The sequence below is a fragment of the Calypte anna genome, chromosome 3, assembly GCF_003957555.1.
Source record: "Calypte anna isolate BGI_N300 chromosome 3, bCalAnn1_v1.p, whole genome shotgun sequence".
NCBI lineage: Eukaryota > Metazoa > Chordata > Aves > Apodiformes > Trochilidae > Calypte > Calypte anna.
The window spans coordinates 25,745,360-25,817,448 of record NC_044246.1 but is presented as its reverse complement, the minus strand read 5'-3'; the positions used below and the strand labels follow the sequence as shown (position 1 = coordinate 25,817,448).

Below are 72,089 nucleotides of genomic sequence, written 5' to 3'. Positions count from 1 at the left end.
TGTTTCCCTGAGATGCTCCATTTGCTACTTGGAAAGAGAAGAAAGTAAGGATGGAGGAAAAAGGAAGGGCCAAACTTAGACAGCTGCAATGAGTACTGGCCAATTTCTGTATGATCTATTGTCCACCCCCAGCAAAAGATGTATGAAGGAGAAGAAACATCTGCACTTTCCTAATTGTTATCTTGCCCTTTGGGACTCATAGGCAGTTGGTCTAAAGCTGTTGTAACTTGGGTGTAAGATCAGCACATACAAGCTGTAACTAATAACTAAATGAACCCACCTTGGTTCTGGCTCTCCGTGGAGCAGAAGCTCTGAAGATTTCATATTCATACATACTCATATTCATTCAAATAAAACCTCTCTGCCACTAACTTGGGTTTCTTCAGACAGACCTAACTGTAAGGTTTTGTAAAAAAAGTAACCAACGAGGCTTTGCCAAACCCAAACTTCTTCTCTGAAGAAGGTCATAGGTGGTTCAATAATGGCTAAAACATCAGCAAGCATGTATTGTTCTCTGGAAAGAGTGAGCCTTATAAAGAAACTGTCTTTGAAAGCCTACACTACTTTAATATTGAGGTTAGGATGTCGTTATGGAATAAATTTGCAAGCAGCATCACAATGCTCAGCATGACTAATAATTAGCCAAAAAATGTAACTAGTAGTTCATCAAGACTCTTCTTGTGTTTAGAACAAATGCAAGTGCCAGGTTTATTTTTACTTGCTGAAGCATGATGTAAGGTTTCTTCCACTGGAAAATCCCCTATTAGTAAATTTATCTGGATTATATAATATTGTCCATGGGGCTTTTTCTTCTCCTGATGACTTGTACCTACGGAACTCACTTTATAAACAAAATTCCCAGTGTGTGACTTCAGTGGCTGCTGTGCTCAGGAGTAACCCCTCTGTGACACAGTTCTGCCTACAGTCCCATCCTGCTCTCGGCTGCTCACTGAGCTGTCTTGACTCATCCAACTGGATATACACTTTTCAGTGCCTCTGTTTGAACTTCTCTGAGAGAGCCAGAAGGAAAACATGTGTAACTGCTTACTTCCCATGCACAGCTCCACAGCAGCTGGCAATGGCCAACCACAGTTATACCTCCTTCTACATTCTGCTGGAGTCTCATATTGCAAGAAGACAGATGAAGATGTCAAATGCAAAGAAGGTTGCAGAGACCCTCCTAAAGCAGGGGGAGTGGTGCTAAATTCCCATGTGAAATTAGGCATCCACCAAGGTGGATGACTAGTTGTGTTAACTACAAAGGGGCTGGTTTTCCAAAAAAATTAGGTCTAGAATGTGGGCTGAGCAGTCCTGAGACTTGGCCTGAGATGACATAATAAAAATCCTTTAACTATAATGAAAATTAACACTACCTTTTTTTTTTTTTTTTATATGGGGAAAACAGCCTCGTTAAGATCATATTATTTAAGATCATATGCTTAAAGATCATATTCTCAGACTTCAGAGGTTGAAATTTAGAGAAGTTAGGGTTGATTTTCATTGTATTTTCCATTGAGTATATATCAAGAAGGCAGTTCTTCATATCACATCATTAATTATATAGTACTGGAGTTGGGGAATCATAATGCTAAGTCCTAAAGAGACCTAAAAGCCTGGAACAAGGTTATCTTTGTTTTGTGAGTTTAATCTTAAAGTAAATTAATATGCTCTTCATAAAAAATATAATAAAAATTAATTTACAGTTTTTGTTTCCTATAAAAGGAAAACAAAGTGTGTGGCTTAGTCCAGATAAAATCTTTTTCTTGGGGTGGGTGGAAAAGGGTCCCTTACAGGTTCAACAGCTTAGTGATGCATCACTATAGTGATTCCTGTAGTGTAGTTCCTGATGGATTACCATATACCATGATCTTGTGTTAAAAGGCTGTGACAGAAAATCTTTTCAGTACCAAATGCAGGAATCTGGTATGTACTGTAGGAATACATATTTTCAAACATAACTCCTCTAGCTGCAAAATGCTATTGTTTTAGAGTCAGTAGCTATTTACCAATTGGATGAGGTGATAACCACACAGAATCTGATCTGCAACACAGATTTCCATCTTCTCACTACACTTCTCTGCAAAACATCCCATCTTGAGCAAGTGTCCTCAAAATAGAAGGCTGCCTTTGGATTCAGCTCTAGGTAAGACTAGCAGAGCCAAGGCTGTGGTTTTGCAACGTGTCCCAGAAAAAGGGCAGCAGACTTGGACCACCTGAGGGCTAACAGCCAATTTGTTTCTCAGTATTTCCATCCTCCTCAAGGATGTTAATAATCTGCATCTCACCTGTGCCCCATACCTGGCCAGCTGTGTGATGTTTTGAGAGAGGATTTGCTTCCCCTTACTGCTGGAGTTTCTCCTTTTGGCTACTCTGCAAGCTGCAAGTGCCCTCAAAGTCAAAATGCAGCACAGATAACTAGCAAGAAGGTTTTCATGTAGGGATTAGCACTTTTCTGGAGAGATAAGAGACATGTAGGTACAGTTTCCTTTCCCTTCCACACCACCTCAGCCCATCCAAAGTCCTGGAAATGCAAATGGGAGAATTGCTGGTTGTCTCATCCAGCCTCGTAGCTTCTCACATCTACCACCAACAGGTGTCAACCCAAATGCATCTTTAAAGGAGACTTAGTGAGGATTTACTTGTGTCCAGCAGCCTCCTGCCTTCCCAACCCACAGGCTTGCATTTCAGCAATGCAAAACTGACTCTATTTCTGCTCAGCCAGTGCAGCAGCTCACCCTGGCTCTGAAGGGACCCCAGAGGCACATCATAACCTTTCATTTGCACTCTGGCCTAATTGTAATATTTCACTTCATGGCAGCATTCACTGACTGTCATTCACTAACATAGTGGTAAGCACTGTATCACCCGCCCTTTGCTCCAGTGCACATCCCTGGAGAGTGATGTGTGTCCCAGCAGTGCAATAAAAAAAACCCCTCTTTTCCCCCTTTTCTGTGGGAAAAGAAAGTGTTTTCTCTGCCAAAAGACATATTTTATGCCTGTGTACTAGTAGGGAACTCATAGGTCTAGTGATTTTTTAATTTTTTTTTAAATTGAGCACTGGTGGAAACCCCGAATCCTGTGTGAAATAAATATTCAGGTACAAGCATGTTCTTTGTACCTCTTTGGGCTGCCCCTCCTGATGATGGGTCACCCAGGTAAGAGCAAGACCATTTAGCTGACTGCATTTGAGACTGCAGTAGAGCTAGGAGAGTGTAATGGGTTCCTGGAATCATTCAAGCCCCACCTCTTTTGTTTAGAAAAATAAACCACGCTGTACAAATACTTTGCTGATCACAAAATCTACTGGCGAAATTATTGTATTCTTCATTCTGTACAAAAGGGAAAACAAATGCTGGCAAGGATCTCAGTGTGGATATTTATGTCAAATCTAATAAAAGGAAAAAAAACCACAAGCACTTGTCAGCATCTGAACCGATATGAAATCAAAAGCCATTTTTGTTAAAGTTGGTTGACATAATCTAGAATAATTCTTAATAAATCCTTTCAACCAGAAAGGGGTAACAAGTTCAGTTTAAACTGTGGGGGATTGTTTCACAAGACTAAGAAAAATAGAAGGGCAAGATACGAGGCTATATGAGGGTATAAAAAACCAGAATGAATAAGAGTTTTTTATCAGAAAAAAGAGTAGTGACAGTGATAGGATAACACCAATGGGATAGATGTTTCTTAAACATGCAGATGCTGTCGTGGTAGTATTAAGACTGATCACAGATGAAGCATGCCTTCCCCTGGAGACCTGTGAAAGCTTTACCATACCTATGAGCAAAAATGGCTTAAGTTAATAAAACATGTATTTTGCTTGTGTATGTGTCTCCTTTCTGCCTAAACTACAATGTAAGAGGTTTGCCTCAGATCCTCAAGAAAGCATAATTACACTAATTACTGTTTTGGGTAATAAAGGCCCAAGTCTTCTGATTCCTCTTCTAGTCTCTAAACATCTACTACTACCTTGCAAGGTCTGGATAGGTGACCAACTTATGAACATTTAACCAATTTCTTGATTTGAATCAATATAACTGTTTTGCAATGTAAAATCTCAGGTTCCATGGGAAAGCTCAGTAATCAACACTCTGCTTCCATATTTTTTTTCTTGATAGATATGATGATACAAAACAAAGTGGTGCAGTTCCAGTTCACCAAATTCCACTATTTGAAATTATTTGTTCTTAAAAATATTCTGTTTTTCCAGAAATTGTCCTGATCCAATTATATCTGGGTACTAAATGACAACTGGGCAGAGAAACACACTACAGAGTGGATGACACTTGAACCACTTTGTGGATAACTTTGGCAGCAGGAATAATTCTTTGTGTCCTAATAAATAAATCAACTTTTTTTTTTTCTTCTTTGTTTTCTTTTTTCTGGAAAGCTTCTTTTGAAAGATAAACTGACTTGACATGGTGATAAATGTTGATGAACTTAAATCACAGAAAGAAAAGTACCTTTTAGAACTAATTATTTTCTTTTAAGACTCAAAGGAAAGCAGACGACCTTTGCAAAATTTCCATTGGGAATAGGTTAATTTCCTCACTAGGAAATGGTTTGTCCTTTTGTTTCAAAGAAAGGTAGGTAGGTAGGTTGCTAGCTGAAGAAACTGATAATTATAATTATCAGTAATGATCTATACATTGTCCCCAATGTAAAAATTGATCTGTTGTGACATTAAGAAGACTGAACAATATTTTAAATTGTTACATTAAAGCAGCAATTTATTGTCATGTATGATTCTTCCCTAAAATTGCTTTCTGGGTTTCCTTGCCCCATTTTTAATAGACGTTTCATTAGAAACTTTAATCTGTGACTAACCTATTACTAATGACCCAAAATGCTGCACAGAAGATGGGGTAGTTTTGATTATTAAAAGTGAATTCTCCTACTGCAGCAAAGAGGGAGAAAAGCAAGGGAATTTCTGAACACTGCAGCCCCAAGTACAGCCTCTTATGTACCTGTCGGTCCAGGTGGAGCTGCCCTGGATAAAAGTTCTCCTAAAGATTTCATGCTGCTGAAGCAATATGAGCAATATGCTCTGCTTTATGAATTTTCTAACAAAGTTTGCCTGCCATCTTACCAGCCTTCAGACCTCTTGAAATAAGTTGAACATGAATCTTCAGCAAGTGATACGGCTATAAATTGTGGGGAATCCCTTTTGGGACACTGTATTTGTTGATTCAGGGCTAAGTGACTCAATTTGCTATTTATTTAAACATTCCATTCACCAGTACATAGCCACATAAAATGTGGAATCACATTCTTGTGAAAGTCCTAGAGGCCAGTGTCCAATGCCAAGTTTCACTTGAGTGCAAGCCAGGTTTGTTCAGCTCACATATACAATGAATAAGAAAATGAAGTCCACAAATTACAGTAGAAGCTCAAGCAACTTAAATCTTTAACTTATACTTCACAGATGGAGGCCAGAGTATTCCCCTTCTATTAGTCAGTCAACAGGCAGTGGATGAAGGCTGAGGAACTTAGTTAAAATATTTAATTAAGATCCAGGCAGCATTTGATAGATGCCAAACTCGATTTCTAACCAAATTGTGAGCTACAGCAACACTCTGCTGCTAGAGAAGGGTTGCCATCTTTCTCAGGAAGACATCTCCTATGCACACAGTAGCTCTTACCTGATGTTATACCTGATGTTATTATGTTAGTTGCATCCCTACCCAGAGGTAGAAACTGTTTTACTGTAATGAATGTGCTTTTTTGCTTTTTTTTTTTTTTTCATAGAATTTTTTTTTTGTCATAGAAAAGTGAAACAATGTGTGATTGTTGTTTTCACTAATAGCAGTTATTAGAAGTTTAGAGAGCATTAAAATGAGTGAAATATTCAAACTCTCCTCACAAAGCTTTCCTTTTCATTAAGTTTAAGGTAGGCTTCTGCAACCCTTAAAAGAAACAAATAAAAAATACATCAATCTCCTCTACAGAAGATATTGAGTCTGCTCTTTGTCAAGAAAGATTTAAAACATGAAGCTGAAAAGAAAGCTACCGCAGTTGAAGGTAGGGAATATTTTGGGGGAAAGCTTTCATCTACAAAAGGGAATTGACTGTTTTCTAGTGGGATGGTTCAAGCCCTTCTGAGCTTCTGGGGAGGTAAGAAAAGGTATCACTGTCTAAGTATCCTCCCAGTAATAAATTTCCTTCTTCTATTAAGAGCTGAACTGGAAGCATGCACTTTGAAACACTGACAGTACTTTCTTTGCCCATGTTTGCAGGGTAGGAAGTCAGGTAGGGAATGGGGAGTCAAGAAAGCACTATGGCCATCCTCTAGTGTTTAAAGTCTGTCCCCAGGACTTTAAGATTCACATTTGGTACTAATCTCAAGGACCTCATTATAAAAAGTATATTAATACTTTATATTCTTCACAAAGCATATTTTAGAACAGATAGTACAAAGTGAAAAGATGATGCATTTATCTTTCCAAAACCAAACACCTAATTTTCATTTTAAGATCATTAAAAATTGGTTGACAAGAACAAATATTACTGATATCATGTAGAATATGTGAACTATCATTGCTGGCAAACAAAGCCACCTCTATTAAGAAAAAATTAAAAATTAATGTCATAGGAGCAGGTGGTGGGAGCATAAGAATAGAAGAAAACAAACAGCAACACCTCAAAACACAGAACTTGGGTAAGAGGTATAGAGACTTGCATGAGGGAAACACTACAAACCTGCAAGCAGAGGTGAATTCCTTGCTACAGAGAGGAGGACAGCAACAGAGATATGACTGACTGGTAGCAGAGAAGGTACACTACATAATTTAGAGAAAGAAAACCATGTTCATCAGAAATGCCTGGCCAAGGAAGAATATCACCCAGCACAATTTAATAGCTATAGGTGATGAACTGTCTGATAGGGTGGGGAAAATAAAAAAGAAGCCCAAGCTACCTTGGAAACAGAAAAAATATGAAGTGAACATAATTACCTTAAGTGCTAGATGCATCAGGACTATCCCAAGAGCACATAGGTACTTGGGTCTGCATTGTCCCTTACCCAACTTTTATTTCCTCATTTCTCTCCAAGTTTTGGCTGCTGTTTGTAGGGAACATGTTTTATTCATTTTAGGAATACAGACTAGTCCAGAGTACATAAGCTAGCATTTCCCTCTCTAGCATACATGTTCAGAAACACAGTGTTCAGAAACTCAGCTTTCAGAGATAGCTTACTATTTAAAGATGGAAACTTCTGGTCCTTTTGACAATACCTTCTAAAATATCTTCTCCCTTTAGCTGTACTAAGGTTACAACAAAATAGTTTCCTCAGGTCATGCTCTACCCTTTTATAACCTGAAACCCTCACCACTTCCCAGCTTTGGTTTTGTCCTAGGCTTTATGAACAAGTGGCTTTTTTTTGTCTGATATTACTTGTTTTGGTGACTGATCAATATGTTTTTCTCTCAGTGCTTCTTGTCAGTGATTTGACTCTAGGAATTTCAGTAGAAGACTCCTCTTGTATGTTCTGGCAAGATGGTTTATTGTGATGGGCTAGGTCTGCAAGGACCCTAGGAATGGTAAGGCCAGCAATCCAAGGAGCTGGAGAAACAGAGATGCTCATTAGAGTATCGAGCAGGTGGTACTCCTCAACCAGCAGCTTTGGCAAAATGTGAAGTGTGGAGGCTTGAATAGTTCCTGCACTTAGTAGCACTGCATAAAATTGCTAGAAGAATGTGGTTTTCCTCTCCCAGTGTCTGACTGCTGTATTTCTCTTTGAAAGACTGCAGGAGACTCTTTCTACTCCACTCTGGGTACTATCAGCTTGCATCACTTTGTACTCATATTTTCTTCATATCAGACTCATGTTTCTACAGTGAGAGGGCAAAAGATATTTAAAATTTCAAGTTTATCCACACAACTTGGTTCCGCTCATTGCATCTCTTGCCTCTGATATACCTTCTGAATTACAAAATGATCAGCTCAATCTTGTAGTGTCCTACTCAGAGTTGAGTGGTCAGGTCAATGTTTTCCTTATAACAAAACAACAGCAAAATAATCCTACTTTTTTTCTTCATCAAATACTATCTAGGTTCCCAGACTGGTCTGTTAATTCACAGAGTAGTTAATACATCTCATTTTCCTCAGATAATAAGTAGGAAAGGGCTCATGAATAGCAAGAAATACTATATAGCTGGGACCAAGGAGAGTATGAGCCTTTTTTGAAATATCTGCCATTTGCAAGGAGTGGCTGTCATGTTTATATACAAAAAGGTATACCTTGTTACAGAAATCATTGTACATAGATTTGCAGAAGTGTTTCTCTAAATATAGATTTACACAGAGATGTATTTGACATACTTTCACTTCTGTAGCTTGCTCTCAATTTAAAGGATGTTACAGTATTCCTTAGAAGTCAAAAACCTTTTTTCCTTTATATAGAAACTTTTTTGAAGAAAAGAAGTCACTACTGTAAAGATTGAGGATCAAGTGCCTATCTCTGGGAGACTGTTACATTCCTTTTTCAGAAGCCAGGGCTTAACAATGCTGTAGGAAAAAACCCAAAACTATATGGTAAATCTTTAACCACAAAAACTTGTAGTACACCAAGAAACATGCCATGAGTCAAGCCTTTGGAAACAGTTTAGTAATTAAAGACAAATGCTATGGCATGATCATTTACATGCAGCAGAAAGACTTTTAGATTAAATCTGGCCTGACCCATTGCTCAGCAAGTGTTATCTGGGATTCTTGAAAGCCATTCATTTATTTACATACTAATTTGGCCCGTATGTTTTATTAAAAACAAAACTCTACATTTCTCAGAAGAGTGAGCTCTATTCCAATTCTGGTTAATGAGTCTGGTCAAGCAAGGAATGGACCTGTTCCAGTGGGTACTGTATGGAGATGTTCATAAAGCAACAGAGAAAGTTTAGGCTTTTAAATAACTTTTCCTCCAAACTTACACTCTTTAAGTGCAGGTAAATGAATGAGTCCTGCTTAGCTACACTATCAATCATACACTTGTACTCTACCCATTGTAAATAAGCCAGTCCATAAAGCTAAGTTAGTGGAGAAATTAACTAATCTGGCTAAGGCAGCTGGGCACTCCTTGAAGGGGAAAAAAAGTGTATATATAAACACCAGGCACACACCTATGAGCATGTCAAGATATTGCTGGATGCAGACATTGCTTCATGTAACCATTAAGCTTGAATCTACTTTTCCTTTCTTGTTCAGTCAGAATTACATAACTGGCAGCTCAGCTGGCTGAAATGCTTCTGCCTGGGGACAAGCTGAAGTGGAGTAAGGAGCTTTATATGGGTAGAGTTTTGGAAAGAAATACTGCAGCAATTGCTGAGCACTGACAAGAGGAGGAGATCTAGGTGTTATACCTCTGACCTGGCACAGCCAAAAACAGAATAGTATATCTTAAAGATTGAGGACTATATAAATTTGCATAGAAATGGGGATACGTCTGTTTGGTTATGAAATTATGGTTCCTTCCCTTCCAGGATGAGCAATGTGGGTGAATGGAAAAGAATGGATTAGAAAATGACAAAACAAATGGGATGGGGGAGGGCTAAATTTGACGTTTCTGTAGGAAAATAGGGTATTTTTCCAAATGAAAACATGTTCCCCAAAAGGCTGTTTTTCTATCCAAAAAGTGATTGTGCTTCTCTCATGCTGGGTAGTGTATTTCTAAAGTAGAATGTTGTAAGCAGCTGTCAGGAAGGAAAGGTTAGGCTTTATTTTAAGGTTAGGTTTTATTTTAAGTTGGTCCTTTCACTTAACCTTCTAATGACCTATGCAGCTTCCTATCCTCAGTTGGTGCCTACTCCCACAGACACAAAATACAGACCTGCATACTAATCCTAGGCAGGCCTCTGTGTGCAGGCAGCTGGTATCATAGAATCATAGAATGGTTTGTGTTGGAAAGGACCTTAAAGATTATCAAGATCCTACCCCCCCTGCATAGGCAGGGATGCCTCACACTAGGACCAGGTTGCACAAGGCCTCGTCCAACCTGGCGTTAGATGCTGGGTCATCTGTCAGCAGGGCTTGGGGACCACTCACTAGTAATGCTTGGATGAGAAAAGAAGCACTTCGGAAGACAGAAATTGGGCTGACAAAATAAGTATGCATTGCCTCAGATACAGGTGAGAGTAGAGCTGGACTTCTTGACAGGGCTGGAGTCAGCTGCTAATTCCTGCTAGAAGCATGTAAACTACTGCCTGATCCCTTTGTTCTGCTTTGGAAAGTCCCAGCCAGCTATAGTGCAGTCATCAAGGTTAAAGTTGCATATGAGAACAAAATTTCCCCCAAAGCCCCACTGTATTTGGATCTTGTTGCCTTTAGAGGATTGCAGTTCTCATGCCTTAGCCCTGAGGCAGGTGTTCTGACCTGGCAGAAGCTGTAAATGTGAACACTGCTCTGCCCCTCCAGGTCCTGCTTCAAGACAAAGAAGAGTGTATGTGCCACACCACTGTATGCAGGGTGCATCCACTTGAGTACCTGGATGTGAGTGGGTAGGGGTTTTTGCAGGACCACACGGATCCTGACACTGCTCACTGAGCAGGAGCTTGCGTGGCGCCAGAGTCAGGGACACCTCAATGAAGTGTGTGCACACTTTGCAAGTAAAGAAACAGGGTTGCTAAACCAAAACATTCAAAAAGAACTATGAAAATAATTGCATTATAAGCTAATATCTTCCAACATGTGTTTTTCACTTTTTCATGCATCTACAGATCAAATAGAGGTGCAAGAGAGCAGATTTTTTGATGTGCTAGTGCAAATGTTTTTAATTTATTTGCTTAGGAGAGATGAAATCTGATTCAAAGATGTGTTTGACATTAGTAAGTGCTTGGCATTGGTATTTAAAACAGCTCTTTTCTATCTATGACAGCTTTTACCTTTGCTTAAGCCTCACAAACCCAAGATTTACAAGCTAATGAACACTGACTGACAATATGTAGATGATACCCTGTGCACTGGCTGCTTGGTGTAGATAACTAAGGCCTTGTGAGTTTACTCTCAGGCTTACTGCCTAAGCCTGGATATCTGCTGAGATACTTTATCCTTTTATGAGGGTGAATCCAGAGTGCACTGAGTAATGCATAATAAAATTAGTTTGAGGGGGGGAAAAAAAGAGAGCAAAAAGATAAGCACAGTAAAATAAGCTCAAATGACTTCACTGTTCAGTAATGACTCCTACCAAATAACTGGATTGTAGTTTTATCTTTCAAACCAAGATTGTGTTAATGGTCTAAAATTAAATCTCTTGTGAAAGTTATCTGGAATTTCTCAAACAAGTTTTAAAGGGGTTTATTTCTTCATCAGAGGTCATGCCTCAAGAATTTGTAGGAATTCCGCCTGGAAAGTAATAATCAGTGGAAACTGGCAGTCAGAGCTAATTTATATTACTTTTCCAGATAAAAATTCCTTCCGTCTTAGACCTGCATTTCAAAAAAGATGATTATCACTCTTGAGAGAATACATCAGTGAAAAAAAGAGAAGGAATGACTTATGATACGTCTCTCCTGCATCTGTAGATTTGGGTTTTACAGTGGATTTTTAAAAATCCTTCCTTCTGAAATCTGTGGACAGAATTAAAAGCACAGAAAAGGGAATAGGAGAGGTAGGTATGAGGACACACCAAAGCAACCTTAAGAGATCATCTGTCAGGTAATTTCCCAGAAATTTCAGAGGGAGTGACTTCAAAGCAAAATTGTGCTTTACCAAACAGAGATGATAGGCCTTATTCTTTCTTTTTGTTCTTCTTGTGGTGTTATATCATGCCTGTCACTATTTATCTGGCTTTCTGTCAATATTCATTTTAATAGGTTAACTGCTGCAAGAGGAAAAATAAAGCCATATCTCTTTGACTCAACTTAAAAAAAGTTTACATCTTTGCATGCTGGTGGGCTGGTTGTGAATTGCTGGCTCCCAAACTTCTCCCCACACCATCAGGCAGGGACTGAAATGGCAAAACTCCTGATGCAGTTACAGGGCAGATGCTGGACCCATCTGTCCCTGTGTGGAAAAAGGATTCAAAGGAAGGTGCACTTACAAGGTCAGAAGAGCAGGAGGTGGTGTGAAATGAAGGTGAGGGAATCTTTGGCAGTGAGAGCTTAGGTGGCTGTCAGGTACCTTCACATGTGTCTTTTCCACGTGCTGGCCCTGCTGAAAGACACTGCTTGCCTTCAAAGTCCCATGCATGAAACTCTGTCTAAAGTCTAAACACTCATCTAAAGTGAACCTCTGCTTGGTTCATCATCAGTCTCATAACTGAAGTACTAATCAGCCACCAGCAGCACCAGCTCACATTGCAGAAAACCAAAGCACAGGCAGAGCAGAGGTTGTTTGTTGATTTGATGTCAGTCTCAGATGCTGCCAAATGCTATGCTGTCCATATGCACATTACAAAACAATGCTTATGCTGTTCTCCTGGGTAGTCATGTTAGACTAGATATTTTCCTGCTCAAGCACAAACCAGAACATTTGTGAATGTAGGAAGCCTTCTATTTATTACAAATTCAACCTCTTTTTATTGTTTCATTGTTTAACGTTTCAACAAGTTTTTAAATATAAATCTGTCAGTGTCACACACATGTTTATGTGTGTGTGTATTTATTTTTTCCACAGAATTCCAAATCACAGCTTTAGTGTAAGGCCATCAATAATCCCATGCTCTTCAGAGAGTAGGTAATCCTTTAGGAGTGGAAACAGAAGACAGATTTTCTTCCAATGATGAGCTCATTCCTAGGTCACCATTGAAAGCAGAGAGAGAAACATGCTCCAAAATAAACAACAGTTTGAACTCGAAAGCACTTTTCTTTTAGGGTGCCCAGATTTGCATGAAGAAATTCCTGCAAATTCTCCTAAACTGTCCTGAAGGCTATTGCAGTTTTCCAGATCATCAGTGTGCATTTCCAGAGAGCACTGTGACAATGTACTAACTCTGCAATGAATGTTAAAGAGGTGGATTTAAAAGAAATACATAAGCAGAGCTCTCAGAGGCTCACAGCTGAAGCTACTTGGAAGGGAAATCAGGGGGGAGGACACAAAAGCAGTTGTTAACAATACAAGTGAAGACCCTGACTTTGGTGAGCAAGACAAACCTGAGTGAGTGCCAGAAGGTTTAACTTATCTTAACCTAGAGTTTTGCAGCAACCATCAGCTAGCAAATAATTCTGCATTTACATCTGTAGACTCTTGGAATTCTTCTCCAACTAAGCAAATGAGGTTCAGTTTCATGTAGGCTGCATAAAAGTGATTAATGAAAATTACATATTGGTTACCCTTAAATAAACTAATAAAAACAAAAGCATATGCTTGTGAGGATCACACCTGTGTCAAGTACAAGGTTGTGTATTACCAGATGAGGGCTTCTTGGTGGGACTCCTTACCAAACTGAGGGATTTCTGTGGCAGAGGAAGTACCAGAGTTAGAAAAATGGGCTATTTTCCAAGGACTTGACTTTTATTCAAAGTGATATCTGCCATTTTGAAATCCAAGTCTGTGGCTGGTAAGATATGGGTTGTATCTGATGTTAAGGTAGGCAGCTGACATTTGGAAACAGCAGTAGAAAACCTTGCTGTCATAGAGTGAAGGGGTTTTTTGTTTGGTTTTTTTTTTTTTTGAGAAGCATAACCAGTCATAGAATCATAGAAAGTTAAGGGTTAGAAGGGACCTCTAGAGATCACCTAGTCCAACCCCTCTGCCAAAGCAGGGTCACCTACAGGGCAGGCCACACAGGAATGCATCCAGGTGGGCTTTGAATGTCTCCAGGGAAGGAGATTCCACAACCTCCCTGGGCAGCCTCTTCCAGTGCCCTGTCACCTTCACAGTGAAAAATTCTTCCTAATATTTATATGGAACCACCTATGCTCTAGTGTTGCCCCTTGTCCTATTGTTAGTCATCCCTGAGAAAAGCTTGGCTCCATCCTCCTGGCACTCACCCTTTACATATTTATAAACATTTATGAGGTCATCCCTCATTCTCCTCTTCTTCAAGCTGAGAAGCCCCAGCTCCCTCATCCTTTCCTCATAAGGGAGATGTTCCACTCCCTTCATCACCTTGGTTGCTCTGTGCTGGATTCTTTCAAGCAGTTCCCTGTCCTTCTGGAACTAAGGGGCCCAGAACTGGACACAATATTCCAGATGCAGCCTCACCAGGGCAGAGCAGAGGGGGAGGAGAACCTCTCTCGACCTACTGACGATCCCCCCTTCTTATGCACGCCAGGATGCCATTTTCCTTCTTGGCCACAGGGGCACTTTGTTGGCTCATGGGCATCCTTCCATCCACCAGCACCCCCAGGTCCCTTTCACCTGTGCTGCTCTCCAACAGCTCAGTCCCCAATCTATACTGGTACCTGGGGTTATTCTTTCTCAGATGCAAGACTTTACACTTGTCCTTGTTGTAATACATTAAATTTCTTCCTGACCAACTCTCCATTCTGTCCAGGTCCCTCTGAATGGTAGCACAGCCTTCTGGGGTGTCAGCGACTCCACCCAGTTTTGTTTTATCAGTAAACTTGCTGATCACACACTCTATACCTTCATCCAGGTCATCAATAAATATATTGACTAGTACTGGTCCCAGTACTGACCCTTGAGAGACTCCACTAGAAACAGACTTCCAACTAGACTCCATCCTATTGACTACAACTCTCTGGCTTCTAACCAACTGGCTGGATGAGGTCAGATATTCCCTGTGGAAGAGTCCAGTGCAGAAAACAGATGGACTCTTCTGTAATGACCAGCTGAACCTGCTCTTGGTAAGGTGAATTAAGGAGTCAGGATTCACTCCCTGACAAGCATCTAGACAGTGAAGTGACTGCAGTAACTTCCTCTGAAGGGAGAGAAGATGGGAAGGAATCCACAGTCCCCTTAACTAAGTAAAACCACTTTCACTTGTCTACTTTGGTGTTTGAAAGGGCACCCTGATGCTGTTGGGAAATAGGCAGCCTTACTTTTTCATTATAGTTGGATCCCAAATTCTGAGAGACATATTATCAGAAAAGATTAGAGGTTTGATATGACAGTGTTCCACTAATTTGTCGGGGCTTTACAAATCTGGTCCTGCTGTGTTTTGGTGTTTTTTGGTTTGTTCTGGTTTTTTGTATTTTGTTTTTGAAGTTGAAATGTTGCCTTTATGCACTTTTGAATGAAAATATTTCAGTATTTGATAAGCTAAGGTGTTTTTTGTTCAAAATATCACCTACTTTTATTAAGATGAAAAAATGTAAATTTGAAATAATGGAAAAAGTAAAGGCTAATAAAAAGTTATTCATATGTTTGTTTCAGAGACCTTAATCGCATGTTGTGTTTCTGTATCATGCTCATATCATGCTCAGATCTTGCTTAGGCAAAAGTATGATTATAGGATTGAAAGCTGTGTCCACTGGGGGTCTCATTGCTTCCTCAAAAATGGAGGCACAGGAAAGTTTTCTTAGGTGTATTTCCTCTCATCCATCCATCTTCCTTAGAAACAAGGGGTGGCCTTCATCCAACTCATTCAGTGATCTGCTCCCAAAGGTATTCTAACATATACTGTCAAATAAATAGATTATTTAACTTCTACTAATCAAATCAAATAACCCAGAACAATCTTATGAAAATTAAAAAAAAAAAGCTTCCTCACAAAATTATTTCTTCATTCTCAGTTTTTTAACTATACCATGATCAGTATCTAGGCCTTTGTAACAATCATCTCTTATTCTTTTTATAAGAATATTTGTAGTGGTGAAGATTATGCAACAAAATAATACTGTTAAGGGGAGGAAGTAAACCCCAAAATCCATAGACACTAGATTTCATTAAGCCAAACCTATGGGCAATAAAATTTGTTTTAGCAGAAGGTATCTACCTGCCTTCCACTATTAGAGTTCAGACACAGGCAGAGCCCTAGAATTATTAGAGGGGATCTGCTGAGACCATCCACTCTTTCTGCAGAGTGGCTCTGTAAGTAATTTCTTGGCTTGTGACTCTCTGGGTGGTGATGTCCTGAATTGCTGGAAAGAGAATGGCTCATCTTTGCATTTGCTATTGGGAAGGAGAGATGTGCCACTGCTGTCATGACAGTCTGCTCTTTCCTGAATGACCTCCCACCTTGCCCTGTGCCTTTTATTTCTCAAGGGGTATTTTACCACCATGTTTCTCCCCATTACCATTGGTTTTATTTTTTTTAATCCCTCAGTTTAAACTACAGGCTCCCTTTGAATCATTCTGATCATGGGAGCAAAACCCTGTCCCAACAGGATTAAGCAAAGATACTTTGAGTTTTTTAGTATAGAGCAATTGGGTGGGTTTGGTACCAGTTGCCATTCTAAGCGTCCAGGCATGACTCGTGATCTTTGGATCTTTCAAAGATCCTTTGGAGACCCTATGATTGGGAATTTTGGGACTGGGCTTCAAACTGAGCTCTCCTTGCTTACACTGCCTGTGAATGTCTGATTAGTACCTCAGTGGGAGCTGACAATGTGGATCCTCAGATAGGTAAATACAAATGCAGTTTGGAAATTGTTTGGAAAACATTCTCGTCGACACAAGTTTTAAATTATCATAGAGGGGATTTAAGAAGTTTGGAATGGCTAACAAACAGTACAGACAGGATCTCAGTGAACATTTGAAAGAACATTTTAAATATGTTTCTGTGGTTTCAGAAAAGACAGGATGCTTTTTTTTTATATCCCCCTTTGTTATCTGCCTTGGTTGCTGCACTATTATTCCAAACTCTCAAGTGTCCCTTCTTGTGCTGTCCTCCCACTCTCCAGAGGAACTTTGACATTTGTACCTACCTTTCAGCAGAAAGCTGGAGGGTCAGCCAACAACCTGTATTTATTTATTTACTGCCATAGTATGACCTTGGTATAGTCTCCTCTCAGGACGAGGTGAGAGATATTCACCATGGAACCACTGGCCCAGGTTTTTTACGGGTGATGTAAAAAAGTTGTAGATCCTGATTTATGGAAGAGAACTGAGTTGTGATGAGCAAGTTACAGCTCCCAACATGGATTCCAACTTTTCCTTTCAGGCAGAAGCTTTTAGATGTGTACCTTCCTAAAGGTGGAAACATTTTCTTGCTGGGGAATGGGACAAGAAGAGAGGATTTTTTTCTCTTATATTAAGATTACTCAGAAAAGAGCAGTATGAAGACAAGTCACTACAGTTCAATTCTGTTTATTTTTGTCCTTAATTAGTTCCTTACAGCCTGTTTTTTTATTCCTCCTTTCTGCCTGCTGCAAGCCCTGCACCTGAACTCTTACTGGCTGCACCAAGAATGTGAAGCAGGTTCTTCCTTTGTAATTACATCTTGATAAATTGTGATGATTATACTGTCCCATCCTCTCTAATATTACTCCAACTTGATGGGTGAAATTTTTTGTAAAAAAACAGTAACACATTTAGGAAGTCATGGAATTGAAATAACAGGGTAATGATTATGTTCCAGTTTCATTCTGTATACTGGTGGTACATAAAGGGAGGCAGATTTTGTTTTAACTATTTCTGAAAACTCATTGTTTTGACCACTGGTTTCTGCTTAGGTTCCAGACCAAAAGTGCTATTACAGCATTTAAAAATTAATTTCAAGGTATTTGAGGAAACTGAAGCTACCAAAAAAATTATAATATCCTATTACTAGCTCAATTATACAAATAGGCTCAGCTGATTATACACATTGTTAAGTTCTCAAAGACCCTTTCCAGAAGGCACTTCTGGAAGACCTGATTGATGTAAAAGGAGCTTTGAAGGGATGACAGGCATAGTGACTCGATGACTTACATTGTAGCAAGACGAACCTCTCTTAGGGAACGACGCTTCAAGGTCTAACCAGGAGTTCCAGCAGAGACTCAGGAGCAATGCTCTAAGCCTATGGCTCTCAGAGTTGACTAGCCTGGATCAGTACTGTTGCTGCAAGAGCAACTGACCTCTCTGCACACATGCTTGGGACTGAGCTCTGCCTGTGTTTCAGGCCTCACCTTTTATTGGCCCCCTGGTCCGGCTCATGCCCAGTGGGGGCCCACCCTAATCAGGCACAGGTGGGCTTGACACAAGCTCTCACTAATTGCCACTCCCTGGCAATTAGTGGCACCTGGTTGCCTCGTTACACTACATACATGATTGACACTTCAGGTTAGGAGTAAGAGATTAAAAATTAGAACTTTTAAAAGAAAATTTTGGATATTTGTCTAGGAAAAATGTATGGAGGCACAATAACAATGCATTTCAAAGCTTCAGCTTAGCTATTGTACCACAGGGAGGTCAATACCTGGATTTATAAACAAACAAAATCCAACAAAACATCAGTGAACTCCCCCAGAACCCTAAACCAATAAACAAACAAAACCCAACAAAACATCAGTGAACTCCCCCAAAACCCTAAACCAATAAACAAACAAACAAACCCCAGAAAAAAGAGATATTAAAAATAGGTTCCTGAATGAAGTCTTGTTTCAGATAAGAAATGATTGTGTCTTTTATTAAAATTTCTGTGTAGGGAGAAGTAAAATATTTGTTGCATTATATTTATTTTGAAAAACAATCATCTTGTTTGATTTGAGAAATTTATCAAATAAGTATGATGATAGGTACTGCTTAAGGTCTGTACATGGAGCTGTAACATGGCTCCTGGTTTAAATTTCTAACTCTTCTGGTGTCTCAGGGACAAGTCACCTACTGTTTTTGTTCTCCCAGGAAATTTCGTAAAACTTCTCTTCATAACAAGCAGCACTGGTAGCCAAGTTACTGGGAAATCCCAAGAGGTGATGTGGCATCCGTATCATATTTTCTTAGTCTGCAAATAATCAATAATTACCAATACCTCATGCAAACGTTGTGGAAGTCGACAGATTAATAGGGATTTAACAAATAAGGAAAAAAACATTTTCAGGAAAAGGTCAGATGAAAGAGACCACAAGGTGGAAGGCATTATTCACTTTTTATCAACATCAGGTTATGATCAGTATTAAAATTACATGTATAGTTCTCTCACCCAATTGACAACTGTATGAAGAGTTCAAACTGATAGTCTTACCATATAGAGCTTAGGTATCCTCCTTATGTGAATGGAAAGGTCTGCAGTGAATAGCTAAACCAAGACATCCAGCTTGCCTTCCAGACCAGACAGATGACTAAAGGCAGACGTTCATACTCACAGAAACTGGCAACAGGGAGAGAAGTCAGTGGGCAAACTTTCTGGGTTTTGGATGACTGGCTGTGGTCAGTTCAAGTTGTTTTCCATTGCACTCACTGGTTACTTTCAAATACCCTGTGGCAAGCAATAAAAAAGTAAAAATTCAGGTTCAGAGCCTTCACAATACATTCCATCCCTTAATCCAGTGCCTCAACAGTACAAATTCATTCACATAGTTGGGGTCTGAGTATCATCAAATGTCACCAAGTACTTCTGTAATGTCTTCAGAAAGAACATCAAATTCCAGTTTCTCTATAAAGAATATATTTTTTGTTTGTTTTTCACCAATCCATTCTTTATCACCATTGTACTAAACTAAATTTTTTGAGTCACTGTCGTTAAAAAGCACAGATCAGAAGACAGGGCAAACCAAAGTAAATTAGTATTGTTTTTAAAACATTTTTTTCATTGTAAGAGAATTCGTAGTACTGTATTGCCCTGACCAAATTCAGTGTTTACATTGTGACAATATTCCATGAGGTAGATGTTTTATATGTACCACCTAAATGGATTTTTCGTCACAGACATTTTAGAACTAAATTCCTGCCAAGGGTAATAGATTTGCACGAAAGTGACATTTTCTCAGACTATATTATATAATATATACCCAGCTATAATGTGTTAGCAGTGTTAAGTATATGCTTTCAGCAAATATGTTTTGTGCCAAATAGTTATGTGTTCTGAGGAAGATGGCAAGCATCTGGCTTTCTACTCACAAAGAAAATTAATACTACATTTTCATGAAAATATATAGTGTCTGATGGTAACTAGATTTTGAGAATAGTAGAGTTTAATTTCTAAGGTTTTTAGATGGTTTTCTGAAGATGTTTACATGCCTGAGTAGGTTTTGCAAAATTACCTGGCTATGAAAAAGATATTTCTCTGAAAGTTTCACTAGGTTCCCAGAATGGCTTGGGTATGAATGGACTTTAAAGATCATCCAGTTCCTCTCCATGGGCAGAGACACCTACATGTCCCCTACATGTCCCCTCTACATAGGCAGGGACACCTCACACTAGACCGGGTTGCTCAGCCTGTCCAATCTGGCCTTGGCCTGGGCGACCTGTGCCAGGGTCTCACTATGCTCACACTAAATATTTTCTTCATAACAGCTAATATAAATCTAAAAGTATTTCTGTCTCTGTAGCTGAATAAACATAAAATTTAATCCATAATATCTGGATCAGATTGTTGTCCACATAAAAGTTCTCAAAATAGTTTGTAATAAGCAAAACACCTGTGTCTCTCTCTCAGCCTTCTATGGATAGCGGGATGAGATTTTGAGCTGAAAATTATTTGTGCCTTTTATTTATTTTAAATTGACTGTGGTAAAATCTTTATTTTAAAGGCCAAGGACAATTAAAAACCTCATTGTCACAGGAATCTAATGTGAACTCAGCCCCTGTGGCCACAGTGATGTAGAACAGTAAGATGTGGTGCTTTTAGATGTGTTTTACTTCAAATTAATTAAATATTTGGATATCTGTCTCGACACATTGATTTTTTAGAGATTTAGTAAGGAAGAAAGTTTATGGTAACTAATGGGACATACTGCTTTTTTTCTTGTCTCACTCCTCTTTAGGGAACACTTTGTAGGGTTTTGTCAAAATCCCAGCTCCACAAAGGCAGCTCTGTGCTATTCACTGAAGGACTCCAGATCTGTTTTGTATGAAGCTACTAATAAGCTAATGTGTTGTTACTGCTTTGGAAAGCTGATATATGCACTCTGACATGGCCTTCAGCTGAATGGCAACGGGGACTGAAGTCTGCTTTATTGCCTTGACTGTAAGGCTTTCGAGAACAGATGCAGGCACATAATGGAGACACTAATCTACTGTATTTCTGATCTCTCTTGAATGACTTCATACACAAAAAGCTGTGGCTGTTAATCCTTGCTTGTAAGGATGCTTGCCTTCAGCTAAAATTGCTTTGAAGGGCGTTAATTAGCATTTTGCAGAGAACTGAATTTGTGATCCTGCCATTTATCCAATGAGAAAGTGGATTAAGGTCATTAGACAGAATGCATCTGCAAGACCCGGTGGAAATGATTGTCATTCATGATGCAAGTTGAATTTTAGTCATTATAATCAGAGAAGAAAGTTTTGATTTTACAATCTAAAAAAAATTTAGCATCTCTAGAAAAGCTGGATCATGCAGATATATTTGTCTCCTTGCTTTCCTTTTATTTCCCCTTACTAAAAATAAGAACACTTGGCCAGCAACACAGGGTTTTGACAAGATAACAAAAATACAGAGAACAGAGAAATACACAGAACAGAGAAACTGAAGAGGCAAAAGAGACAGTTCAACTGTATTTTTTCTTCTTTCAACAAATATTTTTTTCTCACTCCCCATTTTAAGTATTTTACTGTCAAAGGCTTTGAAGTACAGGTATTTTGATAATTTAAGTTTTGTTTAATAAAAGAAGAATAAAGATAAGTATGAGAAGCAATGAGAACATTGAGGAAAACCATAGGTGTTGACATCCCAGTAATTCTGCTCCTTGTAATACAGGACCATAGGCTGAGGAGGCACTTCCTGGGCTTTTTGGGCCACTCAATAACTGCATTATACAAACTCTTTTTGTAACTAACCATGCTTCAACTGAAAGTAGGTCAGTATTTCACTCATTTCTTCTGACTAAAAGGCTGTTCTGGACTGCACTTCATGTTCTTCTGAAAGCTTCATGTATTAATGAATTGTTCAAGCTCATTTCTATTTGTTCATGGGACAAGAATATCCTTTAGTTTAAGTAATTCTTTCCCTTCCCCTTAATCCCTATGACTGGCTCACACAGGCCAGTCATCTTTCTCATTTTTCTGCTCAGAACAACCAAGAGTTTACCCTCTCTTCCCAGAAGACACATGCTTCAATTTAGTTCATCTTTCCAGAGCACAGATGACCCGAACTGTATAGTGCAGTTTTGATGCTCTCTCTTGAGCACCCTTTGCAGTGTCCTTGTTCCTTCTCTTACTGAAATCCAGTGAAACAAGAAAGGCTGAAAATTTCCCAAAGAACTTAAAAAAATATCAGCCTGTTCTTTGCATTCTAAATAATTTCGGAAATGTGTTTCCTTACTTCCTTGAAAATGATTTGTATAAGAAAAAACAAAATGGAGACCATTCTAATAAAACCTGTGCTTAACTATTTCTGTCCTCAGGAACTGGATAAATATTTTCAGTTTTACCCATCATCTATTCAGGGCCAGGATTTGGAAGGCAAGTTTTGTTCACTGATTCTTCTGTGCTCTGACAGCAGCATTGTTTGGAGCAAGTTCATCTGAGTTAAGGTAGTTGCACAATAATAGTAAAAAGTCTGTTCTGCACCCAACTCTTTTCTTAGGTCAGTGGCTAATTTTAAGAAAAAAGAGTTAAAAGGCAAACATATTCCAGGCTAACATTAATATATCTATTCATATTTTTTAATAAATAAGATTCATAAGGATAAACCAAGTTCAACTGAGAACATTTTGTTCACACAAAAAGCAAGGTGCATTGCTTCATTATTTGGCTAAGTTTTTAAGACGTTATTTTCCTCTAAGAGCTGAGGTAAATCTTTAATTGAACCTTTATAATGAGTTAGTAATGAAAAGCAGCAAGCATCTTAAAAAGGAATGTAAAGATAATCTGCACTTCAGAAAGTGAAAGAAAAACAAAGGCATTTTTTAAAGGAAATCCTGCATTTAAAAATTTTTATAGTGAAGTACTTGGATGTCTTTGAAATCATTATTGCCCCTTTTGGTATCAAAAGCACGTGCAAAAAAATACATCTCCTCACCTAAAATGAGGGAAGGCAAAGCAACTATACTTCAAGTTTATGGAATTCTTTACTTCAGGCTCTTAATGCCTGCCTGTACCAAGATCTTTGCAGTTGCAGAAATTTGCAAATATGGTTAAAAAACAACTGAGGAAGCTGCTTCTGCAGGCAACCTCCACAGGGTGGAGGTTACCCAGAGAGCATGGGAAAAACTTTAATTCATATTTTGATCAGTGAACTGACTGCTCTGAGCCAGGATATGGCTGTTCTTCAAAGGCTGTAATTATTAATGACCAAACTCTATTCTGTGCTGAGAGAGCTAGCAGATTTTCTCTTAAGATCTAGTTAATTCTGGGTCTTTAAATTACCTATAAAAATACCAGAAGAATATAAATAAAATAAAATTAAATAAAATAATAGGTAACTGGATCGAAATTAGTTAGAACATCATCTGGAAGATAAATTGTCCTGCAGTTTTTTTAAAAAAAGTTTACATATCATCCCTAAAGTAAATATATAACATCAAGTACTGTTACAAATGCTTTGTTAACACTCTTCTAATGGCTGTAGGATAAAAATATGAACCGGTTTTAAAAAATACAAGTTCTATTTAATATGTCAAAATCTAAATTTTGGTAAAGCAATGAAGAAAACATCCAACCCTGAGAGTTAGCCCACTAGTGCCCATAGCTGCCAAAAGGTTTCAGTCCTGTAGATCTGTTTGTTGGTAATGTGGTGGTTGCAATTAATTAGAATTAATTCTAATTTATTTTAGTTAGAGAAATTCTACATGTAAACCATGCCTTTGGCTTACTTTTGTAGGACTGTTGTCAAAGACAACAAACAATTGCTTCTTGCTGGCCTAAAGCTATAAAAAAGTGAGATTCCAGCAGTAAGCAAACAATGTGGCTAGAGAGGGCAGCTTAAACTCATAGTGCATTTATAGTGACTATTTTGTGAATAAACTACAGAGCTTTCTAAGGCTGTCACTGCGAATCCTCCCTCTAAATATCATATTAATTTTAATTCTTTCCTTTACATTCTACTGGGCAAAATAGGTTTCATTTTTTTCTCTTAGCTCATAAAGAAAACCCACAGACCAGTGAGTCCATTGCTCTGTATAACCCCATCACCCCATTAACCAGTATGCACCAAAGAGAGGTGCACACACCTTGGCTAAGTGCTGGTGTTCAGGGGCTGGCAGCACCTTGAAGGCTTCAATCTTTACCTGACAACTAAGTTTATGATACTGCTTTTTGGTTCCTCTTTTGGTTACTCTTGCAAACTGAGAACTCTGGCTGTCATCTGGAAATGGAGGGGCACAGTATCCATAGATGTTGCGTGGTTTGACCTCTAACTGAATGCAGAATTGATCTTGTACTTTTGTCATTTCACCCCAGAAACCTCAAACACTGTGTAGCTCCACTTTGGAAAATTGGTCCGTTTATACTTTCTGCTTTCTACAACAATCAGAAAAATTGTAAAACACCTGTGGTGACATTTTTTAACTCTCTTATCAGAAATATTTTTTTTGTCAGCTTATGCTTAAAATGCTACTTGGTAACTTACATTTTTACATGTAAATCTGTTCAAAATAGAGCCCTTAGCAAACACAGTTTTAATTTTTGTACTGCCCTGTTCCTATTCATAATAATGCTGACAGTGCCACTAAGTGTCAGAAGAAGCTGGCCATAGTTTAACAGCTGTGAACTTATAAGGCATTAATTTCCTGAAGCAATGAGCTAGAAATAACATTTTTTTTCCTTCATCATAACAAATTGTTACAGAAGTATGGTAAAGTACAGTGGAAATCTATTTAATGTTATTGAGGAAATTTGTGGGTTTGAAAGATCAACTTATACAAGGGTAGGAAAGTAATGTGTGCAGCCATCGTGTTCCAAGGGCAACACAAGTATATTTAGTTTCTAGGAGATTTTTCAGAAAAAAAAATTTTAAGGTGACTGATTTCTATTGTCAGCAGAGAGATCCACCCAGACTTGTTGAAATCCTGTGAGGTTCCAATTCCCTTGGAAAATGTCATTCAAGCTGCACCAAGCATACAAATTACCATGTATTACATCCAGCCTTTTCAATTCAAACTAAGTAAACGCTTACAAATATTAAACTAAAAAGTATTCAGAAACAATCAAAGAGATTGAGGAGCTGGTGGACATGTCAGCCTCCTCCAAAGTGTTACAGGATATTTAACAAACCATTGGAGGGAGGGCTGAGTTTATCAGCTACTTCTGAGGATTCACTCCTGGCACTTGTTTTCTGTTTCTTCTGTCGATCTTTGCTCCCTATTATAAAGTATGGCTATTCAAACCCAGCTGCCACAGTTCCCCTTTACTGACCTTTGACCTTTTTGCTACCCAAGTTTATTCCTGTCTCAGTGACATGAATTCTGCTGTTTACTGGCAATAACCACAGTATTGGTTACCAGTTAGACACACCAGTTAGAGTCTGGGTCATCAAACTGTGTATGACAAAAAGATCAGTCTTCCCTGATGAAGCTTGAGACTAAAAGGTTGGCAAATGACATAAGGTGGTAAAAATTACAGAGAGCAGGTGGAAGAAAAGCATCAATTAGACTGTGGTGTTGCATTAGAAGCAGTAAATCCCCAGTCAACCTTTCTGACATGCAAAGACAAATCTTGATCTTATAGTTAAATCCTCTGTGGACACTGATTTAGGAAACTCTTACAGGAAATTCCATATAAGAAGGTATTGAAATGCCCCAGAGAAAGCTGAACTTATCATCACAGAACCTACAATAACCAGCAGAGTTATTATGGGACATTATGACCCCAGGTCACATAAAATGAGGAAGTCTAGACACAGACCAAGATTGTTCAGTTAGGCCCTGAAGAAATACAACAATCACAAAAAAAAAGAAAAAGAAAAGGTGCTGTTTTAAAGTATCTTGCTGTCTTGCTGCTACATGATCATGTTAACAAGTAAATTACTTTAAAGCCACAGGATCATGCTTTGGAGAGCATAAAGGCAATAAAAGAGAGAGAAAACTGCCACTCTGTCCAACCGGTGTCTTAAGCTTTTGTCAGGTATGCTATACGTATACACAAATCATATGGATATCATATTTTATATATTGCCTTTTGCTGTCTAAGAGGAAAGTGAAATCACAGCGAGGCTCCTCATCATGAATAAAGGCTACTAGAAGTAGCCTGCGTATGCCCTGGTAGTGCCACATCACATCACAAGATAGCTCAAGATAGATTTCATATTTATGTAAACCACTGTTTAATTTCAGGAGTACAGGTATCAAATAGCTTCATGGACATTAAAAGAAATGTTTGCTTTTTTAAGCAATTACTTAACTTTCCCAATTATACAACAAACTATCTCATTGCATCACATAAATGTACACTGGAGACTCTATATGCAAGTTATCAAAAAATACACCTTTTAAAAAGAGAAATGCAACAAGATTGAGACATTTGGATCCTGGACACCTGCAGTGAGTGAAAAGGGATTTTTTTCTACTGTCATTTCTACTCAAGCCCCATTTAAAATTAAAAAAATGAAAATATCTTCTGAAGTATTTATAATGGTATTTTCCATTGATGATAAAGACCAAGCTTTCATACTGTGTGAAAAGTCTTTACTTCCAACATCTTCCTACAACCCTTAGACAGCTCTTACTATCTACTTGGTGTTGACACTTTGCTACATTTTTACCGTACCATCATGTATATGATGTATGGGATGGGACATTATTAGATCAAAAAAATCTAAGCTATTGCATCTCTCAGCCTCTAAACTGAACATAAAATAACCTGGAGCTTTCATTAGTTTCATTTACCTTTAAAGCATTTTGTAGATGTCATATCATTCCTTGCTGCAGGTTCAGTAGGAAGATAGCAGCTGTAACATTCTCTTGTAGAAAGGTATTTTGGTGCCTCATACATGGTTTGAAAAGTTTGACAGAGCTTCTGCATTTACCAGCAACACAAGATTGATTTGGAAATACCTTTCTTAGACAAGAGGCTTGGGACAGAAACTGTTATCAAGCTAAGTAAATGCCTGCCTACAATGAACGTATCTGTGTGTGAGCTGCTCTAAGGGTAGGAAGTTGGCAGGCATTTCCTAAAAAATTTGATGTAAAGACAATGACAAACCCTCCATCCTCCATTAAGTTGTGTCCTTGCTAGTAAATCCTGCGTGTTTAATTGGTGCAAATTAGGAAAGAGCAGGCAAAGGCTAGAAGACAGGGATGCCAGCTACAAATTGCTTCTCATATTCTTCAGCAGCCATGTATGATCATGCACATGCAGTTCATGTGTGTGTGAAAAAAATGGGCTATGCATCAGCTTACTAAATATCTATAGGATTCAGATCAGGCCTGTAGGTATTAATTTTTCTTTGAAACCATGAGACATTGCATATATTTTCCCAAATAAAATAGTGCAGTGGAGACTGAAGGTATAAACTCATGGGTGGCACTGAAAAGTATGATGAAAACACAAGCTTTCCATCCTGTCACCCACTAATGCCTCATGGTAAAATATTTAAAGGAAAAATTATCATCAAAAGAAATTTGCATCCAAGGTTTTAAGAAAGCTGGTTAATATGCACAGTTGTCCCAATAAATCATTAAATGTGTTTGCAGTGAATTTGTAAAACACTGTGTGAGGCATTGAAATAACTGTCACTACTGTTTTGGCTCAGTTACCAGTTTTACATCAGGGACTTATTTGCCAGTTTTTTCTTCTAAGTTACTGTAATCATGTGCTGCAGTTGAATCTAAATTGAATGGCATGCACAATAAATATGCTCCCTCACTGAGATCATGCAAGCACTGTAAAATGTGAAAGAAAACAGTGGAAGGCATTGAAGTGGTTCACACTGTGACCTTTTATAAACCAAGAAGAGAAAAACAACAGAAAAGCAAAATCTGTCAGATTTATCTGCTCCTTTTGGCTTAATAACAGAGACTTTTTGCTTGGCTTGTGAGGACATCTATGACACCAGAAAAAGCCTACCTGGGCAGAAATGAAATCTCAGCCCAGAGCCTTCTTTCATCCACCTGCAGATGTAACCCCTGGATTTTTTTCCTGGATCTTACACCTGCAGGGATGACCCTTCTGCAAAGGGGGTCACTGGAGTGAGCAGACACTGACTTTCAAAGTAAGTGGCATGGTTGGAGCCGAAACAATCATTCTGTACCTCAAAAGCAATCTTGTCTGTCACAGCTTTCTTATTGCTTGATCTTATGCCATGGAAAACCAACAAATCTTCATAAATATAAATAGCTACAAATGCCTGAAGGGACACCAGCATCTCTTCCAAATACAAACAAATACAAATCAAAAGCTGATCTTACAAAATCCCCTTATCAGTGCTCAAAAAAGGTTATCAGCTTTTGGTTGACTTAGTTTCTTGTATCAACAAGAAATACACTGAACAGGACAGAGAAAAGGGAGTTGGACTAGCCCAAACTGCAGAAGCTCCTAAATTTATCTCCTGGCTTTCTGCACAATAATGGCTCTACAATGGGCACCATGAGAACAAATGAATGGGTCTCTCTGCTTGTTTATTCAGTTAGAGTGTTTTAAAGGTCAGGTGATGCTTTTGTTAAGTCTTAAAGTAAAGCTAATGCAAAGAGATAAGACTTTGATTTCTATGCACATGATATGATACATTACCAAAAAGCATTTTGGTAATGCCAAATTCACATTTCTTGCCTTCCACAATTGTGCTTTAGCTGAAGGAAACAAAAAAAGTCAGCAATAAGTGTAAATCACCTTAGCTTTTCATAAACCTGTATATTTTTTGAGCATGCTGTTTTCCAAAACATCCTGTATGACAGCTCCATGATAACAATTTTTAAAATGCAACATGTATATCAAGTGACTGAAAATATATGCATCAAGTATATGCATCTATTAAATAAACACACATGCACACATTTGGAGAATGTGACTGATGCTTTTGAATGCATATATAGAAACATTACAGTCATTCTCTGCTTTGCCATGCAAATGTACTCTCTCTAAATGATATTTTACTTTTGCAAAATAGGAGATAAAACATTAAGCTTTTCTGGCTGTAAGTGGATTTATCACTTTTTAGACTCCAGACTATTCATAATTTTACATTTCAAAGGAAAACTAAACTGCAAAAAGTAAATAGCTGGAAATCTATTTTTCTCAATCAGTCTATATATAGATATATAACTGTTTCTCAAATGCAAATGTAGAGAAAAGAAATAGGTTGGAAGGGACTTCAGGAGGTCACTTGCTCCAACCTCCTCAACGCAGTACTAGCTTCAAAGTGAAATCAGGTCCAGATGAGGTTCAAAAACCTTAAAGGAGGAACTTTTCACAGAAAATTGGCACTGATGAAAATTGCATAGGAGAACCTGAATACGATTTACCTTGTTGCAACTTCTGATCATCACCTCTTGTTCCCTTTCCATGGTGTCCTTCAGAATCTGATCCCATGGCTTCCAAAAGCTCCTTATGGATAGTGGACTATGTCTAGTAGATCCCTTTAGCCACCCTTAGCCTTCTCCAAACTAAGCAAATCCCATTCCCTCAGCACCTTCTAGCATCTCTTGTTCTCTAATCATCATGTTTTCCTTATCATCATCATGGTGGCTCTCCTCTGGTCTTGCTCCAGTTCATCACTGTCTTTACTGGGGGTTAAACACTAGAGTTTTTCAGGTACAGCTACTTCAGTTCACCTATAGAGTCAATTGGAATGGTTCTGTACCTCAGGAAAGTTAAAGAACAAACTTTTCTTGAAGCAGATTATGGAGTTTACATAAGTTTCCATCCAGTAAAGAACCACAGGTATGGTAATTTCTGGCAAATGCCTAGTACAGTCTTCAGCCACATCTGGGTGAGGGTGTTTATCTCCTAACTGAATCTAAAACCCTTTTAGAAGAATCTTTGTTTTGGAGATTCTTTGTGCTGAAATCCATTTACTCTGCAGTACAGAAAGGAACAAAATAAGGAGGAGTTGCCCAATTTCTTAGTTGCTCAATGGCATGACTACAAATCCTTCATAAAGGCACAAAGTTTTCCAGTTGTACAGGAAAGAACAATTGTGCTTTTCACTGCAATGTACTGCAGGCTTTGTTCCTGCATCCTAGAACAGGAAAGACAAGTGCAAAAATAGTACAGACAGAGATAAAGCCTACAGCAGAGATACTAATCCAACTAAAACTAATTCACTATTTGACAATGATTCTTAGTCGCCAAGGCAAGGATGTCTAAATCACTATTATCTATGACCTTAAGGCTATTTTTCAGTCACCTGTCTCCCATATTTCATGTTAGAATAATTTCCACTGTGGCCTAAAGAAATTTAGCCACAGAGTTCTGTGGCTAGAGTTCTCTGGCCAGAGTTTCTGGAGTTCTCTTCCCATGGAGAACTCCAGAAACAGCGAGCACAACCACACAGTGCAGTCCCATCTGCCTCGACAGTCTGGGGAGTTGTGACAGGGCTGAAGACAAAACTGCCTGGACAAGGTAGATAAATACAGTCCAGTTAGAAATATAACATAGCCCTCAACTGTTCATGCCAAGAAACATCACAGATCCATTGGGATGCAATAAAAACAACAACAATAATAAAAAATTTCATCTTCAAGGAAGGACACAAAACAGAAAAGGAAGGATATGTTATTTGCTTAGTCCTGGTTCCATAATTCCTAAGAGGTACACCATGGGGGCCAAATGAGTGATGTTGCAACTCTTGCCCAAAGGACTGAAGTAGCTAAACAGATCATTTGCACTGAAGTAATTTAGAAAATGGCTATAAACCCACATGTTGATCTTTGGCTTCCTGCAGCCTGCGCCAGTATGAGAAATGACTCCAGGAATAATTCCAGAAAAGAGCCTTGTCCACTTGCTGACTTCCATTCTGCCTTCTACTTTTACATTCACTTTCAGATAAAATTGCTCCTGTTGGAATACCCCAGCATACTGAAAAATTACATCGCTGTACGATTTCTTCTGCCTTGGGAAAAGAAAACAATCTTGATTATATTCTCTTCTTAGGATACTTTTGCATCTGCTTCATCAGTGGGTTTGGATGGAGTCTGTAAGAACATTTCTAGTCTGCAGAACATTGTGAGGACCCTTATGATTTCATGTGTTTTGTGAGTCCCGTAACACTTGTTCCAGCCCCATTTGCTGTAAATTTCTTCCATAAATCTGCACTGTAACTTTCCTCAAGCCAGCATTAATGTTCCTAGCACCCTCTACCCAGTGAACAACACTTTGTTTGAGTATCTCCATTGGTAAATCTACTGATTGAATGAAACAAACTGCATAGTCAATAGGAAAAAGTCCAGTGGCAACACAGGAAGTTAGGAAACACTGGACAGATCCAGCAGAAATTACTGGGGGGCGGGGGAAATCAAATGTCTGTATGGAAAGTGTTGTAATTTAGTTTTATTCCATGTCTAAAAGTGGAAAAACTTAAAGCTTCGTACTACTTTACAGCGGCACCGTTCAGGGTCTGCCAATGTTTCCATTATGAACTGCAATTTTCAGGGGTTTACAACTCAGCCATAAAAACTTGCTTTGGGATGAAACTAGAAATAAAAGCTCTCCTCCCATAACCTAATTCTCCCTCCTACTTTTAAAAGCGGTTTTTATTTTTTTAAGGAGAGCTAATTGAATTTACTTATTTTTAAGCCATCCCAGTTAAAAACAAGAGATACTTTTTTGTCAGTTTCTGTACTATTACAAAACATAGAATGACTTTGAAGGATTACAGCACATGACAAACTAAATATGTGATGATATCCTTACACTGCAAGAGGGCAAAGATCTGTTTGGTTTGGCTAAAAATATGAGCACCATTCCCAAGAGACAGGCAGTAGTTATTCTCTGCAATTTTGCAAATGCAAGGTCTCATTCATAGCTCTCAATTCACTTTGAGCATCATATGTTAACAAGGAGTAAACCATAGAGGAATAAAAATTATAGGGACTTACGAAGCATGAAATATACAGAAAGCCTAAAGAACATACATTTTTTTAGGAACAGAACTTCAAGGGATAACTGCCAACAGTATCCCAATATGGGAAAAAAAATTTGTAAGGAAGATGGTGATCCCATGCTTCCCAGATATGCTTCATAAATAGTGGGAGGAAAAAAAAATTATCTTCAAGAGTGAAGTTTTAAGTTACATATCTGTAACATGGCAGTGAAGTCATGCAGTCAAATGACCCTCATCCCTCATCCTGGCCTGGTCATATTACTTAGCAAATATTTCTCTTGAGGTTGGATAATAATTTTGAAGTTAGCGGTGAAACATAGCACTCACACACAGTTTTCTCAAGCAGAGCACTAAGATATATATCCTGAAGGTGCATGACCAACTTAAAAAACTCCACAATATCTTCTTTACTAAAGATAATTTGGACGATTTTTTCCCCTTCGCTTTGTATTTCTGGAGGTTTTGGATCATATTTTCATTTCCCTGCAATTCAGACTAAAAACTTCATATGCTAAAAAGCAAAAACTTCTCAGATAATCATGACTATATAAAGTGACAGCTTTACATTGCAAACATAGGTCAAAACCCCATGAAATTTACAAAAAAACGTGAGGTTTTGACTGCATTTATTCTATCAAATGGTTTACTTTCCATCTTTTATCTCATAAAATCACAGAATGGTTTGTGCTGGAAAAGGATTTAAGTTTATCTAGTCCCTACTGCCCTTCATGGGCAGGAACTAAACTGGGTTGCTCAAAGTGCCATCCAACCTGGCCTTGAACACTTCCAGGAAGAGGACATCCACAGCCTCCCTGGCAACCTGTGCCAGTGTCTCACCATCCTCACAATAAAAAATGTCTTCCTAGTGTCTAACCTATACCTCCCTTCTTTGAGCTTGAAACTGCCCCCACCCTATCACTACATGCCCTTGGTGCCCTTGTAAGAAGTTCCTCTGCAGCTTTCCTGTAGACCCACTTCAGGTACTGGAAGGTGCTATAAAGTCACCTCAGAGACTTCTCTTCTCCAGGCTGAACAACCCCAGCTCTCTCAGCCTGTCTTTGTAGAAGAGATGCTCCAGCCCTCTGATCACTTTTGTGGCCCTCCTCTGGAACCACTCCAACAGCTCCATGTCTTGGGCACCCAACAAATTTGGATAGAGAAACTAAACTGAGCAGTTTCTCTTTTTTTTTTTTTTTTTTTACCGTGACTTCTGTTCACTTTGCTAAACTAATGTAATTTGAGTGTCTTTCAACAAGCAATCTTTTAACCTTTACCTAAAGAACTGTTCTCTGTATAAGTGCCACAGGTATCTACACAGATTTGGACAGAATTTGGGGAATCAATTTTTTCAGTCTTTTGGGAAAGAATTGAAAGTTTCTTCTGAGATTATTAGCAAGGAATATTTGCTTGCTTCTAGTACTTTCTGTGGTAACTTATCAAAAAGGCTGGAAGTTTATGGTAATCTCAATAGAGTGTAAAATCTGATTTATAATTTAAAAGATTATGGACTTTGGAAAAGCTTCTGACTATGCTTTATATCTAGCTGAGGCATCAGCTGAGAAAGCATTTTATTTTATGCACAATACATAAATTTTAAATATTGCTGATTCTTTCCTAAAGATCACTGTATTTGGCTCCTGTTCCTTCTACAGTTCTGCTCTAGGACAAACCCACTACTCTCACGAAGTGGACATGGAGAGGAACTGGGCTCCAGTCTGAAAACACCTCAGGAAAGGACAAGGGATCTCTTTCCAGCCATGATCAAACAGAGCTGAGTGGGCACCTCAAAACCCTTTCAGGGCAAGTTGGCAAATCAGCTTAAATTATATATAGCAGTACAGATTACTCTGAAATTTTGGTTTTGCCTCGAAACATTTCAGTAGTAGATTACCACTAGACATGGCCTGAAATATAAACCACACTTTTCTTATAGAATCATGTGCCTAAGCGTAAGGTCAAAACCAAACTTGCTGCACTCACCTAGTAATATTAGAACACGAGGTCTGTATGTCAGCAAACATGTGATGATGGAGCTTAGATTAATGCAGTGAAGTCATATAAGGGAACAGATTATCCCCACTGTTACTGGATACACATTACTCCACACTGCACTGCAGGAGGAAAACACATCAGACTTAACCTGCCCAGACTGCTTCCCTTCCTTATTGAACTCTCTCACCCCTCTAAGCAAGATTTTAACGAAATGGCAGATTGTATCAGGTGCACAGAACTTTCTCTTTTCCTTCTAGCACTTGAGTTCCCCTAATCTACATCTCAGCTTCAGCTAAGAAACTTTCAAGAGAAGTAAAAAAATGAAGCAATACTGTTATAAGCAGTCTTTGGGTGGGTTACAAGTCAAGCTGCTGATAACTGTTTAATCACCTTCAGAGCCCTGTAGCTTCCCTGAAATAGTCCAGAATGTTATGAAATGGAATTTTGTAAGCAGAAAGCAAGGAAAACAGATCTTTTAATTTACCAGACTTACAACTATGATTATGAAAACAATGGTTCAGAACGTTCCCACTTCAGCAGTGGATCTATAATTAGACCCTAACTTTGTTTTTGAGGGAGTAAGAACATCTTCCTGCTTGCCTCTGGTTGCTGTATTAATTTTAACACAAGTCCCCCTCTCCAGCTGTTAGCATCATGTCAACATTTCACTTGCATTCTTAAGGCTTAAGAAAAAATAAATAATTCACATTACTGAATTACCCCTTCAATATTCTCTTCTACTTGATGTACTATGCAGAAGCAGCAGCTCCTCTGCTGGCACAGGGTCAAGCCCACAGTAACTCCACTCATGTCAGGTCCTCAGCTGATGTACATTAGCATGGTTTGGCTGGTCCCAGAGGAGCTACATCAATTTACAGAAGGAACTGGCACAGACAACTCCACTCTACTCTGTATAGCATTAACAGGTCCTCCTAATTATTTACTGAAAGAACATTTTATTTCCCTGCTGCTCTCTAAATCCAAGTCCATCCAAGTGGTATCAATCCAATGCCTGGAGCTGGATATTATTTTTGAATGCCTGCAAATTTTGTGTGCTGCCATCAGGTGACCTTACCAGGTTTGGCCAGCCAGCAAGAAGCTAAACACGTTCAAAGCTCTGAATATGAATTTGGGCATAAATCTGGGAACACAATTTGTGCCATTTGATTGTCTCAGTGAGCCAAATTACAATTTTGACTACAAGAGACATCAGCACACACAGATGTTATACATGTAAATCATTATAACACACTCGTGGTTATAGCACTGGAGGGAAATTGACAAACCAAAATGAAGCCCATCCTTAGCACCACCTCAGCTCTTGATTAAGTACAAAGAGAAGGTTTTAAAGAAATTGCAGTGAGTTAAATAACTTGTGATAATAACAGTACAATAAATATTGAAAGATCACCTTAATGCACTGACTGCTATGGAGGAACACTGTACTAAACTTTCTGATACTCGTGAATCAGTTTCACAAAAAAAATGGAATTACACTGATTTCAAATACTGTTCCTCACAGAAATCAACAAGGCACAGAAGCAGTTGCTAAAGAAGGATCTGTGCTATTACTTCTGCTGTAAGTGTAATGTAACCTTTAGTGCTAGCCCAATAAAGTTTTAGCAGATTAAAATATGATGGCTACTGTTTTCTGCCAAAGAGCACAGCCTGTGACAACTAAGAACAATAAAAAAAAGCAGTGTTTCTAAAAAATTATTTTTTCAGAACAATATATTCCTATAATTTCACTAGTGTAAAAAGCCAAGGACAAAAACATTTACCAATATTTCCTTGCTCTCCATTTATCTCCCCTTTATCAATTTCCAGTGGTAAAAACAAGAGGACAAATAAAGACAAAAATCCTCAAGGGAATGCAGGAACTTTATAGCTTTTAAAAATAAAATAAAATTCTTTTGCAGGCTGAAGAAAGGGGAAGTGAAAGAAGAAAAGCTTTAGACAAGCAAAACATTCTGAAAAATAACTAACAAACCAGACATTTTTTGCACTGTATTTCCCCGTCCTCACCAGTATTATTTGTTGCATTTCAAAACCTCATACAACAAGGGCAGCCAGCCTGCAAGTCTGGAAGGGAATTGAGCACATGTTAGTGGTGGATGATTTCAACATAGCCACAAGGGGAATGTGTTTAAGGATCCATATGTTTGCTTGGCATCAAATCAAGTTCCATTAAAGAACACTGTATTCAGCTACACAACAAATTTACTTACTATACATTTCACATGAGAACTAATTTGTTTGATAGGAATATTGCTGATGTTTATATTGATTTACTGTAATGAAAACAGTATTTTCCAAACTATGAACAAATGCATACCAGTAGTTTTACAGTGGCTTAACCAAAGTACTGGTAGTGCTTCAAGAAGAGAATTTATACAATACGTATGTTTCTCAGAGTTGCTCCTGCCAAGCATAGTAAGGAGGTTCCACTATGAAGACAAACTTGTTTTTAACACTAGGAGAGTAGACCAAAGTCTCCACATGAGCCATGGGGAGAGTTGTTGAGGCCAGCAGGACTAGAGGCAATTCCAGGCTTGACAGCTTGTTGTGTTCAAAAATGCCTTCAGGAAAACCAAACTGGTGGAGTGGCACATGCCACGAGGCTCTTATTTCTCATTACACTCTACACAAATTATGAAATCACTAGCCCACTGTTTTAGCTGAATGTCAAACACCTAAATTTTAGATTTGAAACCAAGGGCCTTTATATAAAATGCAAAAGTCACATACTTGTGCCTATCTGGTCAACAAAGCTGCCAAATATTTTCACATACAGAAAAACACTGGAGACTGAGCTGTGCTGTAAAAAACAATAGAACATCTTGAGGATTTCACTTAGTAATTCCATGTGGTCTGGCATTAATCAGTTGGACATCTTCAGAAAAAAATATATTTCCTTAGTGGGGATAAAACCCAGTTCTTCCAAGAAGGTCACCTTTAGTGTTTCACATGTTTATATTTTTGCTTAAAGAAACACCATTTTAAAAAAATAATTGAGAAGGAGCCAAAGGTTATTTAATGATGCACTTAGTGAAACCTCTGCAAATTGTCTTTTTCGTCAGCTTTTGATATACAAAATCTGTCTCGCCACTTGTAATCTTAAGATCCACTCTTTTCACCAGGACAGTTCTGACTTCTGGTTGTGAGTCATGCTAAATTAAAAATACAAATGGAAGTATGGGCCACATTGTTTCCATAAAATATGTCAATATATTATTAAAAATACTGGCAGCACCATTCTTGATCTTCTGATCCAGTTCATTACTAAGGAAATTAATTTAAATTAGCACGTGGTACTCCACATCACCTTTTTACATGCTGTAGGTGTCCACAGAGCAAAAATCTCTTCCTATAAAGTAAAATCTGCATAGTTCCCAGTGTAAATGTGATGTGTCATGGCATCAATCATTTCTCCACTGGCCGATTGCCTGACAAGTGAAAGTACTTACTTCTAAACAAGCTTGTTCTCCCTCCCCAAATCAGTGGAGAAGGAAAGCTGGGAGTCAGACAGGACCTCTGAGTCCTAACTGGAAAATCCTCTAATGCATATTAAAGAAATTGTTCAGCACCTTTCCAAACACTGAGCTCCTCACTGGGTAGTTACTTAGTAGATTTAGGCTGTAACCTGTTCAGTGGAAACACTGAAAAACATTAATTTCCCTAAAAGGGACATGATCAAGACCTATGTCTTGATAGGTCTGCAGACAAACCTGATTTAAACAAATGTATACTTGGAAAAAATTCTACTGATGCTAACAGAGCAGTACTTGGCCAGAAGTCATGAGTCAGACATCACCATTTCTGCAGTGCAAAGAGAATAAAGGGAAGGTCCATATTAATAGTAAATGAAGTTTGATGCCAGAATGATGTATCATATTAACATGCAAATAATTCCAACTTACACTAAATAAAAAACTAAACCCAATAGAGTCTTTCCTCAGATATAAGCATACCTTACTAGGCTAGAAAAAAATCAAATAAAAAATCAAAGCCATGTAAGAGAAGGACAGTTGAGCATTCAACCATTCTTGCTGCTCTGAAAGTATTACATCACTGCCTTTGCATTTTTGGCATATTGCTGTAACTAATGCTCATAATGATTTTGGCTGACCATCACAAGACCTTGGCTACATTAAGAACTTTACCCCAAACCCTCTAAACTCCATCAAAATTAACTCCATCTTTGAAGCCAGACTTTCTACATTCATCCCATCAATAGGAACCATAGGCTCCAAGGCAGCAGAGGTTGTTCTAAATGCTTAAAGTTCAGCACTTGGCTAAAACACACCCCAGAAAGGGTATTTTACACAAAACTTAACTCTCATATCAGGTAACCCTGGCAGTTTTATTTAATTCTGCAGATTTTAAAGGCCAAGAAGCAGCAGAAGTCAGATTTTTATAAATTTGCTACTGTATGCATGACAGTAACATCTCTTGATGGCATTTTTACTTCAAAACACCATCTAATATGATCTATACCAGCATACCTTCTGACAAACATATTTAATTACACCAAGAAAGCACAAACAAGCAGTTAATTCTTCAACAGTTTCATTCTGAGCTTTGGAGTATCAGATTAATTCCTCTTCATGTTGCATGTAAATTAAAACAATAAGCACTTTCAAGAACCCTGTGCAACATATCCTCCAGCTACAAATACTGGCCCTGTGAATTAGTGGAAAAGCTATAAGCATACTCTCTGATCTATTTTGACTTGTCTTCACTATGTTTTAAGGCCCAAGTTACAAAGTCCCATTGGCTTTTTCTCATGAGTCTAACTTCCTTGTCACTAGCACTTTATGATTCAAGAATAATGTTTAGCACTCATTACTTCACTATTTTTGAGAGCTTTAAGGAGCAACAAAATTTTGCCTGCACTTTCAAAAGAACCTATAGATACGGTTAACCCACAAGAGATTCCAGGTGCCTCCTCATCAAAGCAGAATCTACAGTCTTCATATGCTTAAGAAAAGAGTGAAATTTCTGCCCTTCAAATCAAATTCACAAAATCCATCTTGATGATGGCAGGTTAGCTAAAGTACTCAGGCTCACCTCTGGGCCCTGAGGAATAAGGGGCCTTACTGGATCCATGCCACTGGCTCTTCTAAGCATTTTGGTTTTTTTTTTAATACAGCTATTCAGTAAACACAGTGCTGACCCAAGACAGAAGGAGCAAGCTTATTTTCCATCTCTGTCCAAGAGGATGCAGGTCCGTATCCCCACCTGCAAGAAATGACTCAAATCAGTGATGGGGAAACTGATGCGGAAAGCTTTGTCTTCCCTACTTCACCTGCAACAGTTGAACACATCTTAAGAAGGAGAACAAGCATAACTCTTCTGATAGTTTTCACCTAAGCAAAGGAGAAACTGGAATACCTTCTCTGATACTAAAAAGATAGAGTATATTAAAAAGATGCTATGTAAATTGGCTATTTAGGTAACATTTTAAGGCCTGGCACACAGGTGAACATGCTCAGATGGGCAGAACAATTAAATCCTGGTGTCACATCTTTGGCTAACACTAACCACTGAGGTACAGAATGGGGAGCAGGGAAACCACTGCCTTATCCTTCTGGCTCTCATTTGTGAAGACAAGTACTGTCACTCATAGCTCTGTACAGGAAAAGCACTTGTCTACGACATACTGGGTAAGCACTACTGATCAGGCAGTAAGACATGAAGGAGATGCTGTTAAGTCCTTCTGCAGTGTATAAACATCTGAGCAGACAATCTAGTACTGAAGATAAAACTGCCAGCTGCTGTTTCTTCCAAGCAGTGACATCAGGTTCACACAATGGAAGGCATTTTGGAAAACAAGTAACAAAACAACTGACCAGAAGTAAGAACCACATTAATTGGTAATTTCTCTAGAAAGGGGAATTGTACCATCACTGACTGTCCTTTCTCTTAGAGCCCTTTTAACCAGCTGCATCAGAAACGAAGCTTCAGTTGGAAAACTCATGGAATAGGGTTTTCTTCTAAGATCTCTCAAACTTCTCAGCTGTTTTAGAATGTCTGTCATCTGGAAGGTAAACTCTTACTGCTTTCCTTTATCTCTGTCTCAACAAATTTCATTCTAACATCATCCATTAGGTTCCCATTTCTGTGTTTTGCCATCTGGATCTCATCCTCATACATACTAGTAACATTCACCTACTTGGCTCACTTTATCTGTAGTGACTTGTTAAATGGCTTTAAAGATGATTTACTAAAAAAGCTAGAGTTAAAGATTTTACATGAGAAGAGATTAATTTAAGTAGTACTTCTTTATTAATGTCAAAATTATGTTGCCAATGAATTCTGGATTCCCACTTTGATCAGCTGATTTCTGCCTTATTCACATTTGCTCTCTGGCTTTTCATGTCTGTACTTGCACATTAGTTATTCAGAAGGCAACCAAGTTCACAGCAATGATCTAGTCAGAAATTTCAAACATCTGAAATACAAATGTGTAATGTTAGAAATATAGAAAGAAAAGAGTCCAAACACTAGTGCTTTGTTTCTGAAGCAGTATGGAACACAGTAAGTAAGCCCAAGGGAGTTAAAGTTTCATTTAAACTAGTTTTCTTTTCTTACTGAGTTACGTTTTTCACCAAAGCAGTACCAGGCTCCAACAAAGTAACAGAAATCTGAATTGATTTACTCATTAATTTATTTCCGTTAAATATTTAAGCATTATTAAAAGTCAGCACTTGAATGCCAAACTATTTTCTAAGTCTGAAAAACAAAACAAACAAGAAAAAACACCATAAAAAACCCCAACCCAACCACAACAAAAAACCAACCCCAAAAGCAAAACCCACAAAAAACCAAAACAAAACCCAAAAGCAAACCAAGCAAAAAACACCTTGTAAGAGTTACAGTAGAAATATAAAACAGAGCCTCCTTTTTCTTAGTTTATGTTCCTGTATCTCCAGCAGCTCAAGTGACACAGATCCATTCTTGGCCCTGAAATTTCAAGTTTATTCCTGAATATGATGTACAGGCCTGTATCATTAAATGTATTTTTCTCCTTCAATCTGGAAGAAACATGAAGAACGTACACTTGTACAATTGTACAATATGTACAATTAAATAATAATTAAAAAAAAGCGGCAGAGCCCAGAGTTTGCTCCTTCTAGGAGTACACATCACCGACCTCCTCAACATCTCCATGTGTTATGTAAACACTCTTAAACAGCAGGTGTAAAAGATTAGAGATGAATGAAAACAGTTCCATTCTTTTAATATAAATCTAGATACAACTACTGAGACATATCAGGGCTCTGTATGTCCTGGAACCTGCTACTTTGCATCTCTTCCAACAACATGCTATTACTTAGTGAACAAGGAGTTCCTTTTGATCCCTAAACTTTCTACAAAGTACTTCACCCAGCAATCAATAGGTAGATCTTGGAACTGCAGTGTTTAGGTACTGTTGTGATGCCCTTTTGGCAAAGGAACTCTATGCTGTCCTCCAATAACAATGTGCAAATATTTTTTTTATGAAGTTTAGTAAAAAGGGGCTGGGTCAAAAAAGCCCAGAGAGGAAAAATAAATCTGCATTACTTCAGAAACATACTGTCAAGAAGCTGGTCTAATTTTGACTACTTAAGTTTTTATTTGACTAGAGATCTAACAGCAGGCCCACTGTCTTCAAGGATGAATATTGCCTCTGGCTGCTTAATGGCAATCAGCAGTCCAAGCTTTCCTGGGACCATCCGGGACATGGAGCCACACCACCATCTTCAGCAAATGGGCTGGGCAAGTCACACTGACCCCACTGTAGCCACCTGCAGACTGAAGAAAAACACCGTAGAGTTCTCTAACATTCAGAAAGTGACATCCCAGCTCTGAGATTATGGACCCCTCCAGAGCATATACCTAACAGGTCTCCAGTCTTTATTTTACACCGCATACTCTCATTATTCGGCATTCACTCACAAGACAAGGAAGATGAAAGAAAACAGATGCAGACTGGAGACTTCACTGTTTTCCAATTTCATGAAATGCAGACCTCTGTAATTGCTTCTCAGCCTATAGCAAGGGAAAAAAACCAAACTCAGTATCCACTATATTTGCAATTATTGAGACTGCAAAAACAATCAAAAGATCTCAGTTTGACTTAATAATAATTTTTATTCCCTCCATGATCTTATTTCATCTATTTTGAGCTGTTCTCTGACCTTCTTAAAAGCCAACTAGCTAGGAGTCCATCACTTTCCCATCTGAATGCACTTGTCACCAAAGTGAATTATTACCACCTTGCATTAGTGTTTCAAATAGCCCCTGATACGAACTGCAGGAAGAACATAAAATGGTGCAGAACTCAAAATGATGTATTATTGCTAAAATGCTACAACTACTCTTGTCAAGGATTGTAATTAGAGTTGGGCCAGAGCAATGTTAGTTCAGCTGTCTCTGAACACACCTGTTTCAATTTAATTTGTGGTAATTAGGAAGCCTAAGGCAGCAGGAAAAAACACTTTTCAGTTACTGTTTCAAATAGCTGAGTTTTCATGTGCCATTTAAAATCCTGTTTTTCAGAACAGACTGCTGACTTGCTAATGCAGGCAAAATGAAAGAAAGCAAAATATTTTTAGCAGCAGGAAGTTGTTACTTGCTACTGCCAATTACATGCCTTGTACTTGAACAGTGACATTTTTCCCCTTTGCTTATTCTTCAAGATAGGTAAAAGCCGGAGTAGGTCTTGGTGCAGGAGGATTTGAACAAAGCTGAGTCTCCAGGAGCTGGCTGACACTTCTGCAGTCATAGCCAGTGCTGGCAGCAACCTGCTGTGACAGAGCAAACAGTGTCCTAGATCCACTCTTCAGAAACGGGGGAAGAAGATGAAGCAAGAGACTTGGATCTATCGACTTTGGTGAAAGGCTGAATACCTTGTCATGCTAATAAAGTTACTGAATTTGGGGAGGAGAAAATGGGGCAGAGAAAGGGGGAATAATAATAAAAAAGTATTAAAATTACATAAGAAAATATATTTATATTCTGAGTCAATTTATCAAACTGACAGAGAGCTGAATCATCCACCATTAAAATAACAGGATATAACTTTTCTTTATATTGCAGTTGTTATTTACAACTCCTAAATAGTCACAGAGGAACCAAGTGCCTTCATCTTTTAATTTAGAATGTGATCTTGCAGGCCAAAATAAAACTGTTCGAAAAAATAAATTTCTACAGGAACAAAGTTCATTCCCAAAGAATGATTTCTTCAGAAACAGGATAAATCTTAACAATCAGGGGGGCACTTTTTAAAAAAGTATCTCCTATATAGTTAGATCCGAGAGAAAAAAAAACAAACCAACATGAGAGTGGGTAATAGCAAGAGTCTGTGTATACCTTGACACAGCTACTTTTGACTTCTAAACATATAATACAAATCTCAGTAGATTTTTTTTTCAGGTGACATACAGCTCTGTTTTGATGCAGATACATTCCCACATGCCAAGAATCCAACCGAAGGAATACAGTTCTGTGAATATATTCATGTATTTCTATGGGTAAAAATCTATTTTATTAATTGGCCTTTTTCTGCTCTAATGCTATTAGAAACACAGCCACATCACTGTGATTTTTTTCCGTTCTAGAACACACACACACATACACACACACACACACACGAAAGTATCTAGGAAATTCAGAGGGATGCTTCCTCAATACGATTTTGATTATTCAGGAATGTTTTTATTCTCATGTGCTTTCCATAGTCATTAATTTCATAGACTGATGTGGGTGTGTATTTAAGAACTGGAGAAGAGAAAGAAACCCATTGATAAAATGAATGGTAATCATGCCACCATTTCACCACTTCATGGTATGTAAGTGTCTACCTGAAGCTGTGCTTATGTAATGTATATGGGATACCCATACAAGTGCCCCATATGATCTTAAAAGCACAACAATCAGGAAGTATAAGAAAACTGCATCTTTTTTTATTCATTTGTCTTTGTTGCTTCAACAGGCAACTTCTTTACAATCCAGGTTTTTAGTTTTTCTATTTCAGTTCTGCTTAACTCATGTTGAAGGTCTGGAAAAGTATGAAGTGATGTTGATACACCCAGTGACTTTAAGATCCTGTTGGTCTCTTCACCCCATGAGTAGAGAACAAGTTCATCAGAGATTCCATGACATTGAAATAATTCTGGAAGAACACCTTCATTTCTTTTCAAAGCCTAGATGAAGAAGGAGAAACACTGTCAGATGCAGCACTAAAAACTTTAAAAGAATACTTCAAACCACACCATTACAAATGGTGACAATTTACACAGCTTTTCATTTATTAGCCTTCCTTTTAGTGGTCATACTGTACCATCTCTAACAGAAATAAACAAGGAAATACCATTGATAAAGATCTGCTCTTCAAATTCCAGTGTGCTAAATCTTGCCAAACAACAGGCTTTACTTTAAGATCTATATCCCTCTCCAAATAACAGAAATACAAAAAATTTGTGACAGCAGAGGGAGCCCATGAGTATTATAGTTCACCACATATTTTCAAAGAATAGTTACACTTACAGGCACTCTAATGCTGAAGCATGCACAACTTGCATTGCATTTAGTTTCTTAATCTGCCTTTTATACTGACTTATTTTGAATAAAAATCTAACAAACCATCATGTAAGGACAGATTTGAAGCCTCACTTTCCTAATACTCTGCTTATCTATTTCCAGGAAATGTTGGGAGTTTAGCATATTAATCAATGGCCTCATAAATAAATGTGCTATAATCAATTTTATTCTATTCTATGATGGTTTTTTTTCTAGCTAGGGAGTTTTTTTCAAAGTCTGCCACACACTCACCTGGTAAACAGCAGAGTCTTTATTGAGAAAACTAGACAAAGCAAAGACTCCTGCCAGATCCTGATGAAACCTATATGCTAAATGCATTGCCATTCCACCTCCCATCGAAAAGCCTCCTAGGACGCAAAAAAGAAACAAAGATTAGATTTTGCTTGATATTTTTGTAACCCAGCATCCAATTTATTTTTTACCTTCAGACTTGTTTTATACACAATGCAATCAAAAAAACATCTTGAGCAATGTAAGGGTTACAGTGATCTTAAACCATGATTCAGTGAAGCAGCTGGATAGCTGAAGAACTGCTAAAGATTCATTACTGAGAGAAAACGTATCAGCCAAAATGCCATTACTTTAGAAGCCATTCATGTATGGTCCTTACCAGGCAGTTAACACTGGGACCATACATTCTCTAACACACAAAAAAAATCTATGAGCAGATAATTCATTGCTTTTTATTATGCAATTTATTTTTCCAGTAGGCTAATAGCAATGGCACATGAAAGATACGTCTCACTACTGTACATAATCAATGAACATTGACCACATTAAACTAGTACACAAGGTTTGGGATTTTTTTGTTACACCCTAGGATATATAACAGGGTAATATTCCAATGTTTCCCAGTTCAGCTCTATCAGGACTTCTGAATTAATGGCCTCCTGTGTTTCATATGTCTGTTCAGCTGCACTTACTCCTTATGAGAATTCCACAGGAATGATTTTTACATGGCAAATACTTATTTGTTAGGAAAGAAATCCAGGCTAGCACATCACCAGGCTACCACAGTAAATAGGTACTGCATACTGACTGCATCTAAACAACCAAACAGTGAAGGATGTCTGGCTGCTGAAATCTCTTCTAGCACAGAGATGGCAACCAGCAAAAAAATTACGACCGCAGTTTTACCTAGAGTGGCATTAGCCTCCAGGCTACTGGTAATACCAATGGTATGTGCCAGGTAGTTAAATGGTGTTAATTAGTTGAAAAATTCTGAGCCCAGACCTTTTCAAACAGGAGACATGAAATTAGGGATAGAAGAAATGCAAAAATACCAGGAATTATACCAAGCCATTTCACCTTGGTATCTTTCCAATGCCATTAAAATGAGACTCCAGAATTGGAACGTCTCTTTTGCCAGGGCTACGTGAGTCCTCTGGGTTGACTTCTGTATTACACCAATGTTTGATATGGGTGCTAAACAATACTCAGCTGGGAAGCAATGCCCTCATGGCACCAAAACTGAGCCAAATGATACCCTGCAAGTGGATCCTGGGATGACACAGGACATCCCTGCCCACACAAGCTCAGAGGCACAAAATGCTGCACTTCATACAGCTTGGTCATGGTTAGAATGCTCTAATGGGGAGTCCTCTTCCAGCATGCTTATCTGCAAAACCCAGAAGGTTCGAGGCCCTTCTAGCTCACAGTCTGCTCCATGTTATGACTGGAGGATTTGGTTGGATTTGTGGGGGAATTTTTCCCCCATTACACATGAAGTGTTTTCTTTTTCCTACGCAGTATTATTTGATTTATTTATGATGAGTTTCAGATCAGAATTCCTACTGAATAATTTTTTCTTCTTACTGTCACCTTATAGTCTTAAGAGGTGATTATGGCAAAAAGCTGTAACTGCAGTTTCCTGACTTAACTTGGATTCGAGAAAGAGCAAGACCACACAATGTGCACAACTTGAGAGTCTTTCTTTCCTTTTTCAAACACAATCCTTAATCAAATTAGGAGAGCTGTATCCCCAAACTAGAATGTATATCTTTGATAAATAAAGCCTAAATCTGCTATTTACACTCTATCAATCTTTAAACAGCTCAAATTTAAATGTGGTATGTCTAAGTGCCTAGCAGCAGTTCAGAAACAAAAGTAGTTCAGGAAAAGAAGGAATGAATGTGGGTAAACAAGCTCAGAGTACACCTTATAAAAACTAACATAACCCACATCACCAGAAATTTTGATTAAACTAGTCTTCACAAAAATAAAAATATTGATAATACTGCTGGGCAAGGCTTTTATCTGTATCACCAGTGGCTATTTCCTACTAGACAAATTCTCATCAGATGCAGAAGAATTCTACAGTTAAACAAATAAGTATATTGCATAAATGACACAGTAACCACAAAAATTCACAACTGACCCCATATTCTCATTCAGAGAAAAATACAGCCTTCCGAGAAAGCATATAAACTCCAACAGTCATACAAAGTAACGTATAGAACAACATCTTATGTTGAAGATCCCTTTATTCTCTTCTGTGGACTCTGATAATTTACTTAATTTCCTTTGGTCATTCTGAATGATACTGTTACCCCCAATCCCAAAAAGTAGCACTCTAAGAGAACATTTTTCATTTGCTTACAATTAAGTACAGATATATTTTGTTCACATATAAAATGAAGTCCATTTTAAGTTTCTTAGAATACAGAAAAATCTATATTGAAAACTCATTACTAGTTTGTAAATGACTTAATCTAAAATTTTGTACTCAGTTAGTCACAATCTGGCAACACTATCTGCAATTACTCACCAGCAGTCTTTGACAATGCAGTCACCTTCTGTTTAGAAGAATATTAGGTAATGGTTCTTTCATGTGGCTCATACTGCTATGAGAAAATGTAATACCAAGGACGAGTTCTTTGAATTTGGTTTTCCAGGGGAAAACCTGAAGTTTGTAACTCGAGACAAGAATAATCTCTGAGTAAAGGCTGCATAGTAAATACTTCAGAAACAACAACTTGCAGAAGCATTTCTAGTTGGAGACAATTTTTTTATTACAAGAAGTATTCCAGTATAAGTGTAAATTTGACATAACACATAAAAGACATGATCAGTCAAGAACTTTTGTAAGAGTTCAAATTTCAGAAAAATAAGAGGCAGGTACAGTATTACACAAAAGAGATCTATGAAGTGATAGTCAGAATGTAAGCAAAACACAAAAGCACAAGTATGCTTATGTACACCAATGATCTCAGCATAAAGAATACATAAACCTGAAAGCACTGCTAAGCAAATGTTATTAGTGTTACTCAATACTAAAAATGACATGGCAGCTCTTCAATCTTCAACCTATGGGCAGAACATAACAAGTGCTTTGCTTGAGACCAATCTATTTTCAAGAAGTATAAAAGGGTGTGCAGAGAAATTTAGAATTTGCCAGTACGTTTCACTGGCATTCATAAAATGTGTGAAACCATTTTTCATTTATGGATTACAGTGAATAGACTGAATTTTTCACATGTAACTTATTCCTGCATGAATAAAACAGAAACCCTCATAACAGCTGCTATTAAAACTTTCTTCCCAGACAACTTTGTAAATGGCCTTAGGAGCTTTTTCAACATCAATGTCTTTGTATAAAATATTTAGCTCACTTCCACTAAAGATCCTGATTTATATTAATCTGCTACTCATTTGTCTAATATCTGTCTGAAATTATAATCTGTCCATGATGACACTTCAACATTATACAGAGTTCAAGAAGTAAAATATTTACCTATTGTCAAACTTCAGCTTTATTCATCTTTTTTGCATTTAGTCTAACAATGCTTGGATTTGTATCTAAAGTAAATAACTTTATTCTCTTGCATAAAGCCTTCCTTACTTTGTCTCTCTTTTATGTCTTGTATATATAAACGAATGCTAAAAATTCTGTGTTCTCCCCCATGCTCCTTTTCAGTGTCTGCAGTGACCTATTTCTGAGATAAGAAATACCTTTGTGTTTCATTCTTATTTCTAGAATAAACACCTAACAAACACAGTTTTGACATTGCTAATGACTTCCTGAGTCATACAGATTGGACTGTCAATTTGTCATACGTAACGATCACGGGCTGAGGAAACAACAAATCAGGTCACTTTTCTGGTCATTCCAATATAATTGAAAAAAATTATCAGAACTGCTTTCCACACTTGAAAGCATATCCATAGGAAACAAATTTTAGTTATTAATCACACTCAGTGCATGAATTCTGCCATCTGCATTAAGTACAGATCTTTTGCTCCTTGCAGAGATAGACCTTGAGCTCTCTGACCTTTGAGTGACAGAGGTAGAAACCACTGCGTTTACTGAAGCACAGAACTGAAAGAAGAAGAGAAGAAGCTAGGCCCCAGATGGGGCTAGGATTGGGATGTAAAGGTGCATTTTTCAGTGTTTATTTTAAGCAGTATTTATTCACTAGTTCCTCTCTAGTAGTTATTCTTCATTTTTCCTGTATTTCTTCAAATTTTTCAGTACAGATTTGGTAACAAAGTTGCAACAGATGAATGCTACAGCATACAGCACATGTGCCAGCACAATGCAAGAAGAGAAAAATACTTTTCTACTGTATAAGGTCTTTGGCCATTCTGTTAACACAATATATTACATACCCTTGCCTCATCTTCTTTCTGTCTTCCCAGCATTTTCCATGCTCGATATCCCCTTTCATTAGCTATTTTGACTTTGAGTTACTTTAATATGTTTGTTATCAGGAATCCTTCCCTAAAGCTATGCTCCAGTTTACTTTCTGCTCTCCCTATGGACTTTCTGTGATTTACCTTCTCTTAACCATACCAGCAAAATTTTCTTCTATACACCATCTGCAAAAAACCTGACTTTCTCTTTTGACCTTCCTTTTATGTACATGAATGGAAGTATATATATTTAACAGCGCTCATATATGAGTATCAGCAGAGTTACAAATGCCAGTGGAACAGCAAATTCCATTCTCCACAGAACTCCCTGAATGTAAAACTCTCCTGTATAAGCGCTCAAACAAGTACTTTGTCTCAAGGAAACTTCCTCACAACAGCAATTTTCCCCTTTTATACTATTAATGAAACTTCACTAACAACTGAACTTACACACCAGTAGAGCTGCAGTGAATGCTCTCCATCCTTGATAGCCTTTTCATTCTGTTTGCTGCTCTGTAACTCAAAGTCTTCACAAAAGCAAAGGCAACTTCCCTTGACTGGCTCAGACACTTCCTCTGTTAGGAACATGAATCACTCTGCTATCCAACTTTCTCACCAGACAAAACACATTTTGAAATGCATATTTAAATCGTACAATTTTTACAGCTTTCTTTAAAAACAAGTATACAATAGTTTCTAATGTATCAAGTAGCAGTGAAACCAGAACCAGTTACAGTTTTATTTTCAACTGACAGAGGTTGTATCAGCTGATACAGTTGTTTCAAATGATACAGGCAGTAGCAGAGAATCCAACAGACATACCATGGCTTGCTTTATTTACCTACTGTGTTTTCTTGGTTGCTTTTAAGCACAGCATTGCTGCAACACTTGTCATTTTTACAGTCTGTCTAACTGAATAACACAGAAAACAAACTATCCTCTGTGCTCATGGTATTTGGGATTTTAAACTGAATCTTAGAAAACATTAAATCACAGGAACTAGAAAGTAGGTTCTCTAGTGCAAAGAATAGTGAAGTTCAAGAGCAGGTTGCCTTAGAAAGTTGCGAACATTTTTTAATGGGGATCTTTTAGAACAAATCAGAAAAACAGTGGTAAAGATTTGGCCAAACAGAACTGACCCTGCACTGGCACACAAGGATGGTTTTGTGAAGAATGCTGTTAAGCTTCACTCTTCTATGATACTGTAGACATGACTGTGAAGAAGGCACAATATGCACCCTTGACTCTCAAGCATTCTAAAAGCTCATCCAAGTGTTAAATTTTGCCATGAGTTCAGGCATCTATTAAAGATGAGGAAGTGCATGTTTTCAACAGAGCTTCTACTAAGCCTGAAAAGATCAGAATTCTCTTTACTGTGTATTTCTTTTCTTCCTAAATCCATTGTCTGATAGCAACAAGTGATGACAGTATCAAAGATTCATAGAATGGTTTGGCTTGAAAGGGATCTTAGAAATCATTTTGTTCCAACCTCCCTGCATGGGCATGGATACATCCCACTAGACCAGGTTGCTCAAAACCCCATCCAATCTGGTTAACAATTCAATCATGTTTTAATTATTTTTTACTTTATTACTGATTTGCGTCTAATCTTCACTCATCATTCACTGTGCCCACTGAGACTATGCCACCTTTCAAATAATCTAATTTCTGGACACATAAATACAGAAACTGTCAAGAACTGGGAAACAAAGTGAAAAGTGGTGTATTCTACTCTCTGGACAAAATTATCAGCATTATACAGTCTACAGAACCATCTATGAAGGAAATTCCCATTCATTTCTTCGTATCTCTTGCTTGTGCATCATGAAGCAAAAAGAGTAGTTGAGATGCACCAAAAAAATAAAAAACAGCCAGTTCATTTTCCCCAAAGCATGGATGCAATGCAAATTTGCACTCAAGCACTGAAAATTTTCCCTGGCATTAGGGAGAAGATGGACTAACAGTACTGCTTTGAGACCAGCATTTCATAGGCATAATTTGGATAAACCACAAAGCCACATAATGGTTGTACAGAAAGAGAAATCTCATTTGAATTGCAGTGACAACTGGCAGTATAAAACCATTAAATTACTCTGTAAGAGCAAGACATTAAGTGCCTCTAAATGAAAGGCAATATGTTCCCAATTAAGACAGAAGATGCAAGATAGGATGAGTGACAGCAAGGTTCAGAAGCTAAAGACATAAAATACAAATTCTATGTGAAGTAGTTTGCCCAACATTTTAATGATTGCTGATTTTTTTTAATCTTCCCATATATACAGTATCCTCTTTGTCTGAGATGTCAAAGCCAAGATATTTCCTCCTCATCCCATCCTCACACATACTGAGAGAGATGGAAATGCTAATATTTACAAGAAGCACAGAGCTTTCATGTTACTTCCACCATGGTTCAGTAGCTATGTAAGAAGTCTAGCAATAAACAAAAAGTGGTTGTGTGTCTTGTGTTATTGTTACAGTACAAGGGGTCAAGAATCATGCATGGTTTTTTTGGCATATAGTCAAAGCTACAGGATTGTTATGGAAAGTTTATTTTCACTGGCCACTTATACAAGTGACAACAGGTGGCAGGGACTAACACACTTGGATCAGCATTTCTGCTATAAACAAAAAGTGACCTGTAAAAGTGGGCAACTAGCACTAAATTAAGAAGAAAAAAAAAAGGGGAAAAAAAGACAACTTTTCATTGAATTGCAGTTGACTGAAGTGAACTTTCAAGAGCTTCTAACATAATCTTGAATAAGATTGTTGAAATCTTTGACAAATTCCACTTAAGCTGTTATTTCACAGCAAGCTTTGACTATGGAAGCAGTTAGAAAAAAAACAACCTAAAAACAGTCAAAACAAAACAAAACATAGAAAAACCACTATCACCTGCAAAACCAAGTCAGCTTTAAACAGAAAAAGAAACTATTCTCTCACATTTGAAAATTTGGTTATTTGCTTGTTTAGCTAATTTAGCAATGAATGCAGTCATTTATAAAGAAGGAATACATCATGTTTTTAAGAAAGGGATACTATTAAAGCTCCAAGTGTCAGATTTTGACTAATATTATCATCCCCTTTTATCTCTAAAGTAAATACATATCTACTTACAGGATTACTCGCAGTTAGTGCTTTAGCCAAGAAGACCAGTAAGAGTAACTCAACAGGAATGTTTGGATAAAAAATTACTCCCATTATCAAATTCTGGGAATGATATAATTATTTTTGAGTAATTATATATTGCAGACAGTCTCCCTTCCCTTCCTCTTTCAAGGTCAGAGGAAATAAACCGTGATGAACCAGATATCTACTTCCTTCAAGAGACTTATAAGTAAGTAGAAAAGCAACTAGTGAAACTGCAAGGGGTTCATGAAACTCATGAAACAATGGGTAGATGAGTCATGTACTGCTGTGTGCTGATTGTTACAGTAAACTCATAGGGAGGTTTTAATAGGAGGTTTTACCTCAGTAAAGATTCAAAGAGCAGCTGATAAAAACAAGGCTGTATCAATATATTTCTTGATAAAGAAGGGTGGCATTGAACAAACTGGACTCCAATCCCAGCTTTAGATTTCTGCCTTACAAACAGCTACTTGTGGATTGCAGAGCCAACTGTACTATTAAAAGAAGCAGGCTATACCTTTTGTCAGAACATATGATTTCACTGTAGCCGCAATCTTCAGCCTTGTGGAAAGTCTGGGTGACTCCAAGAGAATCATCCCCCAGAACACAAGATGTTGGACTTGGTATTTTCCAGTTTCAGAGACTGGTCCTACTTTCCTTCTTCCCACTCCCTCTCCTTTGCACAGTGCTCCCTCAGATCTTGCCTTCTTATCCCACAGCTCTGAGCTGTCAGCAGCTACCCACCTTCCTGCATGCTTAACACCTCATTTGCTCCCACCCTACAATATCTGACACTCATCCTCACCCTGTAATTTCTAGTCCCATCTTCCCCATAAAACCATAACCTTCAATCTTGTTACCCTCCTCACACCAATTTTGTTTTCTTTCCACTCATTAAAACCCCCCACTCACTACAGAACAGCCCCACATCCCACGGTTGGTGAGGCAGCAGTGGTGGTGACAACGACTGAGGTAAACCTGAGGAAAGGGTTTGCTCATGTTGTGCTGAGCAGTTTCTAAGCTCGGGGACCCCCCATGCACAGCCTGAGCACCAGAGGGACCAGGACACCAGGGGCAGCCAATTGGGTGAGGATGAGCCACGGCCAGGAGCTGCAAGGGAGATTTAAAGTGCCTGAGGAGCACAAGAGACCTGGGGAGTGGAGAACAAGGATGTGTTGTTCAGGCACAGGCAGGGAGAGCAGCAGGGAGCTGAGGAGCTGCAATTTACTCAAGGAGTAATGGTGGCTACTCGGAGGAAGATGACTGTGCTCTCAGCAGCTGCTAAAATGGATGTGAGTACTCAGAGGGTGACTCCACACAAGGATGTGTCATCCAGGTTACAGACTGTTGGGAATGCCACAGCCTTTCCATGGCAACTGGGGACAGCAGTGATCGTGGCCATGTCTGATGTGAGCAGGTTGATGATCTGCTCTACTGGTGGCAGTGCTGCAGGATGGAGTAATGGAGCTCAGGGAGGAGGTGAGCAGACTGAAGAATATCAGCGAGAGCAAGATGGAGTTAGATGAGTGCTTTAAGAGCCTGCTTAGTGACAAGCAGGCTCTTAAAATGACTCAGGAAGCAAATCTTATTATTGAACCATAGGAGTCCTTATCGTCTCAGGATCCCCAGCTGTCCCAGGAAGCTCCCCAGTCAACCCAAGATAATTTACAGGAGCAGGGGCAATGGGAACAGGTCCCAGCCCAACGCCACAGACGGCGCAGTTTTGTTACCTCAAGAAGTTCACCGCCCTCAGTACTGTTGCAGAACAGGTACTGGGCCTTGTGGGAGGAAATGGCAGAGAGTGCTGAGAACACCCCACATAGGCCAAAACTCCCATCAAGGCCAAATCACCCTAAACCAATGATCTTGATGCATTCCAGAAAGGAAAAAAGAAGGGTCATTGTTGCGGGTGACTCCCTCTTGAGGCTTCTTCAAAGAGACAGCAGATAAACCCAACACCAGATGTAATGTAGGCACTGCTGAATGAGGTGGGTGTCCTGGTGACAGAGGATACAAAGAAGATGGAATTGCTGAATGCCTTTTTTGCCTCTGTGTACACTGCTGGAGGATGTCCCCAGGAGCCCCATGCCCCAAAGGCTACTAAGGAATTCAGGGGAAAGGATGAGTTTGCCTTGGTTGATGAGGGCTGGGTTAAGGATCAGTTAACGAGGCTGGACATCCATAAATCCATGGGTCCTGACGGGATGCCCCCACGGGTGCTGAGGGAACTGGCAGATGTCATTGCTAGGCTGCTCTCCATCATCTTTGGTAAGTTCTTGGGAACAGGAAAGGTACCTGAGGACTGGAGGAAAGCAAATGTCACTCCAGTCTTCAAGAAAGGCAAGAAAAAGGACACGTGTAACTACAGACTGGTCAGCATCAGCTCCATTCCTGGAAAGGTGATGGAACCACTCATTCTTGGTGCTGTCTCCAGGCACATCAAGGACAAGAGGCTTACCAGGAGCAGTCATCATGGCTTTACTAAGGGAAGTCATGTCTGACCAACCTGACAGCCTTCTGTGAGGATACAACCAGGGGGATGGATGACGGCAGAGCAGTAGACATAGTTTATCTTGATTTCAGTATGACTTTGACAGCAGCTCCCACAGCATTCTTGGAGCTAAACTGAAGAAGTGTGGCCTGGATGATCAGGTAGTGAGGTGGATCAGGAGCTGATTGAAGGACAGAAGCCAGAGAGTTGTAGTCAATGGGATGGAGTCTAGTAGGAAGTCTGTTTCTAGTGGAGTCCCTCAAGGGTCAGTACTGGAACCAGTACTATTCAGTATATTTACTGATGACCTGTATGAGGGAACAGAGTGCACTATCAGCAAGTTTGCTGATAACACAAAACAGGGTGGAGTGGCTGACACCCCAGAAGGCTGTGCTGCCATTCAGAGGGACCTGGACAGACTGGAGAGTTGGGAAGGAAACAATGTATTACAACAAGGGCAAGGGTAAAGTCTTGGACTAGGTGATCTTTTGAGGTCCCTAACTTTATATGATTCTATGACTATGATCCCATTTCTCCTTAACCCTCCACCTCATTCCCTGTGACAACCTCTCCATCCAACTGCTCTGCTCTCTTGGTTTCTGTGACCTACCTGGAAAGGACGCCATTCCTCTTCACAGATCCTCAAGTCCTCCAGCCTCTACTCTCAACTATTTTGTCTCTACTTTCCATAGTAAGATACATATGAGCAAGTACAGAGGATGGACAAAAAGATCATCAGAGGGCTGGAGCACCTCTCTTATGAAAACAGGCAGAGAGAGTTGGGTTTGTTCAGCCTGGAAAACAGAAGACTGGGGAGACCTTATAGAAAGGCAGATTTATATTGAATTCTTTATTGTGAGGATGGTGAGGCACTGGCACAGGTTGCCCAGGGAAGCTGTGGATGCCCCCTCTCTGGAAACATTCAAGGCCAGATTAGAAGGTCTAGTGGAAAGGTGTCCTTGCCCAAGGCTGGGGGGTTGGAACTACATGATCTTTAAGGTCCTCTTCCAACCCAAACCAGTCTATGATTATGGGTCTCTGACATGATTCAACATGAGGAAATGGTCATAGCAAAAATTCACCATGCATTCCACTGCTATAATTGTTTTATTTTTTCCTTTGCCTCAAGAAGGCTGCCTCCTCCAACCATGTTATATCAGCACTCACAAATCCACTGTCTGCTCCCTACCTGTTATCTCAAGCTTCTACTTCATGTACTAGATGGTTACTCATGACTTTCTTGAAGAGAAACTTTAAAAAAGTCACAGGGTTTAAGTTATTTGGCATTTTAAACAACTGACCATCTCTTCCATTGTCTTCTGCACACAAATCTTTCCCAAACTCAGAAAAATTTCAGACCATACTTTTCTCCTTTTACAGTGGATGTTACAGTTTGGTGCAGACATATTGACAATATCTTCAAACAAAAAGCTTGGTCTCATATTCTCTTTTTGCCAAAAATGTCATAAAGCTGCCTGGTGTCTTTATAGAATTCCTAATTTCCTGTAAGAAACAACACCAGAAGACAGGGAATCATTTGCGAAAAGTCTCAGGTATAACAATTAATATCACATTAGGCTGGCTCAGACTGATAGTAAACCCAGCCTTTAGGCACAGAAACCTTACAGCATCTGTAAGCCTCATTCTGTACTGCATCACACACTGGTTAATCACCAAAACCAGTGCAGAGAAGGCACAAAGTTACCATTAAAAAAAAAATCTTGTGCAGCCCCAAATGACACAATCCATTTTCCACTAATGAATTTATTATGCACCCACATGAGTTCTCTTCTGCACCTTGGATGCAGTTAATTCAAGGCTGCCTTATTTTGCTTGTTTCACAAATATGAGATTCAACTGTGAGGATGTATGCATGTAGTCTCTCTTACAGATGCAAGGAAACTGTGCCTTACTCTAGAAGCTTGAAATCACAGCTCTCAGAGTATGAGAAAATAAGTATAATTATTTCTGATTTACAGATGAGGAATGCAAACACATAGGGATGGGGACTTCTGAAGAATCTATAGACTGGAACAATTGCTGCATACCACCTTCCTTACTCTAATTATGTCCTGTAAAACAGCCTTCGTACTCCATAGTCTCACTAGTTCTAATTTTGATGGCTAGACACAAAAGAGAAAAGCCTAGTAGCAAGTTCCTAGCTCACTATATAGAAAAGCACCTGCACTTTTTCAGCTGTTTCCAAGCCATCAGGTGTAACACAGGAAAGACAGATCAAAGAGGCTTTGCTGACAGCCATCTAAAACAATGCATTCTGCAGGCAGGGCAATGAGCCAGCTAGGAAAAGTAAACAGCGGCCTTCAAAGAGAAAACTGGGGCTGGACCAAGAAAACATGTAGGCTGAATGATAGTGGCTCCACCACACAGGACTTTGATGGCATGATTCAGTTGGCCATAAATTTGTAACTTCCCACATTAAGAGTTTTTTCTCCCAACCTGAAATAATTTGTGGTCTAGGGATGGGATGGGGAGCCAAGGACTTGTGAATTCTTATTCACTCTCCTGACACAAGCTACTCAATTGCCCTCAAGCCCCATGCCTCAATATGCCACTATTTCACAGACATTCTCTGAAAGCTACTGGAAATCTGGAAATTAAGAATGACAGGAATACAGAAAAATATGAACTGTGACAGCTAATACTTCATCTGTTAGCAAGTGTTCCCCATGAATAAACTTAATGCAATACTCTGAGAATAGCAAGGGAAAACTCATGATTATTTACACACTGCATTTCCACTCTCCAAAATACAAGTAATTTTGGCTAAGTACACTGAAGATATGTACTTTTTAAAGTAAATCACTGCCCACTCTGCATTTTAAATAGCTACGATTAAACAGTTTTAAAATTTTTGAGGACTACTTACAGTTAAAGTCATTCCTCACTTGATTCAGGTCTCAATGATGCTCATGAGCTTTCAGGATGAAGTAAATTCAAACCAAACAAAATTTAAGAATTACAAGCCATTAAAATAAACACACACACAAAATCTGTCTTACCTATTAGTATCCTATTTTTTGCAATGCCATTTTTAATCTCATCATTGATCAAGTCCGTAAGTCGCCGGCACATTGAATCAATACTTTCCATGTGTTCTGGACAGTCAATACAGATCTTAAATCTGTCAAACCACACAGTGGAAAAGGCTCCTTTCAAAGGTGTATATGGCCTGCAGTGATGGAAGGAAAGAAAACAATCAAGCGTAAGATCAAAAGCCTTCAGCATATCTGATAAATAAAACTGATTCAGTATCTGTCCAGCAAAGCAGAGAAGAAACTTTTGGGGCCCAATGCAATTTTCATCCAGTCACATTGTGTTTCCTTGCATTCAAAACATGCTCCTTCAAGAATGAAAACAACATTTGGAATTTATGTAAAACACAATTTCAGGTATATCAGTGCCCAGGTTGATCAGGGCAGCTAAACATTCTAAATCTTACCCTTGTCAAGAGGTTCTTAATCCTAAACAAAGTTAGGGTCGGAATCCACCTTGGAACAGGACAAACTGAGGTAACTGCTAAATAAGAAAGCTGTGCAAGAGACAAATTTACAGGATTCAGATGTCTTACTCTTGTTGAGATTGACAGGAGACAAGTACTATGATCCTCTACATATTTACAAAGACTTCTTCCTTTTGTCAATTTTCCTTCAAAAATAGTCATCCTCAACATTACACAGCAAGTATCTCATAAATGTAAAAGGAATGTCATGTGCTTGGATTACTGCACAGAAAGAAATCAGAAATGAGATACTCTCCCATAATATTGTGTTCTCAGATTAGAATTTTAAGTGCTTTAACATGTTGCCCAAATCCCAGATAATCAAGGAAACTACAACTGAAAGTAGCTTTGTTTTGAAATAAAGATGAATATAACCCTGAAATACCAAGAAAGGTAATCTAATTGCCTTGCAATGGCTCTACAATTTACTACTAAACACACTGCTATGAGATCAACGCTTCATTGCAAAACCAAGCCCCCTAAAATCCTTAACTGGATGTTTAATCAGAGGGCACATTTTTTATTTTTACTTAAGCTCAGATGAGCTCAGGTCAGATTACAATCACTGCCTACCAACAGACAGCCTGTGATAAATTTGTCTGAACGGGAACACAGTGAAAATGCTAACACTGACTTTTGTGCTCTCTCTGGACTTTCTCTAGTGCTAGGATTAAGCACAAACACAACTAACCTAAAGTGTGAAAGCCACTACTTCAATTATTCTTAGTGAAGGAACAAATTCTGCTTTTATTAATAGCGGGAGAGACTTCACACATGTAAATGGCTATTTCTAAACCAGAACTAGTGCCACCAGCAGAAGCATACAAAGAGCAGTCTGATGACTTGGTCACACAAGTCAAAAATGAGACAATACAGATCTTCTGCCTGGTGCCATGAACACAAAGCAAATAAGGTCCATGACTTAAAAGCTGGAAAGCTAAATATGAAGAAAGAAGCAACAAATAGCAATTGACTGGTACAGGCAGATAACAATAGGCAGATAACCTACAACAATCTACTGTTATTCAAAATGGCACAAAAGTAAATCAACTTTGGTACAGTGTATGCCTCAGCAGTTCCTCACTTGTTTATTTGTTAACAAACCATATATTTAAGGTCCAGTATTAAAGAATTAACAATTTTCTTTTTCAAGTTAGTCCTTATGTGTCTATTAAAATAAGAAAAAAGGCAACTACTAAACTACATTCAGTGAAAGCATTCTGTAAACCCAACAAGCTAAAGCTGTGTAAAAATGTTAAAATTCTTTTACTTGCTTTTTTTCCAGAATGCTTTCTTTTCTAGTAAAACAAGAGTACCTTATATTTGTGTGAGAAAAGATGTGTAAGGTTTTAGTATTATTACAACATGCTGACCCAGAATTCCCATGGAATGAAGATCCATGTTTGAACTGCATTACAGAAGTTTACATTTCAGAAATACTAAAACAGGCTTCCCTGCAACTGAAAGACAGAATTGAACAATTTATAAAAAGGACAAAACCCATTATAGGATTATAACACTTGATCAGATGTCAAAACTCAGCACTTTTACCTGCTGTCTCTGCAAATCCTTCAGTATGAAAAAAGACTAATGTGTTTTAAGTCCATAGGAAGACCCCCAAGAAAACAGAGAAGGTGCCTTCAACTGGTTCAAAAAAACCCTTGTAATCACTCTTGATTTATCAGAAATGAATGAAAAATCACTTTACATAAAGATGAGAAGTAAGATTCTTTTAATGGTTCACCCAACTGGCACATCTGTTTTAGTCATTCACCCTGTTCCCTAAATAAATCCCTTTATTAGCTGGCACACTGCAAGTCAGACATTACCACGGTAAACAAATATGTTTGGCTGAGAACCATCTGTAAAGGTCCAAGAATACAGCACGAAATTTTTTCATATGACTTAACCACAAAAGTAAAAAAAAAACCCTATGTTAAAGTGACACAAGAGGCTGGACTGAAACACACAAAAACCAAAGAAAATCACAGAGGAGTGAAAATTCCATCCACTAAGATCAGCATGGTCAGGTAAAGCCAGTGTCAGACCAAATGGTCATCTTTAAGTATGGATTTTTTTGCTTTCCTAAATTTAATCAAAACTTGTAATATTAGTCCTGATAATTTTTTTCCCCCTCTGCACATCACTTTCTTTAATTTCTTTTATAAATGATACTAAAAATAAAGCTCCATGTCTCCATAACGTGTTGTCACAACTTGAATTGAAAATATATAACTCCCCAAGTCGTGTGGGGTTTTGTTGTTGCTCTTGATTTAGTTTTAAAGGGAGTGTGTGTGTGTTTGTGTTTCTGTTTTGCTTGCTCTGGAGCACAAAAAAAGGTTCAAATCTATGTAAAGAAACACGAATTCCAAACCCTCTGTCTGGGTATATCTGACGTTCCAACTTGCACCCATTTTAAGAGATGCTTGAAACATAATTTCTTACAAATTGAATTAACTCCTAACATTTAACATTAAGAGAAAGGAAGATGGAAATGAAATGTAGCTAATACCGAACAGCATTTAAGAAAAATGCAGGCACATGGAGGAAATGAATCTTTAACATGTTTCCCAACACCCTCAAATCACTTTGCATTATGTTTTCCGACTACTTTCTAGATCTGAATTTTTAAGGGTATGCAATGATCTACAATTGTATTTTCACACATATGCTTCTTGTGTGAGACTGCAGTTTCACAACGATCCTATACACCGTCTTTGAATGACCTGAAAGGAAACTATATCCTGAAATATGTCTTTAAGTATTTATCATCCTTTCAATCTTTTAAACATTAAAATAGAAGTAGTTTTCCTTGTTGATTTCACTGCAAAGGTCTCACAAACTGAAGATAGGTTACCTTCTTCTTAGAAGAGTTACATAATGATGAAAATGTAATGAAATCAGGAAGCAGTAATACCGTATTTTTCCACTCTCTTGGTGCATGGAATATATACACTCTACATCTTCTTAATCACACTTAGAATAATGCTATTAGCTTGAAAATATCCTAACAGGACTGGAGAGCAACCAAATGATGCTACATAAGGTTCAAATTCAGACCTGAGAACATGCCAAATTCTATTCCCATAATGATGCTATTAGCATAGCAATTCACATAAAACTACAGGTATTTTTGTCCATTATCCATTGAATCACTGTCCCTGTCTAGCATTTTATGTTAGAAGACAAGCCAGCCCTACTAGCTGGTTTAAATAAAAAAAAAGTGAAGTAGACAGCATGTTGATAAATAGTAAATATTCTTCCTCCAAGTTTTATTCCTGATGCACAACTGCCTTCACAATCAGCACTATAACCACTCTCCTGCTAATGCAGTCACTGGTGCTGGTTTACAGCTTTCTTGATGTTCTAGACAGCACTTTCTAAAATGTCAGACAGAATTGGGAATGTATAGTGAAGTTAGGCTTCAAGATTCAAAGAAAGAAAAGGAAAGATAAGAATTTTTTAAATCTTCATTTTACTTCCTTCCCAAACCCATGTCATCTCAGGAGGCAGAGTTAGATAATCCACCTTCTCAAATGTGAAGTGTAATTCAAAGTTCTAGTCCAAGGTGTATCTTATAGTAAAACTGATATTCAACATATCTTAACAATTAAGCTTTCCAATGCAGTAACACAGTTTAAGATGTGCCAGAAATTCAAATAGCTTAAACTTGGAAGTACACTTAAAAAAAATAAATTCAAAAATGAAGACAAGAGTAATCTCCATGAGAAGTAATTTCAGCTGTTCCTCAGAACAGGCAGTACTTGTTTACTCAACCACATGCAAATGCTTTTGATAGAGTTGTTTTGGATGTTAACATTCCTGAAAAGGGAGCTAAGTGAATGACTACAGAATGCTTATTACCTGAAGAAATGGAACTTTGGGACAAATACTCATTCAACACAACAGAATCTGCAGCAGAAGCTGACATAAAACTATACATGTCAAACTCTGACTCTGTTTCATTGTTTCTGTTGGTTTGTTTGGCTGCCTTTGGGTAGTTTGAGGGGTGTAAATTGCGAGGATTTTTACTAATCAGAGAAATGGCAATAATGTTAATTTTGAGAGGACTGTAAATGACCATTTCTAGATACTTCAGTTACTCAGCAACCAACTAAATTAATTTGCTTGAAAGAAATTGGCAAGAGTCAAACCAGGGTCCAATCTGAAGCAGTTCTCCATTGTGGCATTTGAAAAACACTCTTGAATTCAGAGTGCTATCTCTAACAAGCTGCTGGAAGAAAAACACACTGAGGATGCATGAATGACACTAGCTAAGCACAAAAACCTTTGAAAAGACTGTAAAGCAAAAGCAAATAACTGTGGGGAGAAGCCATTTAAAAAGCAAAGTCACCATTGTTTCTGTATTAGAAAAAGGCTGACAGATGGAAAACAAGATGTGTAAGAGCCCAACGTAGTTAGAGGGATGAGAAATCCAAGATTAATGTTATTATGTTTTTCTTTTTCCTGAAAAAAAGGCCTAAAGTATCTCTGACAAATGCTTACTGTATTTAGCATATGATTATGCAATATGTTAAATTTCTACTTATCGGAGATGAAAGAAACACCCTATGATACTAACCAAAAACCTTGTCTACTTCTTCTTCAAACTTCCACCTCTAAAAAGATGTCTTGGTGTTAAATTTATGAATGAGATTTTTACAGAAGTGAAGGATTAATAACATTTGCTTGACACAAATGTAGTATGATAGGCACTGTGTAAGCTCCCTACGTGGCTCCACCAATCCATCTCAAGTCTGACCTGCAGTACCCCTGCTGCTTTTCCAGTCCTAGGCCTCACATAAGTAGAGACTGTCGGGGTAGCTGAACGGTGCCGAGCTGTCTGGTGGTTTTGCAATATAGCCAAGTAGGGCCTACAATGAGATGAAATTCATTTCCACCCATGAGCCCAGCAAAGATGTGAACTTAGTTGAAACGATGGAGTATCAGGCTATGTAATGCTGAGCACTCCTTACCAGCCATGTAATTAATAGACAAAGGAAATCAAAATAAACTGGAAAAAAGCAATTCAACAAACACTGTATGGAGGCTTAATGGCCATAGAAAGGTATGCTGGGTCAATGTCAAAAAGATTCACAAAATAACCCAGGTAATAGTTAAGACTTTTCTTTCTGACTTTCAAAAAGGAAGGACTGACAGAATTGAATGCTTGACAATGCAAAGAATCCTTGACCTAGATTTTTTAAGGGAATTATAGAAGGTATACTTATTAAAACAAGTGGAGCCTAAATGGTTTTAGCTTTACCAAGTTAGCTCCTGCTATGCCAATTTAAACTATCACTTTCCATTAAAAAGAAAAAAACCACAAAAAAACACACATCAAAAAAAGGTTAAATTGGGTGGTATTCAGTTCTGATTTAAAAATTCAATAGAAAACTAATGTTTAAGTCACAGTTATAGCAGCTGAAACAGTATTTAAAACTGTAGGCATTCTGACCCAAATAAGAAAAGAAAAAGGAAACTCCTTTAAAACTATTACTGTAGACGTGGCTTTAGGGATTGCATCAGCTGTTAAGAGCTATAATTTGAGGTGTTTTTTGTTTTTAAATTAAAGATACAGATCTGCATGACAAAGGAGAAGAAGCAGAATTCCATTGTGTTCAACAAGTTTAATCCACATACAGAAGCAATGATATTGAAAGAAAGCTAAAGTTAAAAGAATGACCTATTAAAAAAGTGCTTATTTTTTAAGTATCCTAGCTGCCTGAATTACACAGAAAAAACAGGGTCTAAAAATTTTCATTTGCAAAGAAAAACTTGAATGCCCCAGCTATACATAATTTCCAAACATATTCCAAGTTCAGGTGCCACTACTCTCACTACATCACTCTGAGACTTCTAATCCACATTATTTTTATCCTTTTGTATCTAACCATGTTTTTACCATAAGCATTTTATTTAGAAATTTTGCAAGTTCTTCCTTTTTTAATAGTAAACTGCAATGTCTAAATCCTGTTATTTTCGCTCAGGAAAAAATAAATGAAAGACCCACAGGATTTTCCAAAGTGATGGGATGAGTGTAACAAAATACTGCTAACTTCACCTGTCCAGGGAACATCTGGTTATAATTCTCTGCACAGATCCTACACATTACAAAAATTATTAACAGAAAGGGCTTTTGTAGAAAGTGTAGCTTTTACAGAGACCAACAAAGAACAGTAAAAATAGTTTCTGTAAAATGTTAAGTAACTGTTCTATTGCTTCTATCCATAAAATGGAATTATCTTCTCTAGTGTTTACTGAAATCAATGATAATGAAGACAGAGAATGTATTTTAGAGTTCTTCCAGATTATATGCTTGCTTGGTTTTCCAAAATACTTTTGAAGTAATTGACTCCTGAACAAAAATGTGCCTGAACCTCTGATGCAGTAGTAAATGAAAAATATTTATGTCTCAATGCCAGGGATAACATCTAAACAAAATGTAAACATAAACCTCATCCATTCTCTCCAAAGAAAAAAAGTAATTCAATGTTCTGCTGAAAAATGTGAATTCCACTGCTTTTCAGAACTCTTTATACAAGTTGAAGAATGTGTAAGGCCAAATCCGTAGATCTACTTATCAGGAGAATTATACCCATCAAAAACATGGCCTGCAGTTCATCCTGCCAAAACCTGTAGCATTGCAGTTATATCATCAAACCTGCTTTTACTGGAAAAAGTACTTTGATGGAGGGTGTTCAATGCGTTTGTGGTGAGTTATGCTGGAAAAGACAGTTTAGAGACTATGAACTACATCCACATTAGCAGTATTTTGCCAGAAGAGCACGTTAGCCTAGCAGCTCTACTATGGTCTTGACTAACTGTCTCTGATATCATCAGCATAAAAACCTGCTGGCATCCTTTGAACTCAACAACACAGTGGCAGCTTGTGCCACCCAGAGACTCTCTTCACATCAGCACACCTTTCCACCAGCTTATCATCCTTGTCTCTATGTGATCAGACTGGATCAGAACCTTGTTCTGACCTACACACCCATAACCATCTGTCAATAAGTATCATCATCAAGGATGCTGAATTCCCCTGCTGGTGCCAGAAGTCTCTGGAATTCTTATCAAAACATACATACATATACATATATAAGACCATATTTTTGAGTTCTTGCTCTAAAGAACAAGAGTAATCTTGTAATTAAAAAGAGAGTAGAGATAACTTTATTCACTTGTTTTAATTTCAAAAGTATTTTTCTTCCACCTGTTTACCAAAGTACTGAGGTCCAAAGTCTGAAGACAAAAACAAAGTCCCCATAACTGCCAGTCATTTGAGTCAGGAGAGCTTGCTGGTTAATCATTTACACACAGTTTACATCTGTAGTTATCAAAGAACCAACACAAAAACAAATTATAAAAGGACCAGACCCCTGAAGTGCAGCGAGGTGGAAAAGCGAAGCACTGGCCTAACAAATGTGTCCCGACGTGCTCTGGCTACATAAAACATAGGAAGAAAGATTGGTTCCATAGGAAAGCAAAAACTGCATTTCTCCAGTATCTGTTGTGTTGACAGGGAAGAAATGGAGCCTGTGAGTATGTGTGATGTACCACTGATGACTCTAGCCATCACTTTAGCCTGTCACCAATGGAGTAATGGCCAGTTGTTTACAGAAAATCATATTCACTACCAACTAACCCAGAACACACTGCTTCAGAGACTTGCACTCATGGGCTTGATTTTTCTGTAAGTGAGTGCATTCACACTGCAATTGCTCAATTGCTTTTCCTGCTTAAGTAGATCATAAAAATACATGGTCAAGGAAAGGTTTTTTTTCACATATTACTGAGTGCCAGACAAAATCTGCTATTATACTTGTTTATACCCTCCAAGAAAATTTCTTCTTTTAAAACTAAAACTCTGTACCTTGAAAGCCCATGCTGAATGTCACTATTTCCTTTTACTTTCAGCATTGTACTTAACGCACAAATTCAAAAAGAAACTTTCAACTACTTTTCCTTTTCAACTACCACTACCTTTCAAAGAAACATTTTCCTAACTCAGAGTCACAGACACCTTAAAAATGGATTTATATTAAGAAAAATTAAAGTCTGTAAAATACAAGGCCATGCCTTTATGTAGCTAAACATGGAGACAGGTGTCCAATTTTCAGCCTTCAGGTTTGACCTGATCAACTTTCAAATTCTTAAAGGTAAATATTTTTGTCTATAGTTCCAGTCTACCACTGAACAGTGTAATTTAATAACAAAATCTGTGCCGGCAGTAAATGTTGAACTCAGTTCTCTTTGAAACAATTGGGTCAGGATTCAAACTAGAAGAAATGTGTAATTTTATATTCCCAGTCCTTTCCAGAGCAGGAAGAACCTTCATATCATACATGCCAAAAAGACAACCAGCTTCAAAACTGAAACCTGGCTTTAAATGCAACAGAATATTTTAGTGGTTAATTTATGGGAGTTAATATAGGTAGGATTGTGATGCAGAATATGAATATGGCTCCATAATGCCATTACAACACACTGTCATCTCCTCCTATTTGTATCAAGGAGATGGGAAGATACTATGAGGAAAATACCTGAATTTAAACTACAGACTGCAACTTCTGTGAAGTCTTCAACATTTAGTCCTAACTACTTAGAATCACAGTCCTTGGTCACCAGTGCACTGTTGAGCAGCATTTTTGCCAAAAAACATGTCCATGAGAAAGAAGAAGGAAGCATTACAACTGTCTGCACCAATATTCTCAAGTGTACTTTACAGTACTAGAATGGAGTAATTTAATCCTACAGTTATAATATATTGAACAATACCTGGCAGGAGCTGTTGGGTAAATTACTTTTATATGTTGGAAAGCCATGTCTTGATTCAAAAGTTCTTTTATCCATGTTCTTGCTCCTTGGCCAGTACCACCTGTATGATGGAGTAAAGTACAAGAATTATTCTGTGCACCTAGCAGTAAAACTATAAAATGTCAAATACACCAAGGTGCACTAATTTCTAAATCACAATAATTCTCTAAAATGCTAAAAGAATCTTCTACAATAACTTCAATCCCTTTTGCAAGAAGATGGACTGAGAAATTCCTAGAAGCAGACTACTTAAGAGGCCTCACAGAGTAAACTTAATACTTCATTACATCCAATGGCTTAAGTATCTTAATCAATCACAAGGCTTTACCTCTTACTTGGAACTTACCTTATTTGCTGATAAAAATGATGACCAAAAACTACTGATGAACATATTTAAATGCAAGATAACACACCTATTGCTACCCTAGAATTAATTTTTACTACAGAATTTTATGCTGACCCACTTCAACACTGAGTCATGAGCAACAAAATAGAACTTCACATTTAATTATACCATGTAGGCTTTACAGGAAGTATTGGTCAAATACCCCAAATATTTTATAAAAGTGCTCAAGAGCCCAGTTTGTGTTAAAATATTCAGCAGGACCCTCCAAAACCTTAATCCCACAGTTCTGTTTGAAATCTAGTTGAGGTTTGACTCTCAATGTGTTTTTTCCTAGTCTTATTAATTTAGCCTATAGCCAAAATCCCTGCAGTGAAGTTCTGTAAACAGATCAACAGAGTGAATTTTTAATGAAGACAGAATGTGTGCCTCTCAAACAAATACACAAACGTACACAAGAAGGTTCCTAGAGCTCGTCCTTGCATTACTTCCATCTTCAAATATACCTTCCCTGTCACCTTCGTGAACAGTATACACACACAAGTCCCCAACAGGAGTTAAAAATTCTTCAAGATTGAGGACACTGGCCCATCAAGGAATATGGTTTATAGTAGGCTGAAATACATGTTCAACCTAAAAACTTGGTGGGGGTTCACCAAACTGGAATTTCACAACTTCCACTCATGTAGGAGGACGTTAGGCTTGTCTGAAGTCAAGGCTCCCACATATTACCGGCTCAGCTGATATATAACATATATCAGCTGAGCTGATAATATGTGAGAGTTAACAGTAATCTCTATTACTTTTTCTCAAATTGGTTGGTTCGGCTTTAGAACTCATTCTATTCTTACCAATAACATGGTCATCTAATTTATGAACAACATATCTCAAAGAAGCTTGAATAGATGTGTTTTTCTAAAAGCTTCTCTTTTTTTTTTTTTTAAATTAGAGAGCAAAATTCTAGGCTTGGCGAATAATTGCACAAGACCAATCCCTATTGGTTAATAGGTCAACCTATTAACTATTTGAATGCTTACACAACTGGCACATACTGAGGTCTTCCAACAGTCTAATGGTTCAGAACTTTTAGTATTTATTCACATTTCTTAAGCTTTGCTAGGGTCAGAAGAAACATCCATAGTTAATGAAGCTGTCCATGAAAAGTTTAAAAAAACTTATCAAGTAAGAGAAAAATTAACTGTAACCTGTGTGTCGAGAGTCCCTATGAAGCAAAGGCTCTGCAAGCACTGAGAGTACTTGAATGCAGAAATAATGCATTTTGACTTGGTAAAAATATAATTTGGATGGAGGAGGATACCAAAAAAACCAACCTGCCTGCTGAACAAGATGTTATCAGATTTTAGCATTAGGTGCTCTCCTGAAACTCAACTAAAACAGAGAGTTCTGCTTTGAGTCTGTTTCCAGACCTGAAATTGGCTGATGGTAGCAATATTATATTTCCTCTCCCTCCCACCCCCAGTAAAATATAATTGAATTTTCTTTGAAATATAACTTGAATGTTAAAGTTTTTTTTCCTGTGTAAAGTTTAAACTTCACAAGTAACATGCATGTTAAAACACGCAAAGTTGTAAACCTAAGTCTAAAAAAATCTTTATGTCCATTTGTCTTCCCTGCTGAGCTACCACATGCATCCTCTACTAAATTTGATGTGCAGTACTGGGAAATCTGATTGTATTTTTCTGTATCTTTTTGTATTTATATTTTCCACTTGCTGTAATTTGATTGGAGCAAGCATTATGAACAAAATGGACTCACGCCACTTGACTGCCACTCTCCATCACAAGTGCTGTACAGAAGGCACCAATTCAGGTTTAGAGGCCAGCTCACAGCAACAGCACCACAGCTACTTCTGTTCTAAATTCTGTCTGTGGAACTGCTAAAACAACTCAAATAAAAGCACCCTTGTACTTACCCACCACACACACTATGAATGAATATAAAAAAATGAAAAATTGTAGAGTACTTTCACCACATGGGATAAACCTCTAACCATAATCTTCCCTTACTCCTTGAACTTGAGAGAAAATTATTTCCCCAAGCATTACAGCCTTAGCACTAACAAGGGGGCTGAACATCTTATGAATGTTCACTTTCATCTTTTCATTCACAGAATCTGATAAAAGCAAAAGTAAACTAATTATAAAACTGGAACTAATTTAACAAGCACATACATCTTTGTGAAACTAAATAGAGGCACCAGGTAAAAGCAATACTAAGAGAAAGACACTGAAAGAGTTGAGTACCTTGCCATATGCACATGGACAGCTCACTAGAAGTACTTCCCGAGGCCTTACTCTAATAAAGACCTATTACTACTGGGTTTGGTGGGGTTTTTTTGTTTTCATGTTTTTTGTTTGTTGGTTATTACTCAGAGGTCAGAAATGACCCTTAAGAAAAAAAAACAACCACAAAACAACATCATGAAAGCACAGACTGCCCTCCAGCTCTCATACAGGTCACTGATGCAGGTAACTACCTTCTGTAGACGGTGGCCACGAAGACGGCTCCAACACACTGCAAGGTACATTTTGAGAGCAGTCAGCCTTTAAAAGGTGACACTAATACCCTCAATCTTATCCTGAAAACGTCAAGAGCCATTCTATGAAAATTATCCTTTGTTCGTGGGTACCCTTGGAAGGCCTGAATAAAGACAGTATCATCTGGAAAGGGTCTGTTCTCATGGTGAAGCAAGCCAGGCAGGTGTGTCACTGGTACCATCCCTAAAACACACACCACGGCCCCCACCTCAGCCGGGGGAGGCCCAAACGCTCCCGGTCCCCGCACTCCACTTTGCCCACGCAGGCTCCTCCGCTGCTCTCGAGGGAAAGCTAAAGCTGCACAAACATCTCACGCTCCTTCCGCTCGCTTTCTCTCTGCGGCGGGCCCGCCTCGCTGGCCCACTCACGCAGCACCGGCTCGCCGCGGCCTGAAGGAGCCGACACCGGACTCCCCACCCCGCCGCGGCCATCCCGACCTGAGGCGTCCTTCCACACCGGGAAGCGAGGCCCACCGAGTCCCTGCCCCGCGCCCCGGCCCCACAGCGGGGTCACAGGGCGCGAAGCGGGTGTGGGGGAGAGAAGCAGCCACCTGAGCCGTGCAGGAAGATGAGGGAAGCGGTGTGCGTGCCCGCGGGGGACACCACGATCCTCTGAAGCGCTGCCGGAGCCGCCATGCCCGCCACTCTCCTCCTCCTCCCTGCCCGGCCCTGCCCTGCCGGTAGCGCTGCCCACCGCGCCGGCGCAGAGACGGCCCCGCTCCCGGAGCGTCCTGCTGATGGGCCGGTGCGGTGCCGCGGGCTGGTAGCAGCGGTTTCGTGGCGCGGCTGTGGGTCTCTGTCTCTCCTCAGGCGCAGCTTTCCCGACACCAAGCCTGAAAAGTTCTCGTAACGCCGTGCCCTGTTACCAAAATCTGTTTCTAGAAATTACTCTTCAGACCCCATATATAGAAATGCCGTACGGTAGGCCAAGTGAGGATTAAAGAGTAATGGAGAGTCTCCCCTTTCACTTTGCTGTATCTGTTTGGAAAGGCGATTCGGCTTCAGCTTCCCAGGTGCAGACTTTGAGAAGCAGTCGCTTGGCTGGCAAGCAGGCTGAGGGGAAGCAGGGGCTCTGATGGCTCCCTCGGTCCCCACTGAAGGTCATGAAGGGCCTGGAAGGACCAGTGCTAAAAAAAGTTCAGTAGAGATCGGAGAGCCTTTCTGATCTTAGTTTGTGTCTGAACACAAGCACCCTGATTCTCTTGATAGGTTCTACCCAACAACTATAAGAGGATAAGGAGCTTCCTTTTGTGCTTTTAGATAACCTATACACAACAGAGTGATAGAGCCACAGAATCAGAATAATTCAGGTTGGTAGGGACCTCTAAAGGTAATCTAGTCCAACCACCCCTGCAGTAAACGGGGACACCTTCTACTAGATCAGGTTGCTTAGAGCCTTGTCAAGCCTCACTTTGGATGAGGTGAGGATGAGGCCTCAAATACCACCCTGGGCAACCTGTTTCATTTTTCCACTACCCTCATGGTAAATACTCCAAGGTTGCTATTAGGTCTCCCTAGAGCCTTCTTTTCCCCAGGCTGAGCAACCCCAGCTCCCTGAGCCTGTCTTCATAGGAGAGATGTTCTAGCCCCCCTGATCATTTTTGTAGCTTTCCTCTGGACCTGCTCCATCAGGTCCATGTCCTTCTTGTATTGGGGGCTCCAGAGATGGAGTCAATACTCCAGGTAAGGTCTTACCAGAGCAGAGCAAAGTGGCAGAATCACCTCTCTCAATCTGATGGCCAGCACGCTCTGTTGGCTCATGTCCAGCTTTTCATCTACCAGCACCCCAAGTCCTTTTATGCAGGTCTCCTTTCTAAAATCTCACCCCCAAGCCTGTGCAGATAGTGTGGATTGTTCCAACCCAGGTGCACGTGGTCTTGTTGAACATCATGAGGTTCTCCTGGGCCCACCTCTCCAGTTTGTCCAGGTCCTTCTGGATGACATCCTCGGGCTTATCAACAGCACCATTCAGCTTGGTGTCATCTGCAAACTTGCTGATGGTGCACTTGATCCCATTGTCTATATTATTGATAAAAAATATTAAACAATATAGGTCCCAGCACAGAACCTTGAGGGACACCACTTGTCACTGGTCTCCATCTGGACTTTGAGCCATTGTACCACTGCCCTCTG

The 72,089-nt window shown here is 38.6% G+C and overlaps 1 protein-coding gene across 2 annotated transcripts; it reads right to left on the bottom strand.

The window, feature by feature from the left end:
* Window positions 1–43,577: 43,577 nt before the first annotated feature.
* Window positions 43,578–70,641, bottom strand: LYPLAL1 (lysophospholipase like 1). Of its 2 annotated transcripts, none has more exons than XM_030448651.1 (5): window positions 70,431–70,508; window positions 67,018–67,117; window positions 57,737–57,906; window positions 44,699–44,814; window positions 43,578–44,070 (listed from the first exon to the last, which is right to left on the bottom strand). In XM_030448651.1, the coding sequence occupies exons 2-5, from the start codon at window positions 67,062–67,064 to the stop codon at window positions 43,831–43,833; spliced, it is 573 nt and encodes a 190-aa protein (XP_030304511.1). In that variant the 5' UTR covers window positions 67,065–67,117; window positions 70,431–70,508; the 3' UTR covers window positions 43,578–43,830. The 2 variants fall into 2 exon arrangements, with proteins under 2 accessions (XP_030304511.1, XP_008494800.1); XM_008496578.2 differs by having other exon boundaries at window positions 43,581–44,070; window positions 70,508–70,641.
* Between the last annotated feature and the right edge of the window lie 1,448 nt (window positions 70,642–72,089).

Coding starts and splice junctions, on each gene's coding strand:
- LYPLAL1 (XM_008496578.2), bottom strand. CDS start 70,592: ATGGCGGCTCCGGCAGCGCTTCAGAGGATCGTGGTGTCCCCCGCGGGC. Junction 67,118..70,507: donor CATCTTCCTGCACGGCTCAG/GTGGCTGCTTCT, acceptor TCCATCATACAG/GTGGTACTGGCCAAGGAGCA. Junction 44,071..44,698: donor AAGACTCTGCTGTTTACCAG/GTGAGTGTGTGG, acceptor TTCTTCATCTAG/GCTTTGAAAAGAAATGAAGG.